Source organism: Lottia gigantea, assembly GCF_000327385.1.
Source record: "Lottia gigantea unplaced genomic scaffold LOTGIsca_73, whole genome shotgun sequence".
NCBI classification, from domain to species: domain Eukaryota; kingdom Metazoa; phylum Mollusca; class Gastropoda; family Lottiidae; genus Lottia; species Lottia gigantea.
Genome location: NW_008710453.1, coordinates 283506 through 348962, shown reverse-complemented (window position 1 = coordinate 348962; position 65457 = coordinate 283506). Strand labels below are relative to the sequence as shown.

General features: G+C 34.3%; 7 protein-coding genes across 7 annotated transcripts; 4 read left to right on the top strand and 3 right to left on the bottom strand.

The window, feature by feature from the left end:
• Positions 1 to 8461: 8461 nt before the first annotated feature.
• Positions 8462 to 8731, bottom strand: LOTGIDRAFT_131193 (hypothetical protein; the record flags this gene model as incomplete). Its single annotated transcript, XM_009066071.1, has 1 exon — positions 8462 to 8731. The coding sequence occupies one exon, from the start codon at positions 8729 to 8731 to the stop codon at positions 8462 to 8464; it is 270 nt and encodes an 89-aa protein (XP_009064319.1).
• A 4763-nt stretch (positions 8732 to 13494) lies between these two features.
• On the bottom strand, positions 13495 to 14013 carry LOTGIDRAFT_131302 (hypothetical protein; the record flags this gene model as incomplete). The annotated part of the gene is made up of 1 exon (XM_009066070.1): positions 13495 to 14013. A coding segment is annotated over one exon (519 nt), but the record flags the coding sequence as incomplete, so codon positions are not given.
• Positions 14014 to 16822: 2809 nt separating this feature from the next.
• LOTGIDRAFT_168185 (hypothetical protein) lies at positions 16823 to 18577 on the bottom strand (the record flags this gene model as incomplete). Its single annotated transcript, XM_009066069.1, has 3 exons — positions 16823 to 17049; positions 17436 to 17613; positions 18548 to 18577. The coding sequence occupies 3 exons, from the start codon at positions 18575 to 18577 to the stop codon at positions 16823 to 16825; spliced, it is 435 nt and encodes a 144-aa protein (XP_009064317.1).
• Positions 18578 to 20711: 2134 nt separating this feature from the next.
• Positions 20712 to 23357, top strand: LOTGIDRAFT_131152 (hypothetical protein; the record flags this gene model as incomplete). The annotated part of the gene is made up of 4 exons (XM_009066068.1): positions 20712 to 20927; positions 21361 to 21481; positions 22386 to 22492; positions 23247 to 23357. Coding segments are annotated over 4 exons (555 nt in total), but the record flags the coding sequence as incomplete, so codon positions are not given.
• A 5441-nt stretch (positions 23358 to 28798) lies between these two features.
• On the top strand, positions 28799 to 30232 carry LOTGIDRAFT_98011 (hypothetical protein; the record flags this gene model as incomplete). Its single annotated transcript, XM_009066067.1, has 3 exons — positions 28799 to 28908; positions 29256 to 29336; positions 30112 to 30232. Coding segments are annotated over 3 exons (312 nt in total), but the record flags the coding sequence as incomplete, so codon positions are not given.
• Positions 30233 to 34279: 4047 nt separating this feature from the next.
• LOTGIDRAFT_235984 (hypothetical protein) lies at positions 34280 to 36459 on the top strand. The gene is made up of 2 exons (XM_009066066.1): positions 34280 to 34656; positions 35087 to 36459. Exons 1-2 carry the CDS (start codon positions 34448 to 34450, stop codon positions 36450 to 36452), a joined length of 1575 nt encoding a protein of 524 aa, XP_009064314.1. The 5' UTR covers positions 34280 to 34447; the 3' UTR covers positions 36453 to 36459.
• A 7805-nt stretch (positions 36460 to 44264) lies between these two features.
• On the top strand, positions 44265 to 46429 carry LOTGIDRAFT_168182 (hypothetical protein; the record flags this gene model as incomplete). The annotated part of the gene is made up of 3 exons (XM_009066065.1): positions 44265 to 44323; positions 44569 to 44792; positions 45390 to 46429. 3 exons carry the CDS (start codon positions 44265 to 44267, stop codon positions 46427 to 46429), a joined length of 1323 nt encoding a protein of 440 aa, XP_009064313.1.
• Positions 46430 to 65457: the final 19028 nt, after the last annotated feature.

Below are 65457 nucleotides of genomic sequence, written 5' to 3'. Positions count from 1 at the left end.
ACAAATCATGATAGTTTTGCACCAAGTTTTAATAATTTAATAAATATGTGATTTTTGAAAAGTAAAATGTGCCTTTAATAAAGTGGAGTGAACAAATCATGACAAAACATCTCGTGGAGAACATGAACCGCACGTGCAGTTTGCTACCCCTGTGTTTCTCAAAATGCAGTATCTTTTATCATTTCTATTGGTTTAATTCTCTCATTCAAAATCGATCTTTACTCACACAAAGGGACATATGGCACGTAGACGCTTATCTGATGCCACAAGATGGAAAATAATCGGTATGCACAATGCCGGAATGTCTTACAGTGCAATTGGACGGAATCTGTTATTAGTCGTCTGGTCAATAAACATCTTCAAACTGGCGCTGTGAAGGATCGACCCAGATCAGGAAGAACCCCAGTGACCTCACAGAGAGAAGACAGGGACCTTCAGCGCCTTGTTCGTCGAGAACCCTTTGCAACGAGTACTCGTCTGAAAAGCCTATGGCTACCAAATCGTCGTTTCAGTCTAAGAGCGCTCAGAAATCGGTTGAGAAGCACAGGAATGAAAGCCAGGAGGGTAATTAAACGCCCTTTGTTGACAGATCGCCACAAGGCAGCACGTTTAGCCTGGTGTATTGCTCGTCAGAACTGGAACATGAGGTCTTGGAGACGTGTTCATTGGTCAGATGAAAGTCGGTTCCTGCTCCATGTAACAGATGGCAGAACTAGAGTGTGGAAGTACCAAAACACAACCTACACTCCTAAGAACATCAGACCAACAGTTCCATATGGTGGGGGGTCCGTCATAATATGGGGGTGTATCTCCCATGACTGCAAGTTGGATTTGGTCACCATCAGGGGTAACTTGACAGGACAACAGTACATCCGTGACGTGTTGCAACCGATTGTGGTTCCTCATTTTGATAACCACACACTTGCGAGTCGACCACAATTCATGGACGATAATGCTAGACCACATCCTTCACGAGCAGTCAACGATTTTATGAGGACCAGTGCAATTACAACTTTACCATGGCCTGCTATATGAGTCAGGATTTAAATCCAATAGAACATGTTTGGAATTTCATTGGGCGATGAGTACGAGCACGTGAACCTCCTGTTCCAACTCTTCGGCAACTGGAAGCAGCACTGCATCAAGAATGGCGACAATTAACATTAGAAGAGGTTCGACGATTCATTGGAAACATGAGAAACAGGGTACATTGTGTCATTCAAGTACACGGAGGTTACACACGTTATTGATGTTTTGAACTTTTAAGGTCAAAATGATAATGATAATGAACATTTCCAGTGCAAATTGTAACCCTTAAAAAAATGAGTACCTCTCTGCCAATGTCATTTCCAATATTAAATCTCATCTAATCAGACGTTAGTTGTTACAGCCTACACCAATCTAAAAGATTTTAAGAGAGAAAACTTTTCATTATAATGATTTGATTTTTATTCTTATGCATAATATAAAAGTATGCACCCATCATTGTCTAATGAAATATCTTAATATTCCAGTGACGAATGTTTTTGTACCTGCAAAATAAACATAGGTCATTTGATCCAGCGCTCAGGGATGAAATATCGTTCAGTAAACCAAGAAAAAATTATTTTACTGTAGAATGTAAAGAAAATGTTTACCAATTACATTATAAATGACACAAAATCTTTCGGTTAACCAATCGCTTTTACCGACGGCCGAAGTCTTTATCGTCTTTTACCGACTGATTCCTCGTTTTACAGACAAGTTCAGTAAAATCAAGATCTTTTAAGTTATTCGGAAATGTTGCATACAACTTGTCGACTTATTGCTTGGTTCAACTGAAACATTTTTACGGTTAAAACTTTTAATGTAGATGAACAATTTACGGATAGATAACATCAAATACACAAGGTTTTGTCTGAGAAATGTTTTGCCATGGAATTTATAGAAGACTATTGCTCAGTCTACAAAGATTGTACCACAACCCTATGACCATCATGCTATCTGCAAATAGATAGCCTTCTTATCCACTATTGCTCGTGTTTCCCAACCATATGTTGACCCCGGTATTGTCAGCAAACAAATTTATTTTTATGGGATAAGAAGGTTTGGTTGGGCTCAGGTTGTACCTGTGGAAGAGAGAAATAACACAGTTAATTTCAATACAAGATCCTTTTTTACACAGTATAAAATACGGAATCCATTTGACAATGTTTACATAACAAGATTATTGAGTATGGAAGTTGGCAAATTGGCAAATTACAGACACTAGTATGAATGACATAATACGTGACCATATTTGGACTCATTAACATTCATGAAAAGCAAGAGGATTTGCCGCCAAAATGGCTTATACATATTAATGAGGGAAATAACCTAAATGTCTTACAAACATGTTCAATTCCATCAAGACAATACATTAACTAAGTTCTCAAATAATTAACACTGCCAACACTTATTCTTATTATAAACATAAACATGGATGACTAATGCACATTTTGATACATAATTACAGTGGTGTAACCTATTTTCGTGGATATAAGGATTCAACACCGAATTTCGTCAAAGTTAAAAAAACGAAAAAAAAAATTTATGTCTCAGATGTTTCCTCAGATATTCTACAAAATAATTAAAATTGGTTTATTTCGATTTTCTTTATGAATCCTTCACTTTGACCCATATTTCATGAGCAACCAACTCGGCAACGGCGGGAGAATGCGTCACCTATTTTCGTGTACATTGTTTGATCTATAAATAAGTCTAGAAAAACACGTTGTATTGATACCGGGTGGTATAATTAACTTCTCTTAGTATTTATCTTTAATATCAATTCATTATAACTAGTGACAATTCCTTCAAAGAACCACGATTTTAAAAAAAAATAGTGACTGACAAAATAAGATACGTAGCGTGATTTATGTCACTGAAACAACATAAGAATATGGTCCACTTTGTGTTCCATAAAAATTTTCTGCTGACACAGAATCCGCTAGTTGATCACGTGACTTCATTCGTTGGAATATATTCTAGCAGACGACACTTGGAATTCCGATTACCGCTTGGGATTATAAGAAATTCGGCCGATAAAAAATGGTGACGTTTGGTAATAAGTGAAATCCGCCATTTTGTATTTGTCAAAGTATACATTAATACATTTTACCTTGCTTGAAACTACTGGATTCATTCTACTAGCTGATATTGTACAGAAAACCCATGTTTATCAAAACAAACTAATGCGGAGGTCGTGCAAGGTCGCTCATGCAAATTATTTATCATTTCCGGAAATCCACGAATAATAGGTTTCCACGAAATTAGGTTACTTGACTGTAATATAAATAAAAATTAAACTTTACTTGTGGAAGAGAGAAATAACACAGTTAATTTCAATACAAGATCTTTTTTTTTACACAGCATAAAATACGGAATGAATCTCCAAAGCAGAAGATTATTACCTTCCTTTACTTAACCATATGCTTCAGACCACAACAGTATACAGAAAATTAAGTACCCCCTAACCTGTACCCGGTTACACATACATTTATATACACAAAGAAAAAAGGTAAGCACATCCTTAAACAAATCATGATAGTTTTGCACCAAGTTTTAATAATTTAATAAATATGTGATTTTTGAAAAGTAAAATGTGCCTTTAATAAAGTGGAGTGAACAAATCATGACAAAACATCTCGTGGAGAACATGAACCGCACGTGCAGTTTGCTACCCCTGTGTTTCTCAAAATGCAGTATCTTTTATCATTTCTATTGGTTTAATTCTCTCATTCAAAATCGATCTTTACTCACACAAAGGGACATATGGCACGTAGACGCTTATCTGATGCCACAAGATGGAAAATAATCGGTATGCACAATGCCGGAATGTCTTACAGTGCAATTGGACGGAATCTGTTATTAGTCGTCTGGTCAATAAACATCTTCAAACTGGCGCTGTGAAGGATCGACCCAGATCAGGAAGAACCCCAGTGACCTCACAGAGAGAAGACAGGGACCTTCAGCGCCTTGTTCGTCGAGAACCCTTTGCAACGAGTACTCGTCTGAAAAGCCTATGGCTACCAAATCGTCGTTTCAGTCTAAGAGCGCTCAGAAATCGGTTGAGAAGCACAGGAATGAAAGCCAGGAGGGTAATTAAACGCCCTTTGTTGACAGATCGCCACAAGGCAGCACGTTTAGCCTGGTGTATTGCTCGTCAGAACTGGAACATGAGGTCTTGGAGACGTGTTCATTGGTCAGATGAAAGTCGGTTCCTGCTCCATGTAACAGATGGCAGAACTAGAGTGTGGAGGTACCAAAACACAACCTACACTCCTAAGAACATCAGACCAACAGTTCCATATGGTGGGGGGTCCGTCATAATATGGGGGTGTATCTCCCATGACTGCAAGTTGGATTTGGTCACCATCAGGGGTAACTTGACAGGACAACAGTACATCCGTGACGTGTTGCAACCGATTGTGGTTCCTCATTTTGATAACCACACACTTGCGAGTCGACCACAATTCATGGACGATAATGCTAGACCACATCCTTCACGAGCAGTCAACGATTTTATGAGGACCAGTGCAATTACAACTTTACCATGGCCTGCTATATGAGTCAGGATTTAAATCCAATAGAACATGTTTGGAATTTCATTGGGCGACGAGTACGAGCACGTGAACCTCCTGTTCCAACTCTTCGGCAACTGGAAGCAGCACTGCATCAAGAATGGCGACAATTAACATTAGAAGAGGTTCGACGATTCATTGGAAACATGAGAAACAGGGTACATTGTGTCATTCAAGTACACGGAGGTTACACACGTTATTGATGTTTTGAACTTTTAAGGTCAAAATGATAATGATAATGAACATTTCCAGTGCAAATTGTAACCCTTAAAAAAATGAGTACCTCTCTGCCAATGTCATTTCCAATATTAAATCTCAAAACAAATCTACCTCAAATGGTCTTCTTTGTTGTTAAATGTGCGATGGATCCGATGCAATTTGAAAAATTTAGTTACCAAGTTCCATTTCCGCTTAGTGCATCATATAATTTTGATTATGATGAAAAAACTGGGATGTGCTTAACTTTTTTCTTTGTGTATATATCTCGAATACAATAGAAGATTGTATTTCGTAAAGCTCTTAAAGCCAAAAATATATAAGAAAAATCCGACCCTCAAAAGTAAAACTTGGCCCCCAAATCTAAGGTATGTAACTCATAATAAAGGATCTGGGTAAGACTTGTTCCTCTTTAAAAAGAACCTGGGAAAGATGTGTTTCTCATATTAAAGAACCTGGGCAAGATGTGTTCCTCATAACAAAGAACCTGGGTAAGATGTGTTCCTCATTATAAAGAACCTGCGTAAGATTTGTTCCTCGTAATAAAGAACCTGGGTAAGACGTTTTCCTCATAATAAAGAACCTGGGTAAGACTTGATCCTCATAATAAAGAACATAGGTAAGATACGTTCCTCATGATAAAGGAACCTGGGTAAGATTTGTTACTAATAATAAAGAACCTGGGTAAGATGTGTTCCTCATGATAAAGAACCTGGGTAAGATGTGTTTCTCATAATAAAGAACCTGGGTAAGACTTGTTCCTCATAATGAAGAACCTGGGTAAGACGTTTTCCTTATAATAAAGAACCTGTTTAAGATTTGTTCCTCATAATAAAGAACCTGGGCAAGACGTGTTCCTCATAATAAAAAACCTGGGTAAGATGTGTTCCTCATAATAAAGAACCTGGGTAAGATGTGTTCCTCATAATAAAGAACCTGGGTAAGATGTGTTCCTCATAACAAAGAACCTGGGTAAGATGTGTTCCTCATGATAAAGAACCTGGGTAAGACTTGGAGTAAAATCAACCTGTGACATCAAAGAGATTTGCTGCCATAGGTATAAAAGCATGGAATTTGAACTATTGGTTTCGTTAAATTGCCTGCAAAAAATGAAAGTATCAAATATCGACTTTGTTATCGCGTTTTAATTAGTTCTGTTATGGTCTACTACAAAGTAGATCTTTTCCCTTGTGGTTTTAATTAATCAAGCTTTACCAATGAGACCTAGGAATAATAAATAACTGCGGTGAGACTCAGTGCAACATAACTTTTAAGAAATATGAACAAAAGAATTCGTGTCTATACACAACAAGTAACTAAAACGAAAATCGATAAAAGTTGAATAAATCTAAATACACGAAATTTGTCTTTCAAAGATCCATTAACTTATAATTAAATTTTAATCATGTAATCTATTAGCTTTTTAAAAGCTCTAAAAGTATAATATAAATATTTAAAACATAAGCAGTAAATCTTCCGATACAGGAATTTCACGTCGTAAAATAGTCATATGATAAAGCAAAGATTTTCAGAATCAGCCACCATTTGTTAAACTTGTTTATTTTGGTCAATCTGTTGTCAGCAAAGGAGGTAGTATGCCTTTAATTTTAGTTAAATACAACGTATTTACAATTTCAATTTCCCTGACTTTTGTTGAGCCCTTCCAATATGGTGAACGGTTTTAAACGCGGCACCATCACTTAAAACATCTAAATTAGTAGATTATTAATAGTGAGTAGATTTCAAACACTACTCAGTAGAGTGAACTGTTTTTAAACACAACTCATCACTTAAAACATCTAAATTAGTAGATTATTAATAGTGAGTAGATTTCAAATACTACTCAGTGGGGTGAACCGTTTTAAACGCAACTCATGACTTAAAACATCTGAATTAGTAGATTATTGATAGTGAGTAGATTTCAAACACTACTCAGTAGAGTGAACTGTTTTTAAACACAACTCATGACTTAAAACATCTAAATTAGTAGATTATTAATAGTGAGTAGATTTCAAACACTACTCAGTAGAGTAAACTTTTTTTAAACACAACTCATCACTTAAAACATCTAAATTAGTAGATTATTAATAGTGAGTAGATTTCAAACACTACTCAGTAGAGTGAACTGTTTTTAAACACAACTCATCACTTAAAACATCTAAATTAGTAGATTATTAATAGTGAGTAGATTTCAAACACTACTCAGTAGAGTGAACTGTTTTTAAACACAACTCATCACTTAAAATATCTAAATTAGTAGATTACTGATAGTGAGTAAACACTACTCAGTAGAGTAAACTGTTTTAAACATAACCCATCACTTAAAACATCGAAATTAGTAGATTATTGATAGTGAGTAGATTTCAAACACTACTCAGTAGGGTGAACTGTTTTAAACACAACTCATCACTTAAAACATCGAAATTAGTAGATTATTAATAGTGAGTAGATTTCAAACACTACTCAGCAGGGTGAACTGTTTTAAACACAACTCATCACTTAAAACATCTAAATTAGTAGATTATTGATAGTGAGTAGATTTCAAACACTACTCAGTAGGGTGAACTGTTTTAAACACAACCCATTACTTAAAACATCTAAATTAGTAGATTATTAATAGTGAGTAGATTTCAAACACTACTCAGTAGAGTGAACTGTTTTTAAACACAACTCATCACTTAAAACATCTAAATTAGTAGATTATTAATAGTGAGTAGATTTCAAACACTACTCAGTAGAGTGAACTGTTTTTAAACACAACTCATCACTTAAAATATCTAAATTAGTAGATTACTGATAGTGAGTAAACACTACTCAGTAGAGTAAACTGTTTTAAACATAACCCATCACTTAAAACATCGAAATTAGTAGATTATTGATAGTGAGTAGATTTCAAACACTACTCAGTAGGGTGAACTGTTTTAAACACAACTCATCACTTAAAACATCGAAATTAGTAGATTATTGATAGTGAGTAGATTTCAAACACTACTCAGTAGGGTGAACTGTTTTAAACACAACCCATCACTTAAAACATCTAAATTAGTAGATTAGTAGTGAGTAGATTTCAAACACTACTCAGTAGAGTGAACTGTTTTAAACACAACCCATCACTTAAAACATCTAAATTAGTAGATTATTAATAGTGAGTAGATTTCAAACACTACTCAGTAGAGTGAACTGTTTTTAAACACAACTCATCACTTAAAATATCTAAATTAGTAGATTACTGATAGTGAGTAAACACTACTCAGTAGAGTAAACTGTTTTAAACATAACCCATCACTTAAAACATCGAAATTAGTAGATTATTGATAGTGAGTAGATTTCAAACACTACTCAGTAGGGTGAACTGTTTTAAACACAACTCATCACTTAAAACATCGAAATTAGTAGATTATTGATAGTGAGTAGATTTCAAACACTACTCAGTAGGGTGAACTGTTTTAAACACAACCCATCACTTAAAACATCTAAATTAGTAGATTAGTAGTGAGTAGATTTCAAACACTACTCAGTAGAGTAAACTGTTTTTAAACACAACTCATCACTTAAAATATCTAAATTAGTAGATTATTAATAGTGAGTAGATTTCAACTGTTTTGTATTTACAGTGTATTTACACGAGTATTATCTTAATTACATCAATTTGGGGAATATGCATTTTTTGTTGGAACTTCGCAAATATATGTATGATCTAGAGAACACCTTACATCATTGTAACCAGCTCTACTTTCAATCAGGCAATGTTCCCGACCATTAGAATCATTTGGTTCGTTTGGACGGAACAGGGTGCTTTTTACTGGTTCACCATTTAACCATTTCCATACACCCTCTTCGTCTAAATCTGAAGCACCAAGGAAGACTTTATCTATATCTATATCTAGAAGAAAATATATTATATTAACTTTCATCTTCAAGATCCGACATTTGTTCATGAACATCATCTTTCAAATATTCTTGAATGAAGATCTTGATCAAGTTGAATCTTCTTAATATAATATCTATAGAACGGTGTACATTAACAGATATGTCTTATCATGTAACCCGAAAGTCAAACAGCTGTGAACAAACTTATTTACAAGTCTGTTATTAATAAAATATAAATTAGAATGAAAACAGGATCGTAGAATTGTGGTTTTATACAAAACACAGATCAGGGTTGTAACTCAAGAAAGTTTCAGTAAAGCTTTTTTTTTAAATCAATATTTATTTCTTATGTTCATTCTAATATACAACAATGATCAAGGGATCTAGAAACCTGGAAACAAGCATATTGCTCATATAAATCCATTTCTAAAACAAAACTGTACAATAAATAGTGACACATACAAATAGACAATCAGAAACAAACACATAAACAAATACAACAATAGATGATAATATTGAAATAGAAATACATGTATAACAGTCACAAGACAGATAATATAAATATTTACATAAGCACATAAAAGATAGATAGATAGATAGATAGATAGATAGATAGACAGTCCAGGTTCGACCTCACCCCCATAACCCTAATATGCTCCCGGACTTAATAGCGACAGCCCCCCCTAACGCCACATAAGGACTTAACCACTAAAGAGTGACTACAATAAGTGGGACTTCGGGTTTATAAGGTGACATGGACTTGTCAAATACACTTGGATATGGATAATGCAATGAAAACAGTTGTTGCTGAAAATAACTCAACTGAACCACATTAAGAACAGCCAGTATAGGATATGAAAACAACTAAACTAAACCAGTATAAGAACAACCAGTATAAGAACAACCAGAATAGGATATGAAAATAACTCAACCAAACCAGTATAGGAACACCAGTATAAGAACAACCAGTATAGGATATGAAAATAACTCAACCAAACCAGTATAAGAACAGCCGGTATAAGAACAACCAGTATAGGATATGAAAATAACTCAACCAAACCACATTAAGAACAGCCAGTTATGAGATGTGAAAATAACTCAACCAAACCACATTAAGAACAGCCAGTTATAAGATATGAAAACAACTCAACTAAACCAGTATAAGATATTAAAGAGTAACTAATTTAAACTCAACTAAACCTGTATAAGATATTAAAGTAACTCATTTAAACTCAACTAAACCTGTATAAGATATTAAAGTAGCTCATTTAAACTCAACTAAACCTGTATAAGATATTAAAGTAACTCATTTAAACTCAACTAAACCTGTATAAGATATTAAAATAACTCAACTAAACCAGTAAAAGAACAACCAGTATAAGAACACCAGAATAAGAACAACCAGTATAGGTTATGAAAATGGCTTCAGTAAAGCTGACAATATGTTGCATAGCTCCATAGGAAATATGTCCGTTATTGCATACTTCATGTCTAATAAATCTCCAATAGCCCGATTAGGATTTGAAAAGTAAGACGTAAAACTCATTTATTTTGTTAATTCCTAAATTAATATTACCTGCTTTAAGATTTGTTAATACGTCTCTCTTTGCCTGGGTATCCGCTATAAACAAATGACCATTATCTTTTTCACATTCAGCTTGAGCGCTGGTCCATGATAATTCCGTTTTGTGAATTTTACTGCATATATTACTAGTAGTATCCTCCATATAACCAAGATCTGTTCTACATTTATCTAAAATACAGAACAGTTGTCACCATGAAAATTGTGCTTTGTGTCTTATGGCCTTAAATTCCAACCTTGTGGACCAATTTTTGTAAGAGACTTATAGATGTATTCTGGTAACCGAAGTCGTTAGAGTTCTTATTGACCCTAACCGAAGTTCGAATCATTGTGGACACAATCATACTTTCAAGTTTTAAGCTTGAGCTTGAGCTTGTGTTTGAGTGTACGTACACATATAATCGCAGCCTAACAAGTGTAGAAGTATCGTTCAGTGATATGTAAAGATTAAGCTTCTGAAAACTCCTGCAACCAATATTTAGATTAACTAGAACTAGATCATAACACTTAGTGGCTGGATATGTTTACTTATTCAATATTGAGACGCCGAGAATTTTTCTGGAAACACGAGAATTCGACTTTTACTTTAGAAAAGTAATAAATAAGCGATCAACATCTGACAAAAGCATAGAGCAGAGGTCACTATCTTTTTGTGGGGGCTACTATACACAAATTACTTTTTGGCTTTGCGATGGTTTGCGAACTATTGGCGAAGAAAAAAGTTGACAGTATATATACTGATATACGCAGAAAGTTTGTCGTATTTCTGCATTGATCGTAGTAAGAAGTAGTGTAATCGAGTGTCCGAGGGAATTGTGAATGTGCCAATTGTTCGAAATTTGGAGGTTTACATCCTCAGTGTTGGGCATCACAAACGTTTCTTCTTGTAATTCCCTGTATCTGGCACACTTCTCTGAATGTGTAAGGAAGGCTGTGGGTTGTGATATAAATTCCAAGTGACCAGATGACGCAAAGTTATAGCCAACTTGATACCTGGAATTTGAGGAACACAGAAATTTGTAGTGATCTTTGTAAGTGTGGGAGAAAGTCAGTCTTTAAGCTGATGAAACATCTCTTGAGGCATCCTCAGTAAACCAATAAATATTTTATCAGTAACCAATTTTATTGGTTACTGATAAAATATTTTTAAGTGTCAGGTGGGAGTCAATCACGTGACATGGGGAATATTGGTTCAGGTTGCCTGACGATGTAGTATGATAGATTCATCTCGACCACTGAGCCAATATCGGTGGCAGAATTATCACCCATCCTTTGATATTCATTGTTTACAACTATTATACTTTGTTTTATTTTATCATGTTTATTTGTCATTTGTATAATAAATGACCAATTCAATTTCAATACTGTCTTGATGCTAAGATGCTAAGCCAGTATCCAGCTGAGCAACTGTAAAAATCTCCCATTGCCTACCACTGCAACTCTACAATTAAATTTTGATAGTAACTTAAGAATGTTTGATGAAGGTTCGCAGTGCAAGTTTGCCGACTTTCTGTAAGCATTCTGCGAACCTTCGTCAAACATTCTTTCCCGCTCTTGCCTATCGCCATCCTTCGATACTTCCGTAAAAACTTCAATTGAATAATTATACATTGTTACCTTCAAGTTGCCAATAATATACCACCCTACCATTACTTCCTGTAACTGAGTTTTGTCCAGCATAAGCCCTCTGTTTATACAACACACACATCATTGAGTTGACTTTAATTCCAACAGATTTACAATGGGTATCATCTCTACAATTTTCAAGGCATTCCTTCACAGTTTCCACTTCTTTTTCCTTGTAAGAATTGTCTAGCAGTTTTTTTGTATAAGCTATCTTCATGTACACAAGGTCAGAACATACGTTACCACAAACATAACTGATAATAACCAAGAGCAGCAGAAGTAATATACCTTCCATGATTCGCTCACTAATAATATATCCCACCTATACTGGTTAGACTTTTCAGCGAATTAGCTTAAATCATATTTGCCATTTTCAAAAGATCGATAAAACTTTATTCTGAAAATTGGTCGATATATTTGATAATAGAGATAAATGCATTTTTAATAGATGTCAATGAAGCAAAAATATTTTTGAAAAGCACTTCGTGGTAGGCATTGGAGTGTAATCTACATTTCGACATCCAACCCTTTGAAAATGACATGAAATGAATGGAGTTTTACGTCATACTTTACAAACAATGTACAAACAAATATACATAACACAAAAATGAGCATAAAGCTTATTATATAAGATCATGCAGACCTGAAAGAGATCCACAAGAGGTCAGGTAGCACTTCTGGCGCTGTATATGGCAATATGTGCCGTTCTCACAGAGCGCCTTCGAAGATCGTCGCTTAGTGGAACGGGGGTAAGCTTTAACGTTCGGTTAAAACGTTGCTTCCAGATGAAAAACTTTGCACCACTCTTTTCGATATCATTTCCTATCATTTCAATATCATTATGCCAACAATGCATTAAGGTTTTTCGATTCTTGTGCTTGACACAACTAACAATATTTACCCACAAATCACTTTTAATGTGGACTGAAGAGGAACAGTTTACCAATTACCAATCATAATTGACACAAGGTTTTCACTCTTTCTGTTAACCAATCGGTTTTACCGACGGCCTAAGCCTTTATCGTCTTTCATCGACTGATTCCTCGTTTTACAGACAAGTTCAGTAATATCAAGATCTTTTAAGTTATTTGGAAATGTTGCATACAACTTGTCGACTTATTGCTTGGTTCAACTGAAACATTTTTAGAGACAATAACTTTTATTGTAGACGAACAATTTAAGACTAAAGGTTTTGTCTGAGAAATGTTTTGCCATGGAAGTTATAGAAGACTATTGCTCGGTCTACAAAGATTGTACCACAACCCTATGACCATCATGCTATCTGCAAATAGATAGCCTTCTTATCCACTATTGCCCGTGTTATACAATGGAAGACAGTATTTCTTAAAGCTCTAGAAGCCAAAATCATATAGGAAAAATCTTTCCATCAAATCTAAGATATGTACCTCATAATATAGGGCATGGGTAAGATGTGTTCCTCATAATAAAGAACCTGAGTAAGATGTGTTCCTCATAACAAAGAACTTGGGTAAGATGTGTTCCTCATAATAAAGAACCTGGGTAAGATGTGTTCCTCATAATAAAGAACCTGGGTAAGATGTGTTCCTCATAATAAAGAACCTGGGTAAGATGGGTTCCTCAAAATAAAGAACCTGGGTAAGACTTGTTCCTCAAAAAATAGAACCCGGGTAAGACTTTCTCGGAATAAAAAAAAACTGGGTAAGATTTGTTCTTCAGAATAAAGAACCTGGGTAAAACTTGGTTCTCAAAATAAAGAAACTGGATAAGATGTGTTCCAAAGACTAAAGAACCTGGGTAAGATGTGTTCCTCAGAATAAAGAGCCTGGTTAAGACTTGTTTCTCAAAATAAAGAAATTGGATAGGATGTGTTCCAAAGACTAAAGAACCTGGGTAAGATGTGTTCCTCAGGATAAAGAACCTGGGTAAGACTTGTTTCTCAAAATAAAGAAACTGGATAAGATGTGTTCCAAAGAATAAAGAACCTGGGTAAGACTTGTTCCTCAAAAAATAGAACCTGGGTAAGACTTGTTCCTCAAAAAATAGAACCTGGGTAAGATGTGTTCCAAAGAATAAAGAACCTGGGTAAGATGCGTTCCTCAAAATAAAGAACCTGGGTAAGACTTGTTTCTCAAAGTAAAGAAACTGGATAAGATGTTCCAAAGAATAAAGAACCTGGGTAAGACTTGTTCCTCAAAATAAAGAACCTGTGTAAGATGTGTTCCAAAGAATAAAGAACCTGGGTAAGACTTGTTCCTCAGAATAAAGAACATGCCTCAAGTTGGGAGGTCATCAATGGATTGGAATCAACCTGTGATATCAAAGAGATTCACTGTCATAGGTATATAAGCATGAATTTGAACTGTTCGAATTTCAGACTTGTTTCAATAAGGCTCATTGGTTTCGTTAAATTGCCTGCAACAAACGAATGCTCGAAAGTATCAAATATCGACTTTGTTATCGCGTTTTAATTAATTCTGTTTTGGTCTACTGCAAAGTAGATCTTTTCCCTTGTGGTTTTAATTAATCAAGCTTTACCAATGAGACCTAGGAATAATAAATAACTGCGGTGAGACTCAGTGCAACATAACTTTTAAGAAATATGAATAAAAGAATTCGTGTCTATACACAACAAGTAACTAAAACGAAAATCGATAAAAGTTGAATAAATCTAAATACACGATATTTGTCTTTCAAAGATCCATTAACTTATAATTAAATTTTAATCATGTAATCTATTAGCTTTTTAAAAGCTCTAAAAGTATAATATAACTATTTAAAACATAAGCAGTAAATCTTCCGGAACAGTAATTTCACCTCGTAAAATAGTCAAATGAAAAATAAAAAATTTTCAGAATCATCCACCATTTGTTAAATCTGTGGTCATACAAAGAGGTAGTATACCTTTAGCCTTTGTTAAATACAACGTTTTTATACATTTCAATTTCCATGTCTTTTGTTAAGCACTTCCAATATGGTGAACTGTCACTTAAAACATCTAAATTAGTAGATTATTGATAGTGAGTAGATTTCAAACACTACTCAGTAGAGTAAACTGTTTTAAACACAACACATCACTTAAAACAACTAAATTAGTAGATTATTAATAGCGAGTAGATTTCAAATACTACTCAGTAGAGTGAACTGTTTTTAAACACAACCCATCGCTTAAAACATCTAAATTAGTAGATTATTAATAGTGAGTAGATTTCAAACACTACTCAGTAGAGTGAACTGTATTAAAACACAACTCATCACTTAAAACATCTAAATTAGTAGATTATTGATAGTGAGTAAATTTCAAACACTACTCAGTAGAGTGAACTGTTTTTAAACACAACCCATCACTTAAAACATCTAAATTAGTAGATTATTAATAGTGAGTAGATTTCAAACACTACTCAGTGGGGTGAACTGTTTTTTAACACAACTCATCACTTAAAACATCTAAATTAGTAGATTATTAATAGTGAGTAGATTTCAAACACTACTCAGTAGAGTGAACTGTTTTTAAACACAACCCATCACTTAAAACATCGAAATTAGTAGATTATTGATAGTGAGTAGATTTCAAACACTACTTAGTAGAGTGAACTGTTTTTAAACACAACTCATCACTTAAAACATCTAAATTAGTAGATTATTGATAGTGAGTAAATTTCAAACACTATTCAGTAGAGTGAACAACTTTTTTAACACAACTCATCACTTAAAACATCTAAATTAGTAGATTATTGATAGTGAGTAGATTTCAAACACTACTCAGTAGAGTGAACTGTTTTTTAACACAACTCATCACTTAAAACATCTAAATTAGTAGATTATTAACTGTTTGGGTGAACAACTCATCACTTAAAGCCCAACGCAGACGAGGAACATGTCTGTCGACGAACAAAAACATCGAACAAATATATTTGTTTTCCGTTATCCGCAGACGACAAACATAATTCCGCAGACGACGAACATTTAGCTCGAACAATAGGCCTACGCCAGTGCCACGGAAAATCACATGACCTCAAAATGGCGACGTCCAGAAGAAAATGTAAAAAATGAAATGAATGGAGTTTTACGTCCTACTCTTCTGCACCTTGTGGGCTAATGAAGACGGGCAACGCCATGCAGGGTGCCATGAGGGAAATTTTGCCAGGACAGCGGCATTAGCCTGCTCTTTTTCGATTTCCAACTGTCGAGGGATCTTCAACATGCACAGCCTGTAGCACACGAGGCCTCGGTTTATTGTCCCATCCGGACGACTAGACGCTTTTTCCATGTCAGCCTCTCTTACCTGCATCACTGACAGGGGGAAACCGGGTTGAAAAATCCTATGCCGGGATTGAACCCTGGACCTTCAGGTTAGCGAGCAAGAGTCTAACTCACTGAGCCACCGCGGCTCCCCAAAGAAAATGTAAAATTGCGTTAGCTATTTTATTAATTTTAAAAAGACGCCAACGTAGACGGCGAAATAGGAGCATTTGGGTCCGTACCTGGATTCAACGTCGTAAAGAGCAGGGTGTGTTCGGCAACCTTGTACAGGAGCTGTCGGCTGACGACCCAGCAATGTATCAGCGATATTTCCGGGTTGACAAAGATGGGTTCAACACAATATTGAGGCAGATTGCGACCACATATCTTCTAAAATCTGCTCCATCTCCACAGTCCAAAATTTTGTGTTGGTGGATTCACTGGACGTCGCCGTTTTGAGTGTCATGTGGTCTGGCTTCGATCACTGATTGGTCTTTCGTCGATGAATGTTCGGCGCTAATGTTCGTCGTTAACGCTGCTGTTCGTGTTTCTGTAATCCGCAGACGGTGAAAAAAATGATCGAAACAAAATTTATACGATTGTTCGCTTAAAATGTTCCTCGTCTTCGTTAAGCATCTAAATTAGTAGATTTACAGTGTATTTACACGAGTATGATACAATATTCTTTTAGATTATCTTAACTACATCAATTTGGGCAATATGCCTTTTTTGTTGGAACTTCGCAAATATATTTAAAATTTCGAGAACACTTTTCATCATTGTAACCAGTGCTTCTTGCACTCATGCAATTTTCATGACCATTAAAATTATTTGGCTCGTTTGGACTGAACAGGGTGCGATTTACTGGTTCGCCATTTAGCCATTTCCATACACCCTCTTCGTCTAAATCTGAAGCACCAAGGAAGACTGCCCCTATATATAAGAAATTATATTATATTTACTTTCACCTTCAAGATCTTCTTAATATAATTTCTTTAGAACGGTGTTCATTAACAGATATGTCTCATCGTGTAACCCGAAACTCAAGCAACTGTGATCAAACTTATTTACAAGTCTGTTATTAATAAAATATAAATTAGAATGAAAACAGGATCGTAGAATTGTGGTTTTATACAAAACACAGATCAGGGTTGTAACTTAAGAAAGTTTCAGTAAAGCTGACTATATGTTGCATTATAGCTCCGTAGGAAATATATTATGTCCGTTATTGCATACTTCAAGTCTCCAATAGCCCAATTTGGATGTGAAAAGTAAGAAGTAAAACTCATCCATTCAGTTAATCCCAAAAGTATTATTACCTGTTCGAACCTTTATTGATATGTCTCTCTTTGCCTGGGTATCCGCTATAAACAATTGGCCATTATCTTTTTCACATTCAGCTTGAGCGCTGGTCCATGATAATTTCGTTTCGTGAATTTTACTGCATATATTACTAGTAGGATCCTCCATATAACCAAGATCTGTTGGACATTTTATCTAAAATACAGGACAGTTGCCGCCATGAGAGTTGTGCTTTCTGTCTTATGGCCTTAGTTTCCAACCCTGTGGACCAGTTTTTGTAAGAGACATATAGATGTATTCTGGTAACCCAATGTACCTGTTGGCTATATCTGAAGCTGGAAGCCACGTGTTACGGTTGTCTGTGACTATAAAGCTGCGACTACATATGTAAGCAAACAAGTGTAAGTTAACAAGTGTAGAGGTATTCGTAAGCGATACGCTTCTGAAAAATCCTGTAACCAATATGTAGATTAACTAGATCATTTCGTGGCTGGAGATGTTTACTTATACAATGTTGAGAAGCCGAGAATTTTTCTGCAAACAAAACGTAGCAAACTCAACAATTCGACTTTTGAAACAAAATAAAACCTCAAAAAATCTCGAGTTTAAATAATTTTTTTAACTAAAAAAAATCGAATTTTTAACAAACATATTCGACTTGTTAAGGCCACAGTCCCACTGGGCGAAGGAAAAAGTTCGCCGTGCTCCTGCGATGTGCAATGCAAAAGCATTTGCGAACGCAGAACGTCGGCAAATGTTTGCCGATATCTGGGCGGACCGTTTGTGACAATATTTCATCTCGGCGACGTAACGGGTCAGGGGTAGGGATGTTCAGGTCCTGTGCCTTGAGTGTATAAGCGTTAAAGACAGCAGTCGCTTGTAGATCCACCAGCACCATTACTGTACCACAGAAACTTGCACTCAGCATCTACAAACCCAGTGGGATGATAGAAAAGAATCTCTTATAGCTGTGGTACAGAGTTTTTGAATCTTTGCGTGCCCGGAGAGCGACATGCTTGCCCATCGAGTGCATTGTGAATGTGCCAATTGTCACAAATTTGAAGGCCACATTTCTACAACCATCCCCAGTGTTGGGCATCACAATCTTTTCTTCTTGAAATTCCCGTACCTGGCGCACTTCTCTCACTAGGTTGGGCATGTTGATGTGTGATCTGCATGAGTAAACAAAGCTGTTATATAAATACCAGTGGCTAAATGACGCAAAGTTATAGCCAACTTGATACCTGGAATTTTGGGAACACAGAAATTTGTAGTGACCTTTGTAAGTCTGGGAGAAAGTCAGACTTTAAGCTGATGAAACATCACTTGAAGCATCCTCAGTAAACCAATAAAATCTCCTATAGCCTCTCCCTGCAACTTAAATTTTCATAGTAACCAAAGAATGTTTGACGAAGGTTTGCAGAATGCTTTCAACTATTTGGCGAACTTCCACTAACCAGTGCAGAGACTCCTAACGTAGCCGCATATTTCCTGAAAATTATCTCAAACGCTATACAGTATCGGTAAATGTTTGCCGACTTTCTGCGTAGCTTCGCTGGTGCTTTTGCATGTAATTTTGGCGGCAAAACGTCGTCAAGGTATGTCTACAAATTATAATGCAAGCATTGAAATATTTCCCGCTCAAGCGAGACTATCGCCATTCTTCGATACTTCCGTAAAAACTCCAATTGAATAATTATACATTGTTACCTTCAAGTTGCCAATAATATACCACCCTATCATGTAACTGAGTTTTGTCCAGCATAAGCCCTCTGTTTATACAACACACACATCATTGAGTTGACTTTAATTCCAACAGATTTACAATGGGTATCATCTCTACAATTTTCAAGGCATTCCTTCACAGTTTCCACTTCTTTTTCCTTGTAAGAATTGTCCAGCAATTTTTTTGTATAAGTTATCTCCATGTACACAAGGTCCGAACATACGTTACCACAAACATAACTAATAATAACCAAGAGCAGCAGAAGTAATACACCTTCCATGATTCGCTCACTTTTAAAATATGATACTGGTTAATTAAGAGTTTTGAACGCATTAGCTGAATATTTAATTTTAAAACGTGTTTGTTATTTAAAGATCAATAAAATCTATTCTGAAATTGGTCGATATATTTGATAATAGCATTTTAAATGAACGTCTATGAAGCACGCATTATTTTTTTAGAAAAGCCTTTAAGAGGCGTTGGGGTGTAAGCTACATTTTCGACATTTAACCCCTTGAGCAATCATGTAGGCCTATATTCCATGCAATTCTTCTAAGAGGTTGAAAGAGCTGTTATTATATGTCGGCCATTGGAGCAATAAAATATGACTGCTTTTTGCATTAGGCCCTATTCCATGTTAACGTCCAGATGTCTGTGGTTTCTGTTTGTTGTGGAAATGCTTAATCGTTTATGGAAAGAGCTGCTAATATATAGGCCTATGCGTGATAGCTTAACTTTAGTGAAATAGCAAAAATCACAGACGCCTGGCTGCAAATTATATATAATTGAATATCGCTGATGCCAGTGTCTCAAGGTCGATCAAGATAAACCTTCCTTTGGTAAAATTTACAGATACCAAAAAAGTATTAAATATTCCTTACAGGCTTTAATGTTGAGTCTACATAAATTCTTATCCTGTTAACTGAGAAGGGTCAAAATATCGTGGCGAATTATTGACCAACTCCATTTCGATTATTGATTCTTCCTTTTATGTGTTTTTCAAGCTGGTGCATTTCGTAAAACTATTTTGTGAAATATTTGTAGTCTGTGTCTATATTTTCTACTTTCAGTTTGTACTCGCCAGGATACTACAATGAACGCGCGTCTAACAATATCTGACGTGGAGCGAAGTCAATGGCGAGTAATGATGTGATTGACACACATGGCCCAGTTTTATCGAATGTTCAGTCAAATGTGTGTCTAAGAGTAATGGCCAGACACCCAGAACTATGTGTCTTGGTACTGGTCATAGTGATCACAATTTTTGGTCGATATGGGACAAGGTAACACATCGAATATATTCATTCTTTTATACACAACATGTTTGTTTACGATTTAAAATCAGTTGTTAGCATTATTGTGAGTGCCATTGTTCTGTCTCCAATGACAGGTTTTGAACTCTGCGAATGAATTTGACATAAAGTTACGTCATTTCAATGGTTGCCAAACTATAGCTTGAATGTAGTAAGAACTTATGACACAGTTGAAATTATATCCTTTTTATTTTATTTTTATCACATGCATGAAATGACATTGCTGATGTCTCACTTTTTTCCCCTTCAGTTTGCAAACTAAAAGCATTACAGCTCCACCCAAAGATCCCAAAAGATTTTTTCCAACAAATTCACCAGTGATTGATCTACCATATGGAAACTTAGAACCAGTTGTAAATATTTTACATAATGAACAGTTTATATTTGTTATGTATTATGCACCATGGTGTGCCAAATCTATGTCTCTCAGATGGGAATTTCAGAAGGCTGCCAAATTTATGCAAAATCAGGTGAGCATTTTCACATTGTTCTATGCAGAACTGGATGATCCCCACCCTCGTCAAAAAACAAAGCCTATTTGATAAATCCTACCATGGTCTAACATGCAAGTTTACTAGAATAATTATGCTGAACTTAAGATGATGTGTAACAAGATTTTCTAAATTTTTTATATGTATCAGAGACTATGTAACCACAGACGTCTCACTGAAAGTTTGAGTGGTACAAACTGATGCTATTGGTGTCCATGATACACACAAGAAGTTAAGAAAGCCTCTGAAAAAATCTCTTTAATACTTAATCTTACTACGACAGGTATTTTTTATCACATAGTTAGTTTTGCATTTTTGATCATTTCAAGGAAATATGAAGAAATGTTTGCAAATTTACAACTATCTTTAATTGGAACAGAAGCAATAATGTTATATTGAAAATATTTTGTAGGTAAAATTTATTGGTATCAATTGTTGGTGGCCACAAGGATCATGTAGAAAAAGATATAAATTTATGATGTTTCCTGTGCTCTATGCCTATTTCTCTAATTTAGATGGCTATAGATATCTTGGTAAGGTTCATTTCCAGTTCTGAATTAACCGTGGCACTATGGAACTGCCAAAATCGAGTTAGTTGCATTCTCTGTCTTCCTAGATTAGAAAATTTCCAGGGGAAGGCTCCCTCCTCACCGCCCACCTCAACTAGTACCCTCTCAAATCCAAAAGTTGAGCTGAGATGCTTGGATGATCCCCCTGTCAATGAAATCCTGGCTACTCTACTGGAATTTAGAACCTGCAATTTGTATTTCAAGAGTCCTCTTTTAATTGAAGTTTGCCTACTTTGTTTATATATATGACTAAAGATCTAAATTGGAATATTAGCTATCCTGATGATGATTTTATATCCAAAACATGACTGTGAGCTGTATTAAATAAGCTGTCTGTTATGACTTATGATAATCATAGATCATGGTAGATTATAAGGAAAAAATGTGCATCATCTCATGATTATCTTTAGGAATAAACCCAGTCTCATTCATCAAACTTAACTTCCGTTTGTATTTTATTAGTTTCGTTTGGAATGTCTTATAATAGACAGTAAGGTCTAACACTTTCCTTTCATTCTGTTAACCTTGCTTGACGTCTGCTTTAACCAATCACATCGGTGCCCTTTCCTGCTACGGATAATGTGACTGAAACAAAGGTGAATTACAAGGTGTATTAGACTAGCGGACTTGATAAGCTAGTCTAATATGCCTCGAAAGCTGATAGCTAGTGAAATATTCCAAACGAAACTTAATGATATACGAACAGAAGTCAGGTCAAATTTTGATTAGACTGATTCATCTGTTGCAAAAGTTGCATAATATTTTCCATTTATCATAACTGTATCCACTTAAATATGCCAATTAAAAATGCATAAATGGAAATGCTACTGTGAGAACGTTTGTTTGAATAGTGTTTATGTTTTTGTAGGATCATCATCTGCAGAGTATATGGTGAAATTTTTAGAAGATTTAATATATCCATTGTCATTAGTACATTCAGTTAATGAGGTGACAGACCATGTAGCTGAAAATGATGTAAGTTGAATGTAAACAAATTAGCTTATAATCATGTATCAACTAATTGTTTTGAAATACCTGTATAGTTGAATAATATAATTTGTGCATATTCGTGGCTGCTTCAAAACATAAGCTAAAGTCATATTGTCTATGTTGCATAAATGAAATGAAATGAATGGAGTTTTACTCCTAGTATTCTGCACCGTGTGGGCTAATGAAGACAGGCAACACCATGCAGGGTGCAATGAGGGAAATTTTGCCAGGACAGCAGCCTGAGCCTGTTCTTCTTCAATTTCCAACTGCCGAGGGATCTTAAATATTCACAGCCTTTAACACACAGGACCTCGGTTTATTATCCCATCCAAACGACACTTTTCCCATGTCAGCGCCTCTTACCTGCATCACTGACGGGGAAAAACCAGGTTGAAAAAATCCGAAGGTATCATCTCAGCTAGCTTGAAGCTGGCTTTCATTTTACTCAGTGGAAACACAAAAGCCAGCTTTTTCTCGTTTGGCAATAGGGGGCGCAAGGTCAATTGCATTTCTTACTGGTCTTAACGGTAGTCTTGTACACCACAAGTTGTCAATAATATGTGACATTTTGATTGAGGCTGTATTCGCTCGGGAACCAGTTAAACTCAGTGTAAATGCAATGTTAGACCTAGCTCTACTTTACAATTCTCATTGGAAACACAGATGATATCAACTGGACCCAATATTATCCAGCCTTATTGAAGACTAGCTCTACAACAGTGTTTTTTTTTAATTTCAGATGGCTGTATTAGCATATTTTGATTTTAATTCTTCACCCCAGCCTCCTGGCTATCTACAATATTATTATGCTTCTATGAGGAGTGTTGAACACGGTAATTCAAATATTTAGTTTCTTATTCCATTATTATAAAACTGAGAAAGAAACATAGTTCACATTAAACATCTTCTGTTCAACACAGAATGAAATGTTTTATCACATTTTTGATTAAGAGTAAAACATTTTTGATGTATGTGACAGCAATTTTTCAGCAGTTAAAAGACTTTTTTCATGACTTTTTACACCCGAAAACTTAATAAACCACCACATACTGAGACTGATGAATGCTTTGAAAATAAGATAATTTTGATATCTCAAGTTTATCTTGAATATAATTATTAGGTAACTATGGTACCTAAATATACAACAGTTAGACAGTATTTAACTCAATCTTCTTCATTCTGTAAAACTATATTTTGTGCTGATTCTGGTTGTGTTCAGTTGGATTGTAAAACATCGATTTGCACATTCCAATTTTCGATCAGTTGCAATATCAGAGAACTTTAAGTTTTATTGGAATTGCATGTACCATAGATGTCTGAAAATTGGAATGGTGCAAATTGATGCCATCATTCTTCCTAATAGTAATACACATACAAATTTTTACAAATTTTGTTTTGTTTTTTTGTAAGTTGGTGTTTTCCATTGTCTAAATTCATTCTGGTTTTATTGTATATAGATCCCTATCAGATATTGAAATACAGTGTGATATCAACACCAAGTTTAGCAGCAGTTTATTCTTTGAATAATATATCTGAAATAGTCTTGTTGAGGTCAGCTAATACCACTTTGGTAAGTCAAGTTTTTTTACTGAAGACTTTATTGTTTTATTTGAAGCAAAAGATAGGGTAAAGAAATGAATGAAGTTTTACATCCTACTTTTCTGCACCTTATGGGCTAATGAAGAGAGGTAATACCATGCAGTGTACAATGAGGGTAATTTTGTCAAGACAGTGGCATAAGTCTACTCTTTTTGCGATTTCCAACTGTCCAGAGATCTTTTATGTGTACAGCCTGCAGCACATGTGGTCTCGGTTTATTGTCTCATCCGAACGACTATTTTGATAGGGTTAACCTGGTTGATACATACGAATGCCCTATCTTGACCTATTTTGGGATTTAACACTTGACCCAAAAACTATGGAGCAAGAGCCATAATGGAATTTCAGTAACCAAAGTATAAAACTGCAAATCAGAATGGTGCAAATAGAATAGTCCCAATTAACTCAAACAAGGCCATCAGATTTCTTTTGAATTCCTTTTAATGTTTTGAATCTATTTTTGTTTCAGAAATATCCTATTGAAGCTAACTATACAAGTTCTAGTATAGTTAAATGGGTCCTACAGAACAGACAAAAGGTAATAGAATATTTATAAATACCAGTTACATGTATATTTTTTCACACTGTCTGATATTTTTTATAGTAGATTGACTTACATATATAAATATATAAATTGCTGACATGGATTTTGGTCTCAAGCAATTTGATCCCATGGTAAATTGGTCTCAGTTATATGATCAAGGTAATTTGGTCTCAGTTATGTGATCAAGGTAATTTGGTCTCAGTTATATGATCAAGGTAATTTGGTCTCAGTTATATAATCAAGGTAATTTGGTCTCAGTTATCAGTTATATGATCAAGGTAATTTGGTCTCAGTTATCAGTTATATGATCAAGGTAATTTGGTCTCAGTTATATAATCAAGGTAATTTGGTCTCAGTTATATGATCAAGGTAATTTGGTCTCAGTTATCAGTTATATGATCAAGGTAATTTGGTCTCAGTTATCAGTTATATGATCAAGGTAATTTGGTCTCAGTTATATAATCAAGGTAATTTGGTCTCAGTTATATGATCAAGGTAATTTGGTCTCAGTTATATGATCAAGGTAATTTGGTCTCAGTTATATGATCTAGGTAATTTGGTCTCAGTTATATGATCAAGGTAATTTGGTCTCAGTTATATGATCAAGGTAATTTGGTCTCAGTTATATGATCTAGGTAATTTAGTCTCAGTTATATGATCAAGGTAATTTGGTCTCAGTTATATGATCAAGGTAATTTGGTCTCAGTTATATGATCAAGGTAATTTGGTCTCAGTTATATGATCAAGGTAATTTGGTCACACGAATGTCATGGCAATTTTCTGTGTGAAAGTTTTCTTTGACAAACTTGTGACCAAGTGACTGATTTATCATGTGACTGATTTACAGTGACCAATTTATCATGTGACTAATTTTCAGCGACTGATTTATCCTGTGACTAATTTTCAGTGACTGATTTATCCTGTGACTGAATTACAGTGACCAATTTATCAAGTGACTAATTTTCAGTGACTGATTTATCCTGTGACTGAATTACAGTGACTGATTTATCCTGTGACTGATTTCCTGTGACCAATTTACCATGTGACTGATTAACAATGACCAATTACCATGTGACTGATTAACAGTGACCAATTTACCATGTGACTGATTAACAGTGACCAATTTACCATGTGACTAAATTACAAAGTTATGTTTTTTTCAGCCTGCAGTTAAGATGATAACACCATTAGGAGTGAAAAGTTTAACATTATCTCGACAAGTTAGTTTAGGACCCAGTTTGATATTATTTACACCTATCAATCAATTATTTGATATTAATATATATTTACATATGGTAAGTAATTTTTCTTACATAATTTTTACATCCATGTTGAGCAGCCTAGTTGAGCAGTATTGAGCAGTAAGGGCTGTCAGGGCTGTTAAATCAACATTTCAGCTACCTGTAATATGTTTTGATTTAAATTGTTTAATGTGCTTTGATTAAATTTCAAATGTATAATTTGTTTTGATTAAATTTCAGTTGTTTGATATTATTTGATTTAAATTTCAGATGTTTGATATGTTGATTTAAATTTCAGTTGTTTAATATGTTCTGATTAAATTTCAGATGTTTAATATGTTCTGATTAAATTTCAGATGTTTGATATTGTTTGATTTAAGTTTCAGATGTTTGATATGTTTTGATTTAAGTTTCAGATGTTTGATATGTTTTGATTTCAGTTTCAGATGTTTGATATGTTTTGATTTAAGTTTCAGATGTTTAATATGTTTTGATTTAAGTTTGAGATGTTTAATATGTTTTGATTAAATTTCAGATGTTTAATATGTTTTGATTTAAATTTCAGTTGAAGTATTTATCACTAGAGTTCAGTAATAATTGTGATAAGAATATAACATATGATTCTGGCTCTATGATAGAGTCATGGAAATCGTACAGTGTTCAGACAATGAACAGATACCATTCTGTGATAAAGATGTGTGAACAGTATAAACAACAGAAATATCCACAAACTTTTGATCATAAATGTTGTGTGACTATAGTGAACACAAGTGAAAGTAAAAACGTGTGTGAGTTTTGCCAACATAGAATGAGTTTGGGATCCATGCCTTTCGCTCCAATGAGTTGTGCAATAAATTTCAATTCAGGGATTTTATCTTTGCCAAAACTAGATCATTCTTTAAGTGTGAACGCTTGTGTCAGTTCACAAGACACTTATAATGGCTATGAACACTCTAGCATTACATGCAATATGTGTCCAAAATATGAACAGCGCATCAAAAGTGAAAAAATACGCAGACGGACAGACAGATATGTGTATCAAAATTTAGAAATTCTTCCACTGAGACTATGCAAACGTTTAACTCTACAAAAAATCCAAGATATTCCAAGTGCTCCTGTTTATCCTGAGTTTGAGATCCCAGAATCATTTTCTGGTCTGAGCTGTAAACAAAATAAAAGCCTTAATTTTTATGCAATTGATTCGTTACATCATTCACTATTTGCCAAACGCCTGGGTGTTAATATAGATAAGTTACGAGAACATCCTGCTACTGTTATAATAGATAAAGATGTAAGTACAATTAAGTATTTTGTTTTTCTTGATCTAATGGAGAGAGGAAGTTACTCAGTGAGTTAGATGCTTGCTATCTAACCTGAAGCTCCAGAGTTGAATCCTGGTATTGGTTTTGAATATACCTTTGGATTTTAAACAAGGTTTCCCCCTGTCAGTAGTGATCCAAGTCGAAGGGGCTGACATTGAAAAATCAGCTAGTTGTTCAGATGGGACCAAAGATAGCCTCATTGCACACTGCATAGCACTGATTATTACATTTATATATTTACTTTGAATTGGCACTGATTATTACATTTATATATTTACTTTGGATTATTATGTATAATGTAGGTTGAAGAGCATTACATTTTAAAAGAAAACTTTACAACTACTAATGTTGGTGAGTAAACTTCTTAGAATGAGTGAGTTTGATGCTCGCTTGCTTACCAGGGTCCAGGGGTCAAGCCAGGCAAAACTGTCCACATCACTCTGCATGGAGGTGCCTTTGTTTTGTCTTCATTAGCTAAAACAGAATTCAACAAAATAGAAAGTTTTGGACCATCATAATTGCTTGAGTCATATTTGAGCGAAACTTTCCGAACGAGAATTTTTTGTTTCTTACAGCCACATTTATAGTCAACTATACTAAGGGTAAATTACGACGTAAACTAGTCACTCACCAACCTATCATTAGTAGCTGTAGTCAACGTGATCTATGTGTCACCGAACTTACTTCTCAAACCTTTCATCAAACTATACATAAACCGAGCCAGGTAGGCAAATATTCATTTATTCAGCCACTTTTTTTAGTAGTTGAATTTTTCTTGTCTTTGTCCTGTTCAATGCACAATACACAATACATGTAATATTAGTGCTGGCGCGATATGTCGGTGCATCGATGTATATCGTTATGAAATGCCACAAAATCGTATCGCATGGTCTTGTATTGATACTTGACGATACCTCTCATTCCATAAAAAAGTGGGGATTTTAAAAAGTTGTTTTATGATATAACAATTTTTGTCATTGAAATTGTTAGAAACTTTTTATAAGACAGTGGACGCTAACCACTTTTATCAACTATATTACCAAATATCACAGTTATAAAGTTACGAATTGATATATATTGAAACTTAATGAAATAAAATGTTATATTTTATCCTGTTACCCCATATTGAGATATGTATCGTATCATGACCTTTGTATCATGATACATATCGTATCGTAGCATGATTGACGATACCCAGCACTAGTAATTATTAAAATGCAAATCTAAATGTTTCTTTTAGATATTTTGTTGAGGGGTTTTCACAAGCTATTCATGATCTGATGAAATACTTCTTGAAGTTATATGGAATTTGCAAAATAATGTATGCTTAAATTTTTGACTGCCTACAAATACTTGTAGTTTTTTTAAATCTCATGATGTATATCTGTCATTTAAAATCCTGTTATTATTCATATTTGACAACTTTAAAGACAAAGTTAACCGAAAATAAGGCGGATGCAACGTGGGTAGATTACTCTTAAGGCAATTAAAGCTAGCCATGCCCTCTGGCAGACCATAACTCTTGCTGGCTATAAGACAACAGGGCATTTTTACCAAAAAATCATATTTTCTTCCACTGTAGGATGTTGTAGTTTTGGTGTATTCATTATGGTGTGGTTATTGTACTAGTGTTAACCATTTATATCTATCATTAAAAAAATACTTCCGTTTTAACCAAAACATTAGATTTACTAGGTAAGTAATATGTACTCTTTGAGTATTTTGACCATGTGCACAATCTGATTTTCTCTAAGTCAGTGAATTTTTGTTAAAATAATTGCACCTTTGCACCTAATTAAAATGAGATTTGTTTCTTTTCATCTGATATTTTTCGTCCCCATTGTAATCTAACATGATTTCTACCACAGTCCATTGCAATAGGACTATTTTCAACCTATCAAAGCCTGTCATGAGAACTTGTTTCTTGATATCAATGATGTATTGTGAATTGTAGGAAAGCTAAACCCAAAAAGACTGTCACCTTGTTCTACTTAAGGTTTGGCACTTTTGGCTGCCCCACATTTTTTGTTGATATTTTGTAGGATTGATGGAGATTTAAATGATTTACCTTGGGAATATACAGTAGATAATTATCCCAGTATAATGTTTTTTCCTGCCAATAGGTAACTATTACTTACACATTACTTATTTATTTACTCGTTGAATTTTTATTTTCTTTCCTCACACAAACCTCTTATCTCCCTTTGTTCCTTCATTTACACAGTATATCAGTGATAATAGTAATAACATTATAAATGATAACTTCATTACAAAATAATAAGAAATAGGCCATACTATACAGATGAGCAAAAAGGGATTCAGTAGCCTAAATATTTGCTTTACCTGTACCACTTTTCAGAATTGAAAAATGAAGTCTTGTTTTCCTGCAATTAACAAAAATGTTCCATGGAAGTTTGGACTGTCGTCACTTCTTATAGGCAGTTATTGTAATATCTGCAGTCAAAAAGCTGAAATTGAGCTCAATCAGCTTGTAAATCAAATATTTAGATCTCTTCATCCCTTTACATAAGAACTCCTCTAAAAACTGAAAAAAAAAAACATCATGAAATTAATTTGAATTTTGCTGAAAATCTAAATAGCAATTTTCTTTTCTTTTTACACTAAGAGAACTAAGAAGACATGCCTTGAGTATCATAATACATAAGTGATTCCTAATGAAATCAGTAAAGACTCTTTTTTCTGGGATGGCGCCTTTAAGATCCTCAGATCGGCCTGAAATTGTTCTAAATAGGGGATTTGTATTATTTTCAGGTAAATATATTTTTCCCAATTTCTTGAAGGTAAGCAAGAGTGCGTATTATACAAGCCTGCGTATAATATTTGCAATTATACAGATATTGAAATTTCCTTTGACGTGAATTTGCTTTTTCATTTCAGACAGGCAGACAGTGTTGTTTTTCCACTATCAGTTCCAATAACTCTTACAAACTTAATCAAATTTATATTCCAACATTCCACATATAGATTACGTACAGAGACAGCAGTCAGTATTTGTAACAGGCAGTGTATACAGAGAAATGCAGAGTACGCACAGAGAATGTCGTATGTTTTAACTCAAAGGTTGAAGAGACTACAAACTCGCTTTACGTTTATAACTAGAGTTTCCAACCAATATGTTAATCATGCAGTGACTATTTTAAACCAAAAGATTTCCAAGTTAGTCAAGCAGTTAAATAAGGTGCAAAAATTACAAAATTATTTGCAAATATCAAAACATGAAATACACTATTCAAAAATTGCTCAATTTCTACGGTCTTAGCACATCTTGTCAAAAATTATTGCCTTAAAAATTTTAATTATACCAATGAAAGTATTTTGGTCACTGTGTCAGAGTTCTTTGTTAAATATAGGTGAAGGGGTTGACATCTAAGCATGAAGGGGTTTACATCTAATCATGCATGATGGGGTTTACATCTAATCATACATGATGGGGTTAACATCTAATCATGCATGATGGGTTTACATCTAATTATGCAGGATGGGGTTTACATCTAAGCATTTAAGTGTATTTGTTTTCATGAAGTTGTACATCATGACGGTGTACATCTAAGTGTACTTTTAATATGATTGTAGATATCTAATCATGAAGATGTACATCAAATCATTCAAGGGTACTTCTTATCATGAAGTTATACATCTAATCATGATGGTGTACTTCTAATGATGGTAGATATCTAATCATGAATGTGTTTATATCTAATCTTCAAGGTGTACATCTAGTTATGATTGTGTACATCTAATTATGAATGGGTTTACATCTAATTGTGAAGGTGTACATCTAATCATGAAGTTATATAATCATTATGCTGTTCATCTGATCATGAAAGTGTATATTTGTGAATGGTACATCTAATCATGAAAGAGTATATCTATTCGTGAAAGTGGCAAAGTGTATTCATTCTTATACAAGTGGTTTTCATAATGTACTTTTAGGAAAGGGTGCATGATTGTGTGTATCTATTCTAGATGGGTTACGCATATTTGTTAAAGTGATACTTATTTGTTAAGGGCTGCATATAATCAAGAATAGCCAACAGTGAAGTGGTATTAGGAAGGGGTACATGTAATCATTACGTACGTCTATTCTAAATTTGGTACACCTATTACGAAGGTCTCCTATGGATACATATGCTATAATCATGAATAAATACAGCCATTATTGAGCTAGTGACAGTTGACTTACTTCATACTATTGTTAGTGCACACTGTCGAAATAATTTGAGCCTACTCAGAAACATCTTTTGCCAAATTCCTATGCCTACAAACATAGAAGTAAATGATGCTGTGATTTTTAATGCAAAATTTTGAAATCTCAAGGGTACAGGAGTTGGGGGAAAATGTAACCCTTGATACAGGAGACTGATATTCTTCTCTTATATGACCAGTAACTCAATGTGCCCCTTAAATCTCAGTTCAGTGAGAGATTGGGTTACATTATTGTATAGGATAACGATTGAAATGTGAGACCACTCATATATTTGAAAAACAAAAATGGCGTGATATATCAAGGCTTTAATTGAGTCATAGTCTGGGCATATTAAAGTGAATGAAATGGCCATTTTAAACTTTATATTAAGGTGGAGGATTTTGCTGTAAATATTTAAGTCAAGTCTTATATAAATTCATATATTTTTTAATGATTTGTTGATGAAATATTATCAATTGTTATTGTTTTTATATCATTTACTGTTGATTTCTTGTAAAATTGATCAGTGGCGGCGCCAGCCTCCCGAGACCAGGGGTACAAATAGGGGGCAGATGGACTTAATTAGGGGTGGAGGGGGGGGGGGATAACTGTCTTGGTTGAGATTCAAAATGCAGAAGCGCCATAGTCGCAAGTCTTCCATATAGCGTCTTAGTGGGTTCTCCCAAGAACATTTTTAAGAAATAGATTTGATGCATTCTGACACATTTTTGGGGGAAAAAGCGTTAAGACATAAATTTTGAAATCTGTCCCCAAGGACCCCCACTGGCCCCACTGAAATTGATGTCAATTCAAATAAGTCTTCAAATAAATTATTGAATATATACAGGACAGTATTTTCTATTGATAGGGTAGTGTTAACTTGACTATAGTGATGTTCAGGAACACATGTTGTCGCAAATATTGAAATTGTAAGAGGATTATAACGATAGTAGATAACTTCGACCTGCGTTGGTGAAATAGGAAGCATTTACTCTTTATCTTCCAGGCCCATACCCAGACTCGATTATTCGGAGGGGCAAGCTATATATACGGAGGGGCAATGGCGCATGGTGTATAGTTGCAGTAATTTCAGGGAGGCAATCAATTGCCCCCTCTCCATTTGTCCCCTTTTAGCTACAGGCTTGTTACCTTCACATTTGATCTTATACCTGCACAGCAATGCAAATCAGTTACAACTGAACGATATATCACATTTTCAATCACAGTATTCGAGACCACAGGGGTTAATAACAACGGGATTAATATTCAGAGAGGGAGGAAGACGTTCATGTATACACTTGCCAAATTGAATCAAAACTTGAAGGTTTAAGATCGCTCACGAGGAAAAGTATGATAACAAAGAGTTAAGGGAAAATATTAAATTATAATCATAATTAATTTTTAAAATTTATTATTATCTTATTATTCATGACTTCCTTGTCTTATCAGTAGGACGTAAAACTCCATTGATTTCATTTCATTCCCTTGTCTTATCTAGAATGTCCTGGTTACACTTTATCTATTTCAAAGTTGTTTGTGTATTTAACATTTCGTACTGTTCCACAACGTATCTAAAGGCCACGGTTCGCCGTTTTCGGGGTTTGAATTAGGTCTTGAATATATGTAAAATAGTCTTAAGACGTACTAGAACTGCACGAAAATCGTGTTATCTCTTCAAAGATACCTCAAACTAGAAATTTCCTATTTCTGTTTTGCTCAATTTTATGAAAACTATAAAACAAAATCTGAAGAAACGTGTCCCATAACTTATCTGATAGTTTTAACTAAATAAATTCTGCCGCTTTTTAACTTTTAACGCCAAAACTATTTAAAAGGTTTGCGTAAACGTTTTAAGTTCGTTATGCTTTTTGGTAAACGTAAGAAAACTGAATGAAATGAATGATTTTCCTAAATGTGCTGTTGATCTTTTTTTTCTTTTTCTGGTCGTAGTCTGTAAAGAAAACTTAAAAATAAAAATGGTAAAGCAGTTTTGGTTTGATCAGTTCTCTACGCATGAGATTTCGGAGTGTATGAACAACAGAACTTTTTGCCAATTTTTTGCAACGCGCACTGCACTGCAGACGACACAATTTTGTAGATTTTGCCAAAAATTGTTTAGGTGATTACAAAATCGGTGTTGAATAAATTGGGTTTTCTCGGCCACATAATCTTGCATTTCAGACTTGTATATAGATAGTTCAAAACATATCGAGTAAGTTGGTGTACCCTCTTAGTTTAAACTCTTATTGTGTTTCGAACCCATAATATAAATAATATATAAATGAGACCTTTAGATCAGGAAGAAAATTAAATCAAATTTTCACATGTTGGTCCTTCAAGTTTACTTTAATCAATGATGACTCACAGTAACATTATTGTCATGTTAAAGCCGAGGACATACTGGGCGAATTTTTCATGGCGAATAGTTCGGGCGAGTCCATCGCCAGCAAACTTCGCCTAATGTGTCCAGTGCTATGACATTCGCCCTAGCATCGAAAGCTTGTTTGATATTATTAGCCTGAATATTCAGCGACTTCGACTCGTTCGGCAAGTGTGTCCACTCTGGCGAAATCTATTGCGAACTTTCCTATAACTCAACCGATCACAGAAGCCCGTAGCGTCACCTCCAGTGATGCAATGTGGAGTGCATAAAAGGCAGAGGAATTAAAAATGTTATGGGAGTCAAAGCATTAGCCGTAAAACCAAAAGAACTCCCAGTGCAACTGCCACTTTTTTTCTGTACGCGTATTTAATTTGTAGGCGAGTTATCAACGGAGGTATTCACACAGTGTGTCCTTAGCTTTAATGTATTAATATTCAATAAACGATAAACGGGTGTTATTCATTTAGTGTATGACATAGATATTTGGTGTTTTCCCGCGCTAACAAAGACGTATCGATATAAAAAGAACCAGGGCAATTTCCGTGTATATAGATATACTATACGCTTTACGACGATTTATTTCATTTTAATGTAGTATCTAATCGATTAAACATTCGGCTTGAGTTGACGCCTTTTCTGTCAGAATGTTGAAGTTTTTGATCGCTTTCTCTATAATTAGCATTGCTGCTGCTGTCGATTCTCCAGATGGTGATCCAGTGCTACGGATGGATTCAAGAGTCTACAAAAGATGCATTGAAGATTCGAATAACGAAGTTGCTAAATTTGATGTACTCCCTATTTATGGATGGGATAACCTTCGGAATAAATATGGTGGTATGGTGATCGAACCTAGGTACGACTCGTGTAAACTTGATGGAAACTTCTTAATACCCGATGACGTGTACCTTATTCCTCAACGACGAAGCAGAATTCAACAATTTGCTGAACTCATCAACCATTGGCAGAATTATACAAGTATGACGTCCAAGTCTATCAATGCCGAAGCTGGGTAGAATTTCCGTGGTGTCGGAATAAGTGGGAAATACTCAAATGATTATGAAACAGCCAAATCAAAGCAAATCAACAGAAAATCAGAAGTTACCCGAATCCAAATTAGATACATCCGATATACAGCAAAGCTTCAATATGGCGCTCCACTCCACCCAAGCTTCAAGAAAGCCTTAATGAAAATCGCTAAAAGTATTCAACTTAATTACACTGGAGAAGCAACGTACTTGAGTGAGCTTTTAGTTCGTGATTTCGGAACTCATTATCGTTAATAGTATCACAGCGGGTGCGGCTTTGGTTCAAGAGGATTTTGTAACTCGACAGTTTATGGCACAAAATGAAAACCAAAAGCGAACTATTTTGGCTTCTGCAAGTGCAAACTTTTTCAATATAGTCCACGCAAGCTTTAGTCGTTCATCGACGGTATCCAGTTCCACCAAACAATCCTACGAAAAAAGCATAACCAGCTCTCAGATAATGGCGTATGGTGGATCGGTGTTTACATTTCAAGATTACTCTGTAAACAAATGGGCAGAAAAATTGGATAAGAATTTAGTAGCTATGGACAGAGCAGGTGAACCACTCCATCTTTTAATAACCCACGAAAACCTGCCAGAAATCCCCACTTTCTTAGCTCATCAAGTTAAGCAACACGTTTATGATGCCATATGGAAATACTATGAATATAATATATACCGAGGCTGTATGAATTTGGACTCTCCCAATTTCTCATACATAGCCAATGTTGATGATGAAAGTTGCGAGGCTGCTGCATCGAATTTAACTTTTGGTGGAGTTTATCAGATGTGTACCATGACTCGAAGAGATGCTGGTGATCTTTGTGGAAAGTTGAGCCAGGAGAATCCCAAAACAGGAAAATTTTCATGTCCTGCCAATTATCAAGCCGTGAAACTCTACACGGAAGATTACAAACGATCAACTCCCTACAGAAACTGTAGAAAATGTGGATGGTGGAGTCGCTGCTGTTCCTCGGGCACCAGACGTTCGTATGCCACTTTAACAGTCTACTGGTGTGTCGCATTAAAACCCGTTCCTCGCAACTCTGGTTACTTGTTTGGAGGTGTTTACTCTTCCCGTGTTGACAACCCAGTTACAATGGATAATTCCTGTCCAGATACCTATATATCGAGAATGATCGGCAGTGATCTGTATGTTTGTTTGAGTGATGATTTTGAACTAGGAAATCGACTTTCTCTACCATTTGGTGGATTCTTTAGCTGTAATAGTGGTAATCCCTTAGCCGGAGCCACGCCAAGCACTCCCGGTAACAACAAACAAGGACCTAAAGAATGTCCCAAAGGTTACAGTCAACATCTTGCCATCATTAGCCAAGAATGTTCTGTGTATTATTGTGCTGCTTCAGGGTCATTTTCTGTGAACGGCCCAGCCCCGATACAAAGACCACCATTCAGTGAGGAACCACAATATGTTCCTGATAACGAACAGTTTGTATTTTATAATCTAAATACTAGTAAATGGGAAATGGCCCGGGATGAAGAAACAATGGAGAAGATGAAACCTGAAACTAGTAAATTGATAGCTCGGTCTCTTTCTACAGTACCAGCTCTTAACTTGGTGTTGACAATTTTTACAGCTGCTATTGTTATCGTTATTCTTTAGGTTGTGAGTTTTTTTTTTAATTTTTTTAATTTTTTAAATTTTTTTAAATTTTTTTTAATTTTTTTAATTTTTTTAATTTTTTCAATTTTTTAATTTTTTTAATTTTTTTTCATTGTTAATGTGCAAATAACCTATTGGTTAATGATATCTCACTTATAATATTAACCAATCAACGTTCTTAGTATTGCAATTTGGTGATCTTAAGGAGACAGTTCACCATCCGAACTAAGCTAAGCTAATCAGTAATCTTCACAGCTCACTTTCAAAATTTGAGCCTTCAAATCCACGTGTGTTCAGAAATATTCATATTTGAAAGTTAGAATGACGACTCGTCTTTTCTTGAGACTCCGTCATATATATGTCAGAACAGAAAATGAAATATAGAAAATGAAATTGCTTGTTTGAGGTAATTTTGAAGGAATGATGCGATTCTCGTACATTTTTAGTACTTCTAAAGACTATTGACAGAATACATTCAAGACTCAAATCAATACACGAAATGGCGACCCATTCCTTAAAATTCTCAGAATTTTATACAAATATACCTTACTTTGTACAAATAATTCTCATTTTTTAAAAATATTGTAGCATTTCTTTTACATTATTTTAATCATATTTTTCATTAAGAGATCGAGAAAGAGATCATTTAAATACGGTCCCTGATTAACTAAAACAAGTCATAATTGATGCAAAATATCTCAATTTTAGTTTATTGATGATTACTTCGGACGAGTTTGAACGTTTTATCAGATATTTCCTAGCTTAATGGAAAAAAAAAAAAATTACAAAAAAATCTTATTAATTGTTCTTCTATCTTATACCTTATACCTTATATAAACATTGTAGTTTTAGATTCGATTTTCATTTCCTTATACTTTACATAGACAATAAAAGATTTTATAATCAATATTTGGTGTGGCAAATTTATAAAAAAAATACTTATTCTATGAAACTTTCGTATATCTAAGATGAATTGTACGTTTTCCTTTGAAAATATGAAAGACATCGAAAAAAAATTGTACAAGTACTCTCACGAACAAAATAGCATGTCAAATACCAAGGCAACTTAATTTGCTGATCCCTTGGATTCCGTTTTTTATTCAGTGATTGTCATATTTTCAGGGTTGGACAACGACATCTTGAACTATATCTGTGAGAATTTTGCAAGCAACAGCCGAGATACTACTCGTCGAATTTTTGGACTTTTTTGTATTATTATGAGTATGAAGAAAAATATTTCCTTCTAAATGCGATATATTTAAATAAGCACTCGACATTTAGAAGGAAATATTTTTCTTCATACTCATAATAATTTGTGAATTCCCAGAGATTCCCCGATTCATAAAGGAGGCTATTTCAAGAAACTTTCGTATTATAAAGTGAAAGGTAATTTATATCCTGGTTTGCTTTTGACTAATCCTGAACTAACAAAATTGAAATCAGAATGTGACTGCGGCCATTCGCTTTGTTTCAACAGTCACGTTTTATTTAATCAAATTGTTTCGCCATATCATATTCATCATAAGGAAGATACACATTTTGGTGGCCATTTTGTATGGTATGATATTGATGCGGATAGAATACACAGTCAACGCCATCACACATTTTCCAACTACATGGGTGACAATTAAAGGGACAGCTTCGCCATCTGTTTGATCAATCGTACCTTAGCATCTTAAATGGGAATATTTTACCTTAACTTATTAGTAATAGTGTTCACAGTTTACATTCAAAATTTCAGCCTTCAAACCCAAGTGTGTCCAGAATTATCCAGGTTTCCATTTCTCAAGACTGCCATAATTATAAAGACATAATATGGAAATAGAAAGTGAAATCCTAGATTGAGGTATTTTTGAAGGACTCGTGAGATTTTCTTAGACTTCTAATACTTCTGAAGACAATTTGTATTCAATGTAAAATATCAAATTAGTACTACAGCTTTTACCACAACGTCAAATCTTAAAATAGAACTACCACTTTTACCACAATGTAAAATATTAAAATAGAACTATCATTTTTACAAGAATGTAAAATATCAAAATGAAACTACCACTTTTATCACAATGTAAACTATTGAAATATAACTACAACTTTTACCAGAATGTAAAATATTTGAATAGAACTACCACTTTTACAACAATGTAAAATATTATAATAGAACTATCACTCTTACCACAACATAAAATCATAATAAAACTACCCCTTTTACAAGAATGTAAAATATCAAAATGGATTTACCACTTTTACCACAATGTAAAATATTGAAATATAACTACAACTTTTACCACAATGTAAACTATTTGAATAGAACTACCACTTTTACCACAATGTAACATATTAAAATAGACCTACTAATTTTACCAAAATGTAACATATTAAAATAGAACTATCACTTTTACCACAATGTAAAATATTAAAATAGAACTCTTAATGTAAAATATTAAAATAGAACTACAACTTTTACCACAATGTAAAATATTAAAATAGAACTCTTAATGTAAAATATTAAAATAGAACTACAACTTTTACCACAATGTAAAATATTAACATAGAACTCTTAATGTAAAATATTAAAATAGAACTACAACTTTTACCACAATGTAAAATATTAAAATAGAACTCTTAATGTAAAATATTAAAATAGAACTACAACTTTTACCACAATGTAAAATATTAACATAGAACTACAACTTTTACCACAATGTAAAATATTATAATAGAACTACAACTTTTACCACAATGTAAAATGTAAAATAGAACTCTCAATGTAAAATATTAACATAGAACTCACTATAACTGTCTTTTCTCAATATATTAAATATGCTTTAAAACAGGACCTGAAACATGTTGTTTGGACTGCGACCATTTGCGATCTTATGGCGACTGAAATGTATTTGGTCACCAGCAAACGTGAAAAACCGCGAGAAAAAGTCCATTAAAATTACATATTCTACAACAATCACTATCAATCTGTGACATATGAGACCACATTGCGTTCTTAAATTTACATATAGAATTTATTTCATGTCTACACTTCGAGACGAGTTCGGAATGTTTGTTTAAAGACGAGTCCTTAGGGCCATTAATGATGGAAAGATTTTCAGTACAAACTTTTCTCGTGAAATATGGTTATCTCCCTTTTAATGTATTCTAGGTACTTCACCATCATAGATTGCCTTTATATAACTTATATGTAAGACAAAACAGGATCAAACCGCATCATCTTGTTCCATTCTACATTTAGAAGACTTAAACCTACCATTTCCTGAAAATCAATAGCTGAAAATCAATAGCTGAAAATCAATAGCTGAAAATCTGTTGGGTATCTTTAATTAAAAAACCCCAATGAAAGTTATTAAATGATAACAACCAAGTCATATAACTCCATTAATATTTTATATTAAGTCAACAAACTCATATCAAACCATGAAATTGCTTTTCAGTTCGTGTTACTGTTTATATATTTTCTTTGCTATGTTTTGTTTATTTGTCATTTACTTTAGTTCATTGGTTGCTGCGAATTTTAAGAGCTATATTACACTGAGTAAAATGGACCACATGGAAAGTGTTTTTTTTTAAGGAATTGTAAAGAGGTTTTCTTAGCTGCTATTCCACTTAATCTAAGTAATTGATTACGCAAAATATGCTTGTAATACAATTTCCACCATTCCAATATTAAGTCAGACGTCTGTGGTTTCTGCAATTCCACTAAGACTATGTGCTTGATGGCGTCACTAATCGCGAAAGGCTTATGTGATGAAGCATTTTTTACGTTAATTGATGTACACTAAGTTTTAGCAAATCAATGCTATCAATTTCCCCGATACGCATACAAATTTAGAAAACCTCTTTACAACACCTTTAAGCCTACATATCTTTAATGTAATATGTTTAAACAATAGACCGTACTGTGTTATCTATCCGCACCTGTTTGACACGGGAAACATTGTCCCTGGATTAGCATTCCCTTCCGAATACAAATCGTAATGTTTGTACTTTTTGATAAGTATATCAATGATAATTATATCAAATGAATAACGTTTGCTATGTATTCATGCCTCTAAATAGAGTGACGGAGATGAATGACATTAAACGAAAAACGCCAATTGAATATTCAATATAGATATATTCAGCATTTCAACCATTCACTTTAAACATTTTCTTTAAATATTCGCTTCTAGTATCCAAACGCAAAATATGTAGAAAAATATTAGATTTTGTTATCAACTGGAAATTATGCCAATAAATGCCTTTCCTGTACAAAATTGGATTTATTATACACCTTATTATGGATAAATATTATTCAATCTAAGTAAAAATGTTTTATTTTGAATGACAGTGGTGCTTTATGCTTGGTCGGCGACTTTTGCAGATCATTGAATTGAAAGGAAAATGAGTCTGATTGGAATATGACGATGATAAAACAATCGGCGACAAATATCATAAATTCTGTCGGCAGCACGATAATCTTGTCGTGAAAGCGCTGGCACACACGTGAGATTTTACTGCAGACCTTGAGCATTCATGTTATAGACATATTTGTTTACCCCGATTGATAAGGATTAATTGAAACATTGAAACTGGTTGTTCAAGACTTCAAGCGTTTGTTAACAATGTCAATAAAAACAAATATTTGGTAAGACAGAAAATTAAATTGATAAAATTTATGATAAGCGGTTCGATAGACAAAACGGGAACTATTTTTAAATACATGGTTAATTGGTAAAATGCCGAAAGTAAAACTATGAAAATCAAGGCACTTATTATCTTTTCAATTGACAATAAATTAATGCAAAATGTTACTTTCTCAATGAAGAAGATTATCACATCGAAAACGTTACTGTCTATTATATAAGTTTTTGCTTTGCTTTTTTTCTATTTTTCTTATATCATTAATATTTTTTTTAAATATCCTTGAAACTATACTACAATTATACTATACACGTACTATAAAGCAGTTTAATTCCCAATAAAGTTTGTCAATCCTGAAACAGGCCTATTGCCTACTTCTCAATCTAAAGAAGAGTAGTAAATCAACTCAATGATCCGGTAAACCATAATCATAACCTGGACCCCATCTCAAGAGTCATGGTTTTACGTAGTTTCTTAACAACAAATAAGGTAAGGAATTACACCAACTGGTAAAAAATTTTGTTTGAAAATCTATCAATCTATAGACAAGAGTAATAAATCAACTCAATGATCCGGTAAACCATTACCATGACCTTGACCTCATCAGATAAAGTCTTGCTGTCAGTATCATGTTGATATTCAGCTGTGTCAATATTGACTCAACCAGAAATCAACTAGTTTTTAACATGTCAGTCCTGTCAATCGTATTAATTTAACGCTTAGTGCTGTATTTATACAGACCTTCTGATAATGAGACCTTATCAAACAGAAACTCTTGTAGTGGAACGCTTCTAATGAGCTACATAGTCCATTTCAGTAAGTCCGAATCGTTCCGTCGTTCGGGCGAGAGTGAAATTTATGGAAAACACACGATTGAAATTCAAAGTTCTAATAACGAGTAAAATTATATATTCTACACATTCTGATTAAAATTCAATTTTTTACAAACGAGTGAAATTCAAATTTCTACAAACGAGTGAAATTCAAATTTCTTCAAACGACCAAGTTTCATATTTCTACACATGAGTAAAATTAAAATATATACAAACGATTAAAATCTAAATTTCTACAAACAAGTATAGTTCAAATTTCTATACACGAGTGAAAATCAAATTTATACACAGTAAAATTCAAATATCCACAAGCGAGTAAGATTCTTATTTCTACGAACGAGTAAAATAAAAAAATCCTCAAACGAGTAAAATTCATATTTTTACAAACGAGTGAAATGGATTTGAAGGCTCAAATTCGGCTGTGAACACTATTACTGATGTTGCTTAGTTGAAAAAAGGCTTCTTTCTAAGACTATGGTACGATTGACAAATACGAGTGAAAAAAAAAAGAAGCATTATAGAAATAAGCATATTGAAAAAAGGGAGAACAAGTCGGACTACATATCGGATCAATTAAATGGTTGTCAGTTTTTATTTGTATAATACATGTGAACAAAAGACAGACAAGTTAAGATGTATTACCTACTAATTGTTATTGTTGTTTAATGGGCAGACTTGTCGATAAATGAGTTATATTGTTATGATTATCATTCATGTATGGATTTATTACAATAATAACAGTACTGTTCGCAATTAACTCGATCATTCTGTCTCCGAGATAGAGTCTTTTCTTAGTTTGATTTGACAGTGCTGTTGGCATATTTTAGGCTATATTGACACTATGACAAACTGCGTTTTTGTTACATTGTATATTGCATTTTGACACTGTGGTATACTACAATTTGGTACACTTTGACATTGTGGTATACTACATATTGGTATACTACACTTTGACACTGTGGTATACTACATTTTGGTATACTACACTTTGACACTGTGGTATACTACATTTTGTTACACTTTGACACTGTGGTATACTACATATTGGTATACTACATTTTGACACTGTGGTATACTACAATTTGGTACACTTTGACACTGTGGTATACTACATATTGGTATACTACACTTTGACACTGTGGTATACTACATTTTGGTATACTACACTTTGACACTGTGGTATACTACATTTTGGTATATTACACTTTGACACTGTGGTATACTACTTATTGGTATACTACATTTTGTCACTATGTTATACTAAATTCTGACATTGTCGAATACTACACACCCTGTGGTATAATACATTATTTGACACTGTGGTATACTTTTTTTTGACACAGTGGTATACTACACTTTGGCACTGTGGTATACTATATTTTGACATTGTGATATACTACATTTTGGCTCTGTGGTAAACTACATTATTTCACACCATTCAAATGGAATGAAATGAGGATTTACGAGCTACTTTTCTTTGCCTGACTAGGTAAATAAAGTCGAGATAGAGTTTGCAAAAATAACATTCAAGCGAAATTGGTTTAGTCAACTTAACGTTTTGCATGTTCAACTAGTTTTTGATTTAATGAAAAAAAAATCCGTAAATTATTAAATTTACTAGGGGTAAATCCTAGGTATATATCCGTAGCTATGACGAAACATTGAAAGGCGCTGCAAATCAGTTCTAGGTCGATATATTTCGGTGAGTTGTCCAGGCGGCTGCTTCAATATCATTTCGTAATGTAATGTATGTCCTAAGAGTAACACGTAGTTACATCAATTAACACTTCGGCAAATAAAATAATGATTGCGAAATAGCTAGGCTTACATCATTTCATGACCTAGAAACGACTTTAACAATGGTGACAGTGAAATATTGTACTAAGCTTTAAGAATGAGTATTCCCAATCGGTAAGCATGTACTTATCAATATGATCATATTCACTATAACGGGTATCGCCCACTTTTAATTAAATCCTTAGGGTTATTATTTTATTTCTTAGAGAGATATGGCCATCTTCAAGGGACTGTAAGCGGAACCCCAAATTGTACCACCACTTAAATTTACCCGCTTGTGCCCAAAAATATGTGTCAGAATTCACAAAACCAATTCAATTTTTCAAACATTTTCTTGGGAGAACCCTTTTAGACGCACTTTGGTGTCGACAATGTTGTCCCAAAGCCCATCCCAACTTTGCTCGTCTCAAATTATAATAGTTGATATTGATAGAGGGTATTATATCACGGTGAAAAGATAAAGTAGGTCAGAATATTTATGTATATAAGTAGTGGTCTAATTCAAATATTGTGCAAACCGAAGAAAGATAATTGACAAAAACTTGACAGAATGTTCAACTGTTGTAAGAAAACTAAAAGAAAACGGGCAATCCCGAGTAAAATTGACAGGTAATGTGAATACTTTTCTGAATAATTTTAATTGTGTCGATTTCCGTTTTTATCCCGCATCCCTCGACCCCGCCATGGTCCATTGGTCAAGACTCAAACAGGTAAAAAAAAGAAGCCAACAACCAGGCCAATCCAAAATCATTTTTTCATCAAGTAGTCGTTCACTTTTTAATATCGAAGCTTCAATCATTGATGTTTCTGTTTTCACAATTGATCAAAACCGAACAATTGCTTGTATATTTCAGTGTGAATTTGAGAGAATTTGAACAAGCTGCTACATCTGCTGACATTGATAAAGTTTGTAAAGATCTAAAAGAGAAGAAGGATGATATCAATAAGCATCCTTGTAAGGCGACCGAAAAGAATCAGCATGGAGCAGTGAAACTTGAACAAGCTGCTACATCTGCTGACATTGATAAAGTTTGTAAAGATCTAAAAGAGAGGAAGGATGATATCAATAAGCATCCTTGTAAGGCGACCGAAAAGAATCAGCATGGAGCAGTGAAACTTGAACATGCTGCTGCATCTGCTGACATTGAAAAAGTTTGTAAAGATCTAAAAGAGAAGAAGGATGATATCAATAAGCATCCTTGTAAGGCGACCGAAAAGAATCAGCATGGAGCAGTGAAACTTGAACAAGCTGCTACATCTGCTGACATTGAAAAAGTTTGTAAAGATCTAAAAGAGAAGAAGGATGCTATCAATAAGGATCTCTTTAAAGCGACTGAAAAGAATGATTATGAAAAAGTGAAAATTCTTCTCGAAAACGAAGCCAGTGTCAATCAGAGGAGTGAGTTTTCAGATAGCACGCCTCTTGTGTTAGCTGTTAAAAATAACTACGGAGAAATGTCAATGCTCTTGATAGAATTTGGATCAGATGTCAATGCTAGAGACAAGTACAATGATTCACCGTTATTACTTGCAATTGAAAACAATAACGCCCATCTTGCTGAAGAACTTATCGCTCATGGGGCTGACATCAACGTAAAAGATAGCTCTGGACAAACAGTTCTTCTGGTGGCTTCCGAGGGCTTGCCTACCTTGATACCCTCTTTAATAACAAAAGGCCTAGATGTGAATGCAGTGGACACCAGAACGAATTCAAACGCCTTACACAAAGTTATCAAACATATGGACACACATGTCTTTGATAGTGGTGCAATCAATGCAATAAATGCTTTACTAGATGCTGGATGTGATGCATCACTTAAAACAAAAGATGGCGTCACGCCACTCATGGTGGCCATGACTAATGATTTTTCTAGATTTGATTTTGAACCTACAGAGTACAACAGATATTTCAGAGAACAAATGTCCAACACTTTTGAGAAATTTATTACCAAATGTAATAATTTAGATTCTGAAAACAAAAATGGTGAAACAGCTCTGATGTGGGCGGCTGAGATGGGACTTTTACACCATGTCAAAACATTGGTTGAGAGAGGCTGCTCCATTGACAAACAATCTTGTTCAAAATGGACAGCCCTACGATTTGCGGTGGTATCAGATGAGCCGGGGGTGCTGGAAGTAGTGAAATATCTTCTTGATCAAGGTGCAGATTACGAGGTTATTGACAACGAAGGGTCATCCCCAATTCAGGAGGCCTTTTTTTCAGATAGTGAAATAATTGAGTTATTTCTTCGGTACGGATGTCGTATCGATTTCAGTTTAATCAATTTCGACAAATTAATGAACTCAATAATAAGCAGGATGATTCCTTTAGATATTTTGGAAACTATGTACTGGTATGGAAGTTGTTCTGAGACTGACGTTTTGCGTTGTTTAGAAAATCCGAAATTTATACTTTGTTGTGAACCGAAGTATCATAAAAGAGCAAATTGGCTATCTGAATTGTGCTCGAAGCCAAGGACTCTAAAATCAAATTGTCGAATTGCGATCAGGCATTGTCTTCAGAAAGCTTTGGGTTTAGAGAAAATGAATCTTTTGCCTGTTCCATCAAAGATTAGGCAATATCTGAATCATGAAATAAACGACGAAATCTTCATAGACGAATCACAATCGGAACCTGAGTTGATTGAAGAGAAGTTTGAATATAGAAATATTGATGATTTTTACAGATGGGCAGATCAGTTTGGTTACTTTTAATTATGCGGTTGAACAGAATGCCATACTTTTTCACAATGTCAAGCTGTTACGAAATTCGTCTTATACCTGGACTACAATATCACATTTCTTGTATCACATAATGCAGCGATTTGCTTGGATTGTACGCTAGCGACTACAACCAATCATAGGCCTCGACAGACAGACTGTCAACGCTATGGCTTATTGTTCACAAATTTTCTGTCGACGACAGTGGTTGGCCGTATTCGCTACTTTTATAAACTTCCATGATACAAGAAAGGTGGCTATTGCAGTCAAGGTATAAGACGGAGATTGACATTCAGAAAATTATATTTGTTAAAATGAGGCAATAAGGCAAAGTTGTTCATCAACTTCATGGGTCTGATCAGCTACACAAAGTAAGACGTAAAACTCGTTAAATATATAACCACCATGATAATGTTTATGGGCGACCATATAATACCCATGTATAGGTATTTCTATTGGAACCATGCACCATGATATGCAGAGTCGATGTAACAAACCACAATATCAGAGCATTACAATAATGAATTTATAATCCTTGTGTTTGGGCAAATGAGTCCATTCAGATTTTTATAACCATTTTACCATATTGCACACTGCATGGATGTCGTTTAGTCGTTTTGATTGGACAGTTTACCGGAAGTGAGCTGTACACTCCTACGATTATTGGACCCCCCCCCCCCCCAAAAAAAAAACAAATAAAAAACAACTCTTCTGTTATAATTATTCTCCCCATTGCATACTTCATGCCAATAGTCATCCTCATAAGCTCAATCAGCAGAAAGTGGGATACGAAACAATTCAATTTCATTTGCTCATTCAGATCAGAAAGAAAGAGTTTATGTAGATGGGGCTAAATATATAGATCAATTTACATTTTATAGATTTAGTTCAATAGAAAGAGCCCGTAATATGCCCATACATATATATACCAAAGACGATCATTCGTTATCCAATTTGCACCAATAACCAGCAAATGACAATGCTCTTGTTAATGCACATGCTCATTATGAACGTATGCTTCAATGATCTCTACGAGCCTTTAGCGTCTTTTCAGCTGAATGAAGGAATAAATTGTAATTTAGAAGGAGAAAAGAAGACAATTAAAATGGTAATTTCAATGGGATGTTGGAGTGATAACGTTTATTACCAAGAATCATAAAAATTGATTGAACCGTTATAGAAATTGAGTCGATACAAAGCTTCTTCTTGGCTAGTCTTCTGTATTAAGCTTCTGAAATCCCCATCAAGATGCTTTGTCCTGATAAACCGCGTTATCACGGAATTTGGGTGCTATTAGTTAAGCATTTAGCACTCGACTGTCAACTAGGAGACAAATATTTCCCCTCGCACGACATCTGATAATCTGTAAAATGCAAATACACAATGAGTGTAATTCAGTTCAGTGATATCTTGTTAAATACGTTAACACATTGGCTACAAATTCCCGATAGCATCACACATATAGACCAAGGCCATTAATACTAAGTCTTGATAGGGTCAGTTTGGCTTTATATGTACTTAGAAACAGTTCAAAAATTAAATGACCACCGCCATACCTTTAATACTACGGCTTGTTATGGTCAGTTCGGATTTACGTGTACTAAGAACAATTAAAAATTAAATGACCACCGTCAACCCATTAATACTACAGTGTGATATGGTCATTTTGTTTTTAAGAACTGTCAACGATGACCGCTATTACTCTATTTGTAAATGATTGGAGTATTTTAGACTCTATTTTAGACCTAAGTTGTGAAATGGAATAAATGAGATTTACCACCGACCTTTCTTCTCCAGATTGCGGTAATGGATGTCATGCAGTATTCATTTAGATGATTTCCTGTTTCATATTTTTCTCTTTTGTCAAAGGAACACAAAATGAAACATTTAACTCTGTAAAACTCTACATTTTAATAAAAACTACCCAGAAGTTTTTTTCTTTATAAAATAATTAATAAGTCAAATTTTTATTTGTATATTCCCATAGTAATGTGGACCTAGTTTGATATCTCCAACTTTCACCTACGCGTTCAAATTCTGTCGTGAACACAAACAGATTTGAAATAGCCCTTTTGAACATTGACGATATCTAGAGCTATTTTAATTTTTCAACAGTAACTTTATTACTCGGCTCTTTTCCTGTACTGTGAACAGTAAGACGTAAAATTCCTTTAATTTGTCTGCTTTCCTATGATTTGAACATTTCTTTGCCTAATTTACTCACCTGCTTATAACAAGTCTATAAGGCATGTCATCATCTGAATTAAATGTTATTTTAAGTAACATAATTAGTTAAGACGTTGTCACCGGAGTTTCTCAAGAATCCAAAATGTTGGTATTGGTATTAATGTGTCACCTTACATCACGTGACTTAAGGAGGGAAAAGGACACGTTAGTGAAGGCCTGGCCACATCAACTTTCTCAAGTTGAAACGATCTAAAATATTCAACATTATAAGCGAGACAATATGCCCACACAGCGACTTAAATGGACAGATTTGCCATCCGTTTGCACAATCGGCCTTAATTTCATAAACTTCAATTGTTTTACCTAAGCTTATCAGTTATAGTGTTCACAGCTCGCCGTCGAAATTTGAGCCTTCAAATCTTAGTGTGTCCAGAATTATCCGTTTTTGAAAGTTAAAAGGATGAGTCGTCTTTTTTGAGACTGTCATATAATATATAAAAGAAAGTTTGAGGTATTTTTGAAGGAATTATGCGATTTTCGTACATTTCTAGAAAATTTACATATAATCAAGACCAAAACAAATCTGACAACTGTTTAACTAAAATTTCTGCAAATGTATCATATAATCCACATCGCTTTATCTAAAATTATGTTAATTACAAAGTGATTAATGATATACATTAACACATATAAAATCTATAATTGCCAACTAAATTACATAGAGAGATCAAGAACATAGAATATTCATAATATAAATACTGGCGATTACTGTATCATTAACCTTGACATACAAGCCTAATATACAAGTCAATAACAGCCAACTTCTGTGGCTATATCTCTAGGCTGAAGGTCACCAAGGGACAAGAAACAGAGCCTGGGTCGAAAAGTTCTTGTATGTCCCATATCATTAGAATCTGGTCGTATACAGTGGTCCCAGTGAATTGGTGCCTGTGGGACGGGGCTTCCCAAAAAATATATTTTTAACATAATGCTCTCTTTTATTTCTTTCTGGGATTTAGAGCCCCCTTAGGAATGGCGGTCCATAGACACGGTTTAACCAGTTCCTGTGTTAGTTGGTATTTACGACCCTTGCGTCAGGATCTGGTTATGTATGTTCAGGAATTATATGAACCATAGACGTCGGATGGGAAATAAGTTCATAATCGCACATATACAAAGACTAGGCTTTATGTAATGAATCATGTTTCAACACGTGTTAAATTTGATAGAACGGAACAAATTAAATGACTGTAGAGGATTATTTGATGTCGTCAAAATTAAGGAGGGTTCTTCGTGATGAAAAAGGTTTGCCTTCTAATATAATAAATTCGTTTTGTCTTATGAAATTTAGTAAGCCACATAACGCTAATACCCAATTTCCCGCTTCTTCACTTGCTACTCATCGTTGGGAATTTATGCCAACACTATTTATATGTGCCCCTAGCTCTTTCGTTCAAATTTTACTTCCATGAATCAGTCAACTCTGTAGTGGCTTCCAGTTTAAAAATCAAAGAAAAATGATTTTTTACCAACACGTACAATTTCCGGTATTATTCGTAGTCAGGAAGTGGCAAAAAGTTTAAGAAATTGCGATTGAGAGTTCCATTCATTATATTCCAAGCTCTAAGCAAGCTACGTGGATGAACTAGAAACACCCCAAGGAACCGGTAACGACTCTAGTGACCTTGGGACTGATTGCTGACAGTCAAATGAAGCAATATGGACTATTGGCAAGATGTCAATGAGTATCCCTCTACATCAATATTCCACCAGAAGAAGGTCGTTTCTAGGTAATAAACATGACCCAATCAAACTGTAAAGAGGGTCCCTGGGGTCTCGTCTGATCATTGAGAACAATTTGTCGGAAATAAAACTTTGTTTAACCCGGGCAAGAACTATGATTATTATCAAGAGAGTCCAATAGAACCAAGAATTATTTCTTCCATCAAGAATCTTTGTAATATATTGGTTTTCATATGGATTCATATAGAATCTGGACCAGGAATTTTTATCTTTTTCAGAGAAGAACTTCGTATTAGTTCTCGCAAAATAACTATTTTATTTTTCCTTTGTCGTAATTTTGATGCGAGTCGGTACAGCAAACGAATGGCTCTTAAACAGTTGCATGTTTATATTGACACAAATTTCAGCCATTTTGTTCTGAGAAAGGTTTATTTCATTTATTTGTTCTTTTTTAAATGTAAAAATGACACAGGAAATATCATCATTAAGTGGATTTTTGTTACCCTCCAGCTCAATAACAGATGTTCTCTCATGCAGATATCACAGTTATTTTTAATTCACTGGTTTTACTAGGAATTAAGATTTCTAACTATCGCCAGAATATCGTTCTTAAATATTGCAGAGAAACGAAACAACGAATTTTCATTCAAAAGGGAAAAAAAAAGAAACAAAAGAAAAAAAAAATCACGAAAATCGATAGGGATCATCTTCATAATGACATTGACACAAAATAAAAATCAAAAGAATCCATAAAGAACTGTAGAGTGAGCGCGAGTTCCACAATATAGCTAATAGAGTGAAATCGCTAAGTCGGACATGATATTTCGATGAAAAATTATCAGATCATTATGAAAATCGACAGTGATTATCTTCATAATGACATGGACCCACAAACTAAAAATCAAAAGAATCCATAAAGAATTGTTGCCTGTAGAGTGAGCACAATCTAAATGTGAACGGACCGACGGTGCGATTACAATATACGCCTAAACTATTTCTTTGGGCGTATAAAAACGTGCCGTCTTTGTTAATAAAGCTGGAATGAAAAGAAGGAAGTAAAACTTTATTTAATTTTATTTCAGTCAAATATTTTGTAGGGACTGGTGAATAAGTGGGAACATTTATTTCAATCGTTATATCAGTTATATTAATTTAGTTATAATGAATGTTAAAAACTGATGCAAACATATCGCGATATCGATTTTATCATTTTGTGGTATTAGCTCAACATTCTATTAACTTATCATCTTTTTATTGCTTCTATTAAAGATGGCGCAATTTGAGAACGAGAGGAAGGAAGTAAAAAAAGATGTCTGATATGCTTGGACACGTAAATGACGACAATGATGTTAAAGGTCCACATCATGCTATAAATATTTGCCAAAAAGTTTGCAGTAGACTATCTACAATACCCTAGGTACTGTTTAGCTAAAAACGTAATAGTACTGGCATTTTTATCTTATGGTATTATCACACTGTCCTATTTTTGTGTGTAATAAATATTGGACGTACTTTTACGAACTAAAAACATATCTGTAGGTGCCCTAAATTTATCAAGCAGGCAGTTTTCCGAAAACCATCATTGCATCCCAACAAAAAGACTCTGTTCTTTATGCATATTGCTAAAATATAATTGGAATGTGGTTCTCGTTTATCATTCATCGAAACCTGGAAATTGTGAAAGACAAAGATTTCATATTCGTTGTTTTTGATACCTTTTAAGGTGCGGGCACACTAGCGGTCTTGGTCGTAGATTTTTGTGGTCGTGTGCCCACACCTTTAAAGTAAAGGTTTATGATATTAGTTTGTGAACACCGGACAAAGGGTTTCAGAGATATTGATAGGTACAGCACGAGCATTCTCCTTTCTCATATCAGAAAACCATACGACTTTCTACATGCTGATACAATAAGTGGACCTTTAAAAGAATTACCAATAATTATCGCCACTGCTAAAATCTGATAAGTTTATTGGTTTTCTTCCTGTTGAACTAATTGATGTGAAAGTGCATCTTCTAGAATGAATGAATAAACTAATAGAGACGACAGCAGCGTGTCTATTATCAAAGATTGGTCATTAGAGCATGCTCTAATATGTAAACATAAAAGAGAGGCGGTTAGGAACAACTTAAAGCCACAAGTGTGCTTTTTTGGTGGGGGGGTGGGGTTGATTTGTTGAATATAAATTTTGTAAGTAGTCTTATAGAAATGTACCGGAATTGCATAATTCCTTCAAAATTTTCTATGCATGGCGGAGTCTATGAAATGACGTGTCGCCATTTTAACTTTCAAACGCAGATAACTCTGGACACATGGATTTCGTCCGTGAGCTGTGAACACCATTACTGATTGACTTACATAGAAAAAATCCCGTTTCTCAGACTAGGGTATGATTGGTAAATATTGGCGCATCTGTCCCTTTAATATGTCAACATGGACGAAAGACGGAGAGAAAACAACTTAATTTAGTTATATTGTAATGGACATGTTCGATTAACGCTAGTTTAGAAAGGAAGGGGAATAATTTGTTTTGCAAATTGGTCTTTTGTTCTTTTCACTTAAAGTGAAATTAGTATTCTGTTCACTCGACATGCGAAACCTATTCGGTTTTCTTCTTTAAAGTCAAAGTCAGAAACAATACTTGTTTTCAGATGAAATGTATAGAAACATCGTTAACAAAAAACTTAATGGCCCAGCCGCGTTAGACTGGATTATCCTGCCGAAATAAATGGCAATTTTGTGATTGTTTTTTTGGTATTTCAAAAAAGGCCTCATAAGCACATCCGGTGAAGTAATTTTGTGCTTGTTCGTGGGTTGGGGTTTGATCTCGAAACAATTGAGCTCATACCTTCGTATTTTCAACCTGGTTCTCCATTTTCAGCGATTCAAGATTGAGAGACTGACATGGTAAAAATCTAATCTTATTGTGCAAGCCATACATAAATTTGAAAATCGAAAATGGCAAGGTAATGCATTGTCTGGTTAAAATTTCCGTATTGCACATTGCTTGGGTTTGTTCGATTTCTTTCTCCCATAAAAGCTTATAATTTAAACGATGTAGTATAGAAATATATTTTCTTTCGTATATAAAAGCTTGTCTCCATAACATTTTTAACGCCTTGTAGTTAGTTTAAAGGGACAAGTACGCCCTTTTTGTGGTTGATTTCAACTTTGAAATTATGTACATAGTCTGCAGATGGACCAGAAATATACCAAAATGGCATAATTCCCTCCAAAACATCCTAAAACAAATGAACTTGAAATGAAGAGTCGTCATTTAAACATTCATACGCGGGTAATTCTAGACTCACATGACGAGCTGTGAACATTATTACTTATTGGCTTAGCTTAATAATTCCTGTTTCTGAAACTAAAGTATATTTGGTCAAAAAGCATGACGCATCTGTCCCCTTAGTAGATAAATCTTTGTCAAGCAAAGAACACAAATGCTGAAATAATCTCCTTTTTGCCGAAGTTTAAATACCTTCTCTCGTATGTCACTAACATTTTTCTCAAAGTTTTTTCATTTATGTTTATATTAACTTGTCTTTCGGCTTGCTTTTTCGATAAAATACCGAAAAACAAATACATATCTTGAAATATCTCGACTATCGACTTTTAAAACACTAATAAAAGCTTGACAATAAAACTGAAAAAAATAACTCTTAAAAACTCGTTACATTTCGCTTTCAGACGAATTACATAAAATATTTTCTTGTTTTCATTTAATGTAGTCAATGGATACATTTTATGTAGCTATTAAATAAATTCAGAACATAAAGCTCTTCCTGGGAATATTCTAAATAGTCTTAACTATTACTCTTGTTTCGCTTCAGGCAAATCAGCTATCTAAATTGTCTCTGAATACCTAATGACCGTTTGTGAAAAGTTGATCTCAAGACAACTACGCGAGGACAACACGGATCTTTTTGAAATTTTGGGTTTTAAGTCCTACTTTTTACACGTATTGAGGACATAGTGGGGACGGACAACGCCATACAGTGTGTAGTGACAGAAATCTTACTAGACTACCGCGACAAATAATGTCGACGTAATAAAAGGACCAAAGAGCAACCATCCGTAAATGCATTATGTTCGGTACCCTTTATAGGAGAGGATCTTTGGACTGCCATTTTGTTTAAAATCTTTTCCATAAATGAAATCCAAATACCACCAAGAGAGGTTCTTCTATGAATATTAACGAGTTTGATTCAAATTAGAAAAATAGTTATACCGTTTGATATAGATTTAACAGAGCTGTCTCTAATGTAAATATACCATATAGTTGTCTGATATAAATCAAAGAACGTGAAGGATATAAAACATTACTTTTCAATACAGAAGTCCAAGTAGGGCAAAAGAAAACTAATGGCTTTAGAGGTAGGATTAAAATATTTTCTAATTTAATAGTCTGTTACTATTGACAGAATGTCTGAAACACGATTCCCAAGAGAGAGTGGCGGAGAATAAAGCCATGATTTGAAAGTCCATCAGTTTATAAATATAAACGTGATAACCAAGGAACCAATATAATACTTGGCACGACAACAAATTGAAAACTCTCTTATATAATGGCTGAACAGTAAATTATTCGGAAACGTATGTGTTCAATGTCCTAAACCTTGAAGTATATTCTTGCAAGACAAGACGATGTACGCAAACTGATGAGTTTGCTGCTCCTGACTGGGTTACTTAAGACAAACGAAGCCACGCAACGACACAGCGATGGAAATTCTTTTACATAATGGATGAACGGTAAATTATTCGGAAACGTATGTGTTCATTGTTCTAAACCATCGAGTATATTCTTGCAAGAAAAGACGACATACGCAAACAGGGCTGTACTTTTACACTACTGGGCCGCAGTATTACACCAACTATTTACGTTGCTCCCGAAAACCTTGGAGTATATGCGTGCTAGACAAAACAACACCCGCAAACATAGCTCTTTGCAAAGGATTTGTTTTACATAAATGGTACTGCAGTGATATTGTGTTTTACATCCACGTTGCTACTTCTGATCTTACCACTTAAGACGGTCAGGCAGTACGTACTGATATAAACTTTGATCACCAGCAAATCTAACCCTCTTTCAACCTTTAACTTAAAAATGAAGAGTCTGTAGCACATGAATGATAACTAAGGCCTGGCCAAGAGTCTTGCTCGGTTAACCCCTTCGATACTCTTTGGAGAGCATTAGTTCATTACACGTGTTCATACTAAAATTAGTTTCAATTTGGACTTTTACATAGACGTGATAATAGTAGACCATTTCAACACACATAAATAATCGAGGTTAATCCAGACAAAGATACTAGTTAAAAGGAAAATAATACTCTTTACTACCAGAAGTTCTATCTATTTCCAGTTCAAAGAAGTGAAATGCGAGTCCATGTAGTTTGTAGCACACTGGAAAGACACCACGGGGAAATAGTAATCTTCAAATGCAACTTGGTGAACAATTCAATTGTGTCTAGAGATATTTTTAATCACTGCTTTACAGTTACTTAACACCAAACACATAACCTTTTTTTCACGGAATAAAATGATCTTAAATAGTCTTTGAGGAAATTTGAATTGTTCTTTTTTATTCAACACAATCGATATTCCATTCAGATTGAGGCTTTATTCTAATGAGATTGCTTCATCTCCAAAGTCAAAAGGCGTTTGAACTTGTTATATTAAGGTCTAACCTTGGCGATTTCTTAAAGCAATGTGTCAAAATGTGAAACATTCAAATACCCATCAAATAAACTCTTACTTCTTTTAAAACTTCTGAAGAAAACTCTTTAATGCTAGAGTTTAATTTGATTAAAAGATTGAGAATTGTTAATACACGCCTTCGACATTTGAATACTGGTATAATATACTTTTGTTATTTCTTAGAAAATGAAATTATCTAAATAAACTAAGTTAAGACTGAACTAATGTTTTGATGTTTGCTTTGTCTACAATTCATTCTTATTTTTTTTATGATAGGGACAGTTTAACAAAGATACATTCAGAATGCCAATCTTGACGTCTTAAAGTAAGAATGATGTTTTATTTCCAGCTAATTTTCAACTAAAAAACGAAGACAAATTTGAGTTGTTACAACAATTTTAAGTACTTTAAGTGCTTTTAAATGCCTCATTAATGTTATTTCATATCCTTGCAAAAAGTTCAGAACTCAGAGCTTCCATCTTCTTTAATATTGCAATTTTAAGCTGATTTCGATAGCTGTATTGGAATGCGTAGATGGAGTGCGTGGATGGAAATGGAAGGGAATAGAGTTAATTTCTTAGCTGTGTCTGATAAGGCTGAAGAAAATGAGTAAAACTTCGGACAGTGTGCAATGTTTTCAAAGTTTTAGCATATCAAGAAGATTGTGTCTCTATAAAGGCTTGTGTTCACATACGCCTCGTTTTCACGTCACGTAAAATGCGTCTGAGCATGACTGATAATGACATCATAATACGCCGTATTGTACTATGTCCACATGAGCGTAGGTGTACACTATTAGTAATATTCCCCAAATATGAACTCTGTGACTTCCTTTTTTCAGGTTGACGCCGTGAGTGAAAACGCTACATATGTGGTTACAAGCCTTTAGAGTTGCATGAAATAGCGACATTTGTCGCACAATTCTACTGGAAGAGCTAAAAAAAAGAAAGACATAATCAATCTATCCAGTCCCTTCAGGCTTCCAATTACTTTTCAGAAGTTGATAAATCAGACATCAGGTCCAAGTTGAAAGAAAACTATGACTAAAAACAGTATATAATTTAACACTATCTGTTTTAGGTGACAGAATAAATTCGACTGTCTCTGTTGCATATTAACTTTATAATAGGATTCTGGTTATTGACGTTACAGAAATAATCATTTTACCAGACGTTAGGGGTCTAACTGGTGTAATTCATCAAACGAGTAGTTTTAATGATTCGCAATGCGGTAGCATTTTGACCAAAATGCCACAAATTTAACCAGCTTTTGAACTTTTACATTTAACCACGAACTCGGATAGGATTTTTGTCATCTCTAGTCTCAAAGAGCCCCTTCCCATTTTAAGCCCAAATAGAAATGTTATTTTCCGAATCCAATGAATAAAGAATTGTCGATTCGGGGCGATTAATTTGCTACTGAAATGTGAGTGATGTTTAGATGTAGTCACTACAGCTGACCAAATAAGGAATCATTTAACAAAGTTGATTAAATTGATGAACTGTTTTGAATCTATTTAGCTGAGCTATCTCATTTCATATATAATATGGAGTGATCTCATTGCAGAAAGTATTAATTGTTGGTAATGTTATGAACAGTTAGTGAGTGATGTTAAGAAGTACCCACTAGAGCTAACCTTTGCCAAATATTGATCACATTTTGAAATTGAGTTGAGTGAACTGATTTGATAGAGTATTAATTGTTAGTAGATTAGTGAATATTTAATGAGTAATGTTGAGAAGTACTCACTAGAGGTCACCTTATTAAGGCTCCTTTACAAACATTGATTAAATCGATGAACTGATTCTGAAATCTACTGAGATGATTGGTCTCATTTCATTGGTAGATGTAAATTGGTAATTAGTAATGTTGGAAAGTACTCACAAGAAACTTTGCTAAAATTGGTCGAATTGGTGAACTATGTCCTAATATCTACTCAGTTGAGTGATCTCATTGCATTGAGTATTAATTGTTGGTAATTTAGTGAGCAGTTAGTGAGTGATGTTGAGAAATACTCACAAGAGCTCTCTAATTATCTATATGACATAGTTAATGGAATTAACATACTTAGTTGAGTGATATCATTTCATAGAGTATTAATTGTTGGTAATTTAGTGAACAGTTAGTGAGTAATGTTGAGAAGTACTCACTAGAGCTCTCTAATTAAGATCTACATGACATAGTTAATGGAATTGGTGAACTGTTTCTGAAACATACTTAGTTGAGTGATATCATTTCATAGAGTATTAATTGTTGGTATTTTAGTGAACATTTAGTGACTGATGTTGAGAAGTACTCATTAGAGCTAACCTAATAACCAATTAACCATTTAAAAATGTTTTTTTTTTATTTATTAAACTGTTTCCGTAATCTACTCATTTGAGTGTTCATTCTATGAAGTATTAAATGATGCTAGAGTGGTGAACAGATAGTAAGTGATTTTGAGAAGTAGAGTCACCTCAACGCACATCATAACAAATATTTTACAAATCGGCTATCTGTTTTTGAAGTGTACTCAGAATGAAAGTTGCATTCCATCCACTACAGATTTTCACTTAATGTTTTGATAATTGTAAAGTACTGATTAAATACTGCCAGAAATTATCTCAAAACATTGATTTTGGATGTCCAGGATTATTTATTTTCAAGATGTTGGTTGTTTGCATCCGACCAACCTGATTGAGATGGGCAGAAATTTTAATCAGGCTGCTTTTTTCGATGTCTAGCTTGTGGCCTTTATGCATCATTGAAATATTATATTATATTATAATTGAATCAGGATAATGAATGCGGAGCTTTGAGACATATCGTTAGAAGTAATCTTGAAATATTTTGTCTATTGTCTATGGAAGTTGAAAAGTTTTATGAATTTTTAGGATATTTTTCAAGAGAATTGGATATCAACCTCAAAATAGTACTGAATCTATTGTAACTTTACATTGAAGAGAAAGAAATTTCAACCCAAAAAAGTCTCAAATTTGGGCTGAAAATTGTCCTCTGTAAAAACCACTTTGTAAGACATTATGTGTGCTCATGCAAAAATTTTATCAACGGAAAGACATTCTAAGACCAACAGTACTATTTTGAGGCTGATAGTCCAATTCTCATGAAAATAATAGAACAAATTCAAAGGGAAAGGGTGGCATATGAAGTTAGTATGGTCTTCTAATTGAGTGATATTATTCTCATTTTCGGTTGTCAGAACTGATTTCCTTTTTGTGTAGTTCTTGAACACGCAATGTTGAAAAGGTGAAAGCCAGAATGAAACTGATTGAAGAAAACTAACATGCAAGACGGTCCAAGATAATCAGACTATTGAGCGAGAAGGAAATTGATATTTGCAATTCAAATTTCAGCATAAATATTTTCTCTATCAATTTGTAAAGGTCGGTGCATGGTCAGAAAAATTAATCCTAGTTTATCGTCGTCTGAATAGCGGAAAATATCGTTCCTGTAAAATTAATGACAATTTTTGCCAGAACAGCTTATATTTTCTTCTGCATATTATATCATTAACGATACAATAACCGATGGCTTCATTTTGCCGCATAGCCCAACTTGTCTTATCGTGGGTGACGTCATAGGCGCACAGTAGAGGGACATAACTCTTGCAAGTTATGACCAATATTATTTATTGAACATGTCTTGTTTCGTTTTATGGTTTTATATATTTTGTATTACGGTTCTGATCGTTTGTACTTGGTATTTACTTTATTCCAGATTTTACCATAAAACTATAGTTTCGATTTCCCTAACCGGTCCAAATTATAAATAAAAAGAAAATCGATGCGGGACAACAGATTAAAATATTCCGTTTCATGTGAAACAAATGGCCATTCCGGATTTTATAAGAAACCTTTAGTTTCGTTTTACAAGTCGTTTTTGTGCAGTTAAGCACGATGCGGCAAGTTGGGCAATGCGGCAAAACGAACCCACCGTACAATAACGCCGTATTATGCGATATCACACTGATATTTTGGTCACCACCTCCGGAATGTTATTTAAATTTTATCTGTTATATAATTGGACACAATTGATGTTGAATAGGATTGTCATTTTGTTCCAGTTCTGCTGGATTAGCTAAAAAAAAAATACCCAAAGAATAAAAAACGGTGCCTTAATAATGATTATCTTTTTGGAATTTAAATTTTAGGTAATAGCAAGCTTAAAATATTTCTGTCTCTCAAAATAAGTAAAATTAGATTCCTTTGTTACGGAGACTCGTTAAAGACATCAATTTTCTGCTCTAAAACTTTCTCTTTCATAAAACCGGCGGCGGAGTATTAACGAGTGGATGAGGTACTTGTAGCTAATAGAACTTCATATACAGACAAACTAATCAAAGTATACAAGTTTTATAGAAAAGTCAATAATTACAAGAGTCTAAAATGACAATATTACAAGATTTTATAGACAACAATATAATTTGACATAAAGCACAACTCTGAAAGTGTTTAAGGTGGATTAGTGATAATTGATGAAGAGAGCAACTTAACATTGTCGATTACAAAACCATTACGAAATGTAAAAAATTTTGGTGCAAGGCTGAGATTTGTTTCTTACTCAGAATGGGATCCCTCGACCGTTAGAAAGCGAAAAAGAGTATGCTATTGAAACAAATTTCAATGTCGTTGTCGAGATTTTTTTCCTGTTCCCAGATGAAGGTCGGAAGGGCTGACAAAAACGATCCCTGTTGTTCTGATGAGACAGAAACTGATATCCCTCGACAGTTTAAAATAGGAAATAGGTAGGCTGTCGTAACACAATTTCCCTTATTGTACACTGGATGTCGTTACCAGTTTATATACAACCAGGAGGAGGAAATGAGTAATCCACTTTGTTTCGTCTAAAAACAAGCCATAGCGGCCCCCAGAGGAACCTAGGTCACCTATTCCTTAAACTCTTGTAAGTCCTTTGCAAATAGCAAGATAACATAGTTCCATTAAGAGATCATGAATGGATTGGAGTTAAAGGACATTTTGTTTCATCACTACATATTATAGTTTGTCCTCTTGATTTACAATACTTCAGAGATTTCAACAAGGTTTATCAGTTGACTCATTAAAATAACTGATCAATACAACACATTCCGAATGTAGTAAACATTTAGTAACAATCAGTGCTCGATAGTAATCTGCTGTAACAAACAGTATTCGATAGTAATCTCAGGAACAAATAGTACTCGATTGTAATCTGCATTAAAAACAGTATTCGATGGTAATCTGCAGTAACAAACAGCACTCGATGGTAATCTGCTGTAACAAACAGTATTCGATAGTAATCTTCAGTAACAAACAGTACTCAATTGTAATCTGCTTTAAAAACAGTATTCGGTGGTAATCTGCAGTATCATTCAGTACTCGATTGTAATCTTCAGTAACAAACAGTACTCGATAGTAATCTGCTGTAACAAACAGTACTCGATAGTAATCTTCAGGAACAAATAGTACTCGATTGTAATCTGCATTAAAACAGTTCTCGGTGGTAATCTGCTGTAACAAACCGTACTCGATGGTAATTTACAGTAACAAACCGTACTCGGTGGTAATTTACAGTAACAAGCAGTACTCAGTGGTAATCTGCTGTAACAAACAGTTCTCGATGGTAATTTACAGTAACAAGCAGTACTCGATGGTAATCTGTAGTACCAAGCAGTACTCGATGGTAATTAACAGTAACAAGCAGTACTCGATGGTAATCTGCTGTAACAAACAGTTCTCAATGGTAATTTACAGTAACAAGCAGTACTCGATGATAATTTACAGTAACAATCAGTACTCGATGGTAATCTGCAGAAACAAACAGTTCTCGATGGTAATCTACAGTAACAAACAACACTCGATGGTAATTTACAGTAACAAGCAACACTCGATGGTAATTTACAGTAACAAGCAGTACTCGATGGTAATCTGCAGTAACAAACAGTTCTCAATGATAATTTACAGTAACAACCAGTACTCGATGGTAATTTACAGTAACAAGCAGTGCTCGATGGTAATTTACAGTAACAAGCAGTACTCGATGGTAATTTACAGTAACAAGCAGTTCTCGGTGGTAATCTGTAGTACCAAGCAGTACTCGATGGTAATTTACAGTAATAAACAGTATTCGATGGTAATTTACAGTAACAAGCAGTACTCGATGGTAATTTACAGTAACATGATATTTTTTGTCATGATGAGTTACATAGGGTCTCTAGGGAATCTCTACCGATTAATTAATGACAAAATGAAAGGAGTCATTGCTGTGGTTGTCAGTAGTGTATCTGTTTCTAGGGATTTGAGAAATATAAAGTGATTTGTAAATACGTATATGAGTAGTTTTAATCATTTACATTGACATTTGCTTTCTTTTAGATTGATATTTGCTTTGTGATATGTCACCTTATGTTATCAATATTCCTAAATATATAATAATAGCCATGTGGAATCACCAAATGGATGCCAAGTTGACAAACCAAGACACATAGTGGTATTACGTGTTCCATAAGGGTGAACATTCCCCACATCGCTAGCTCGATCCACCACAGTAGTTGTTAAGCGGAATTCAGGTGTATTACAGGCTGGGACAAAAAGAGCTTAAAGTTATAGGTTGAAGAGTGACCTCGTGCAAACTTTGTCCTCATGGAGAGTCATCAGCTCATTGGTATAGAATAAATATGTCAATAAGTTATTAACTATGTAGACTCTCTACAAGGGATGCCGAGTTTGTAATTAGAATTTTGCTATGTGTATCGGAGACACAGATAGCATCAATTTGCACCATTCCAAGATTCAATCAGACGTCGGTGGTTTTACGGAATTCCACTAAAACTAAATCGCAAGGGCCTTATGATGCATTTCGTGATTAGTGACATCGTCAAACAACTATTTTTTGTAGAATTGCAGGAACCACAGATGTCTGATTGAAAATTGGAACGGTGCAAATTTATGCTAGACAACCTCTTTACAATCCCTGTACAAGACGAAAAATTTGTCGGACTGCGGGTTCATTCAGACTTTCTTTTGTAGTCGAAAGATAGTGCAGCCGAGAGACAGCTGGACAGTAGACCATCAACGGTATTGCAATGACCTTCCTGGGAAATTGTGACAGCAGTACGCTACACTAGAGGTCAATCAGATGAGATAATGTTTAGTTAATGCAGAGTCGGGAATGATGAAATAATGTTACGATGTCTCGAGTGCCGGTTAAGCCATGGACTATTTCAACATAATTACCAAGTAAATTAGATGAATTACTAACAGATTAAAAACTATCGTAGTTCTAACATAACATTCCTGATCACGTACCACTCGTTTTGATAACAAAATACTGTAGTCAACTATTGGAAATTCGTATGAATGCTTCAATATTTTCTTTTCCAAAATGGTTTCCGCGTGGCTGTAGATCTTAAAAACAATGGTCTTACGCAATAAAATGCAAACTTAAGGTGCGGGCACACGAGAGGTCTGGGTCAGAGATTTTTGTCGCCGATAAAGGTCTTGAATAAAATCTCGCGTGTGCCCGTTCTTCCACAAGATTATCGCGTGTTAAATCTGACGTCTGTGTTTTGACCATCAAGTCACTATAGCAATTCTTCAAGATGCGCATATAAAAGCTCCAAACCCTTACCTTGAATCTAATTTCCTCTTTTAGTCTTATCATGTCTTTTCCAGGAAATCGAATTTCACCGATTATAAATTATAATTGTTATGTAAATTGGAAGCCGAATGGCAAAAATGTTCCCTGTGCAGAACAAATTTCAAAATTATAAATATATTATAAATGATTATAAATGATTATACATTTCCATCTGCTCAGTTATTCTAACTATATCTATTTTCCAGTCTAATTAAAATTAAACCAAACTTTCCTTCCGTTTGCTTTATGAGCTTTTATTTTTAAAATAGCCACTTCAGTTAGAGTCTAACGACAGTCTTTTGAACGTTCGTCAAATTAACTGCTTCACTTAACCTTTTGCTTTAACCAATCAAATTTCTGCCCTCTCCAGTAAATGTTCAACACGACAGTCATTAGACCCTAACTGAAGTGGCCAAATTAAAAACAAAAGTTTATAAAAATAACAAACTTTTTTCAAGCTGAAACTCCAATCCATTATAAAATTAATATATTTCTAATACATAAACTAACTAATGTACGAAGAACGATACATGAATCTAGGTCGTTGCCTCATGTCTCCCTGTTTTTTGCTAATCTTCTAATGTTGTTCAAATTGACTTTTATTAGAACCAGACAAGAACCCAGATATCGCACTAACCGTGTTAGCAGTTTGAGTTTTTTAGCTTGGCTTCGAAACATTAACCATTGTTATTGGCTACCAAACATTTCTAAAACTGTAAATTACTGTCGTTCAACGTATCAGACCTGTATTGTACCCCTTTTCACCACACGTTTTGTCTTCTCTTCAGTTACAGCAATGAAACGCTTCGAAACATTTGGCTTTATTAAATACAGGGTTGCTGACATCGTTCTTTTCTGTTCGTCGAAAATGCAAGTCCCTATACAATACCTTAAATACAATCCTAATTTTAATAAAAATACAATGTTTAGCCTTTTTCGACTAAAAGTCAATAGATTACAAGTCCTAATGATGATTGTATATCTGAAACAGTAGCCTTGAATGAACTCTTGTAAATTTAGTCCTAGTCGTGAGTTATAATTAAGAGAAAAGTCGGGCACATTTATTTAATAGCACAAAATGATGTGAAAAGTCTACTTAAATACAGTCGTAACAACGAATTTGAGCATTTTAATATGTATTGTTTTATATAACAGACGCGACTGTCTATTTTTCAATTGATTTTTCACAAGATTCTGTATATAAATATGACAGGGACCGTCTTGATTATTATATATTACTGAGCTATAGACATACAAGAATGGAAATTATGAATTTTGTCACTTAAATAACAATATTATCCTACTTATTACATATATAACATACAGTGAGGTGAGAGTCCGTATGTTATTGCTAATGGTATATACTATAATATAATAAATAAGTAATATATCCGGAAGGGCAATTTGATGTTTAGATGCAGTGGGGATAGCTATGGGCCTAGCAAAAATATCTTTAGAAAATGGCACCCTGGAAGACAGATAAATGCTTTAAGTAGAGTAAACCATTCACGAACCCCATACATGTTTCCTGTTAATTTAATTATATTGACTGATAAAAACACTCCGATGACCAACAAAGTTACTATAATGGAATCGAGTTGGTCATCTGTTTTGCATCAAATGGGATTTTACTGTATTAGGAAAAACACAGAAAAAAATCTTTGAGGCAATATCGTATTTTATAAGGCCCACATTTCATTCTAATCAAATGCATTTAATGTTAATGAGGTTTATTCCAGTTAATTCCACCCCCCCCCCCCCCCCCCCTAC

Bases quoted from the DNA above. Each gene is read 5' to 3' on its own strand.
- LOTGIDRAFT_235984 (XM_009066066.1), top strand. From the start codon at position 34,448: ATGTTGAAGTTTTTGATCGCTTTCTCTATAATTAGCATTGCTGCTGCT. The intron at 34,657-35,086 runs GTACGACTCGTG...TATCGTTAATAG, and splicing joins GGTATGGTGATCGAACCTAG to TATCACAGCGGGTGCGGCTT.